The sequence below is a fragment of the Mustela lutreola genome, chromosome 3, assembly GCF_030435805.1.
Source record: "Mustela lutreola isolate mMusLut2 chromosome 3, mMusLut2.pri, whole genome shotgun sequence".
Classification (NCBI taxonomy): domain Eukaryota; kingdom Metazoa; phylum Chordata; class Mammalia; order Carnivora; family Mustelidae; genus Mustela; species Mustela lutreola.
In genome coordinates, this window is record NC_081292.1 from 206,028,000 (window position 1) to 206,100,088 (window position 72,089).

The window sequence follows — 72,089 nt, forward strand, 5'->3', positions numbered from 1 at the left end:
TGAATATCATCACGTTGGAGGTCAGCGTTTCAATATATGAATGGGGAGAAGGGAGGAACGAACATTCAGACCATATCATAGGGTATCAACAGTCTAGCAGCTTCCAGTGTAGTATTAATGACCCTGTTGACTTTCCCATAATTTGTCCCTATATTTTATATTTATTGGCTCTAAACTGGGCTTTTTAGAGCTAAGAACCAATTTGTTCTACAGCTGGTATTTTTTGCTAAGCAAAACTCAAGTCAATTTAGTTTTATTTACCTTCTATTGCACAGAAAATCTTCCAGATATCTGGCATGAGGTCTTATTTTTCAGGAATCTTTGTTTTAATTTAAATATAATTTAAGTTATTTAAGCAGGACCTGAGAGGTGGAGTGGGATAGGAGGACAGAAAAGAAGTATTCTTGAACTTTCCTCTTGAGCCAGAATTCCATGGCATATCTCATTTAAATTAAGGTAAAAGTATGCATATAGTCTTAATATGCATCAACACTGAAATTTTCCCCCTTTTCAACACTTTTATTTATTTATTTATTTTAGAATAAGACAATTAGATTCAGAGATGTTGACATGAAATATGAGGAATCATACCTAGAAGTTGCACAATATCTGGCATAACTCAGATTATAAACTGTCACATGGTTTTTAATTCACTATAAGACATAGGGGATGAATGACTATATGCATATATATACAATAACAATTATTTTCTAAAATTAAAAAGACAAGGTAATATAAAGATACAGTAATGGCTTCAAGCTATGCAATCCACTTCTATAAACTTTAGAGGTCATTGGTACTAAGTCCATGATCAATGCATTCAATAAAGAAGAAAATTTAATTTAGTTACATAAATTAAAGGAAATAAAATAATGGATGTTAACAGCAAGCAATTTGTATCATATTATAACAATTATAAACCAAACACATAGAAAGGGATTAATTCTCAAACATATTTTTATGCTTGAAGTCTCAAATGAAAAGAAAAAGAAAAAAATAATAATTAGGATCCTAGGAATATCACCTTTTGGCTGATGATAAATTCTCAGCCTACACACAGAAACAAATCCTATCAACAATATTGGTATTTAAAATATCATTGCTGAAGGTAGTACAAAGAAGGTTGTCTAATATTACCAAAAGTACTCATGAAAAATAGCTTTCAAAATTGTGGTGCATATCCAACTTGGCATGAAATAGATTTCTAGTTGAAAATAATACTCAGAATTAAAGAATAAGTATTTTCCTTATACATATGAAACTTTAAGAACAACTGGAAGAATATTGGTTCCTTTATTTATTCTAAAAAAGTATGTTCATTTTTCCAGAGAACCCTAACAACCTCCATATTTTACAATCTCAACAAAGTACACAGTATTTTATCTGCTGCAATAAATTATGCTTATAGGTTAAATGGAATACTCACAAGTATTATAACATCAGATTCTTTAAACACATCTCTCTTTTTTATTCCTAGATACCAATAAAGCAATTGAGGAAAAAAAAATCAATGGGAAAAGAGGAAATATATGAACTTCATTATTCTTTTCTTTAACTCTAGGGCCCTCAATATGCAATTCTTAAGGAATTTCTAAATATTTTAAATTTAGTGCCGAAGTTTCTTTTAATATTTAATAGAACCAGAGATCTACAAATGTTCATTAAAACAAAATATAACAAACCTCTGGGGTGGTCACATGGCTAAGTCAGTTAAGCATCCGACTACTGATTTTGGCTCAGAACATGATCTCCAAGTCTTGAGATCAAGCTTTACATCAGGCTCTGCACTCAATGAGGTGTCTTCCTGCCCAACCCCCACCCCCAATCCTCCCCAGATGCCCTATCTCTCTCTATAAAATAAACAAAATCTTTAAACAACAACAACAACAAAACAAAACAAAACAAACAAACAAACAAAAAAAAAAAAAAACAGGGGCGCCTGGGTGGCTCAGTGGGTTAATCCTCTGCCTTCAGCTCAGGTCATGGTCTCTGGGTCCTGAGATCGAGTCCTGCATCGGGCTCTTTGCTCAGAGGGGAGCCTGCTTCCCCCTTTCTCTCTGCCTGCTTCTCTGCCTACTTGTCATCTCACTCTCTGTCAAATAAATAAAATAAAATCTTTAAAACAAAACAAAACAAAAACCCCTCAATGCAGGTCTATTATCCAAAATTGGCATAATACTATCTTATGTTTACTACTGTGAATATTTTTTTAAATTTATTTACCCTCAGTTTTTCTATTTCCTTTTCACACTTTCATATCCTGTATATGATCATTTCTAACATTAATTTTACAAATATGTGTTGAGCACCTACAATGTACCAAGTTCTGAACTTGAATGCAGTACAGTGTTTGCTCAAGGAGTTCAGAGTTAAATGGAATACTCCATAAAGTGTGGTAGAAAGTGTCCATAAATGTTATGTGTGTTTACTTAACTTAGAGGGAGCGAGACAATCAGAATACCTATTAAATCAGTGATATATTGCCTATACCTGAAATCGAAGTTCAAACTTCATGGAAACCTTGGACAGATGGTGCTTCTGGAAGTTGGAAAATGGAATCTCAGCTGTTAACACCTGATTTACTTCCTTGACCCCTTTCTTAGTAATCTAAATTTAGATTTCTATTCTAGTAACTGTTTTTTTCAAAACTAACATGCCCACAATGTTTCTCCCTTTGCCTCAAGTCTTCTGTCTAACCAGCTAATCAGTTCTGTGTTGATCTAATCCCAATTCCTCAGAAAGAGAATCCAGTAAATAAATAGTACCCTTCTTGAGGCATACACTTACGATTGAAGAATCTATTTCCCACAAATTCCTTAGAATCATATTAAGTTATGAAGAATTCATTGCATTAGTTTGGGAGGCAATTTCATACTCGCAGAGCCATAACCCACTTCATATTGTCCAAGGGTCCAAACCACCTATGTAATCCAGCTTTCCTCCACTATCCAAAAGTAGAGTCTCCTATGAAAGCTTTCATAGGCTGAAATGGAATAAAGCAAAGAAGCAATTACCATTAATTTATGTGGGAAAATCTTTGAGCCTTTCCAGGTCCCCAAAATAATGTCCCTTAGGTCTTTCTGATACCTTAAGACATATCTTACTAATGGATGCACAAAACAACAACAACAACAAATGAAACAGAGATGAAGCACAGATGCTCACAAGAGTTCAATACCATGGCAGCTTAATGTTGAAATGCTGAGTGTAGTTCCTGGGGAAGGAACCAGGCGGTGCCCCTCTTACTGTTCTAGATGTGAGCTGCCTGTCAAGGTTCACCACAAAAACAAATGCGAAGTCTATGGTTTGCTTTTTGTCTGTTTTCATAAAAGTGAAAATCTTTTCAGATTTCTTCCAATTATCAAAAAAGAGACTCTTTCATAAAAGTGAGGTGGTATAACACCAACTCCCAAAAAGCAAAACATACCTGTACTGTTAACCTAATCACTACTTGTGATTACTACTTAGAATCTTCTCTGTTCTCCTCTAATATAAGTATAAATTTCTTTACTTGGTTTAGATGAACCCCTAAAATCTATCACTAGTTCCTGGAAGTGCCCATTGTTCTAGTAAAGTTTTAATTAATAAACTATAGAAGCTTTCTAGTCACTTTCACTTCTTAGCTCCCACCAGTGTTGAGTCATCTTTGCCTGTGATAAATGAGGTCAACAGAAAAATATGCCTACCAATGTAATCAATCTGGGGTAGTTGCCTCTTATACTGCATTAAAAATACCATACTACAGGTATAAATGTATTCTATAAAAACTATACTATGAGAAACTATAGTAGAACAAAAAAAATATTTAATTATTTTTTATTTGGATTTAGGTTCAAGTTATAAGACTGAAGGACAAACTGTTACTGGAGTTGCTTTTATTTTTATCCTTCAAATTGCATTTTTCCCTGTAATATGCATAAAACTGAATTCCTTGGTTAAAAATACTTTTCCTATGGTAAGATTAGATATTGTGAAATAACAATGAAGATAAGAATCCTAATGTAAACATACAAATAGATTTATGCATCATACGAAACCTTAAGTTAATCAGTTCATCAGTGACTTAAACCCATCCAAAGGAGTCCCATGGGCACAAAAATGTCCAGGAGAACAGTTTGCACATTTGTAATGTGTAAATTGTTATGGCTTAAATTATTTAGGTAGAAAATAAGAGAGAGTAACAATAATCATGAAAACTATATTTTATATCTTTACAAAATAATTTTAGTGGAAGCTTCAATTTGTCCTTGAAAAGATTATCACATATCAAATTTCTCAGCTCGATCTCTAACTTGTTGGTATCTCAAAAAATGCTTATGTCTCTGTCAAAGTCTGTTATAACAAGTGGCAATGCTATCTTCATCTAAGGGGATAGCTGATATTGTAATGAACTGAAGTCAAGCTTGAATATCTTAAATCAAATCAAATCAAATATATATAAATAAATTAAAAATTAAAAAACATATTTTGAAAAGTCTCATTTTGATTTCAGGTTTAAAATGGGGCAATGGTATTTTATATATCTCCTAAAATTCAAATTTAATAATTTTTTAAAATTGTCTTTCAACAATCCAATAGATATAAATAGGTAACATGGAAAATGCTGATCTATTTTAATTTTATGCTTTCTGAGTTTAGTTTTCTTTTAAAAATTACAGATCAAACTTCTTTGAGACTATGATGAAAATGTCCTTCATCACAAGGAAATGCAAATAAGCATGCCCTGTAAAATCCTGCATATAATTGGTGAGGGGGTTTGGGGGGCGTGCTATAGACCATTAGAAGTATATGCAGATCCACGGCCACAAGGTTAAGCATTTGTGTCCTAGAACTTAATAACTTCAGGGTACAGCTATTGAGCTGCCATGACAATTCTTTCTGATGATTCAACACTCACTCAGCAAAACCATATGGCTTGCCTTTATATCAGTTAGGGCTCTCAGGGTAGAAAATCTAACTCAGATTTACTTACATTAAAAAAAAAGAAGAAGAACAAAGTAATATAACCAGAAAGTCCAAGCATAAGGTACACTTTAGGCACAATCAGATGCGAGACCTCTAAATTAACCGACTGAGCTACCCAGGTGTCCCCCAGATCTCTCACAATATTGTGGCAGTTTTTTGTTTTGTTTTGTTTTCTCTCCATATAAGATCTCCTTTCTGTTTCCTTTTATATAGAACTCCATTTTTACACAAACTCTCCAATTGTCATAAAAGGTAGGTTGGGTAGCACCATATTTTATGTATCCTTGGGTTACATTTTAATTCTAGAGGGAAAGGGTGAAGTTATTTTCCCCCAAATCATAGCAACATCCTTTTGCATCCCATTGGCTCTGATTATGTAAAATATATATATATACATATATTATATATATATATTGCGATTACAGCTTGGTTTTTCAAGTTTGTGTATTCATCCTTGCTCCTGCGTATGCTCAAGATTAGGGACAGAACCAATTCCATGAGAAATACTTGAGAGAAGGACATTAACATCCACATGTAAATTGGTCTATAATTTTTGGAGGAAAAAAATGAATGGATGTGAAAAGTAAAAATTAAACAAATATTTACTCTGTGGCATATCTTGGCTTAGGCGATAAGAATAGGTAAAATTCCAGACCTCAAAGAGGTCTCTGATCTATGTATTAAGCTACCCATTGATCAAAAGTAACATAAAAATCAACTAACCAACCAAATAAAAACCTAAGTAACAGGCCAGCAGATTTTTATATCAATGCATAATTTCTGAAACTATCTAAATGGTAGATACCACCTTCCAGTTTAAAATTTCTCTAAATTTTATTTCTAATGAGTGCCAAATCTTTATTATAAAACTAATTTAGACATGTTTAAATATAAAACTCCTCCAATCAGCATAAACTAGTTGAATAAATCTTACCTTTTTAAGTAGATATTCATACTAATGTTTTATAACCACATTGTATTTTTTAGCCAAGATTATTCTAGAATTAAATTTACTTGAGAGCTTTTCTATGTATCCCTTACCTAACTACCCAAATCATTGTTTGCTCCTTCACAGATTCTGCTAAAATAAATTCAATATTTTTATAATCCTACAGCTTGCCTATGAGACTTCCAACCCACCTTTCAAACACCAACTCACAATATTCATTAACTTTTTAAATTTTGCATCTCTCTTCAGAAACTCTAAACATTCCTACTTTTGTGCTTTTCTTTACCCTAACAACTAATTTTGTTGATGCATACCACTTCTAGATTTTACTGATAGGAGTCTCAAATAGCTGTGGCGCATGTAGTTCATGTTCTTAAATCCCTAATTCCATCTATTCTGGAAAAGCTTTGCCTTTCTGAGAGCTTCAAGCCCTGAGCCCTTTTATCTCCTCATCTACGCCAACATTTTTTTCCCCCTCATTCAGTTGTCACTATGTGTTTTGGTGCTAGAGGAACCTGTGCTTAAACCACAATTCCTCTCGACCACTTGCTTCATAGCCCTCATCTCTATAATGCATCTCTATAACAGTTATATTTGCTCAACCACAGCATCATTCTCATATTTATAAGAAGTACTGTCTCTGAACATAAATGCAAATAATAGCACTTTAGTCAATGTCAGTTTTCTTCCCCTCACCACCTCTACTTGTATCAACTTCACCCTCTGCATCAATTTTTTGCCACTCACCTTTATACTTCATTTGTATAAAAGTATAAAGCCTCTTTATTTGTAGATACTCACTCACCTTCTACTAGTAATGTAAATCTTGAGTTTTTACTTTTTAAAGAGTTCAAATTGCCTTTGTTTTATTTTGTTTTCTGAAACAACTGTCATTCACTTTTCCAGACAGACCCCATGCTCCGTAATTTGTTTCAACACTTGATGAGCAAAACATGAAAAAAGTATGGAATAATATTAGTGCAGTTCCATAGACATGCTATTGGTGACACATAATAGTTTTTAAAAAACAGCCCAATATGATATTTTTAAAAACTGCACATGTTAAGCTGTGTTGTCAATCTATTGCATGATTTACTTCTTGCATATGTAGTACTGAATGCAAAAACAATCAACAAACCTGAGGCTAGGAGTCGTTGTCCTAGACTATAAGACACGTATATTCTCAGGAAACCTAGTCTACGGAGAGGTAAGCAGGCCCTGGCCATGTTAAAAAAAAAAAAAAAGGGAGTAGTAGTAGAGCAGCAACCTGTCCTGGTCAGGAATCCTTAGGAGTCCTTGTGCCTATGGAAGGCTCGTAGCTTGTTTATCTGTTATTTCTCACAACCATTCTATGCACAAATTCAATAAACAGTACGCCTTAATTTTTGTTTAGTGCTGATTGGTTAATCATGAAATAGACAAGGGGATGTCAGGCCCCATTTGTTCTGCTGATGCCCAAGTATTATTAACCCAGAGGGTCTTACAGATCATCAATCTTCTATAATTCATAGTACATCCTCAGAGTTGGATCAAATACCAGACAGCATACTGGATCAAATATCAGATAGCTGGGGAAGCCTTACTGTGTATTAATTTTCTGCTTATAATATAATAAAGTCCAGAAAAGCTTATAGCTTTTAATTTAGAGTAGCATACTCCTTAGGAACCAAGCCCTTTAAGATTAAGGAGTCAACCTGTTGTGATGAGCACCGGGTATTGTATGGAAGTGTTGAGTCGCTAAATTCTATACCTGAAAGTTGTACTATACTAACTGGAAATTAAATAAAAACTAAAAATAAATAAATAAATAAACAAGCCCTTCATTCATTACACAACACAATCTTATTGAGCACCTACATATGCTAAGCGTTGTTCTAAGATAATGATCAGATTCTACCAAGAGTACTTGCTACCCCTACAATTGTAGTTTCACTCTGTTCCTGTTCTCTCTCTCTCTCTCTCTTTCCTGCATCTTACTAAGAAAGTTGCTACCTCGAGAGAGCAGGAATGTCATCCAATCCACCATATCCTGAGATTAATAATCATAATCATAATAAATATGAATCTTTATAAATAAAAAAATAAATAATAATAAACATGAATCTGAGATATTGATTAACTCTGGCTGTTCCCTTGTGTTATGACCTAATTTTTGTATTGATTTTATTTTCTCATAGTTCTAAATAACCACTTTACCCAAAAATCTATTATGCATATCAACAGTCTATTATGCATATCTTACAGTCTGATGATGTTGGAATTTCTCCTAATGATTTGTCTTGTGGTTATAAAACCTAGTCCTTTAATAGGGCTATGAAACAATTCGTGTTTATTAGGTATGAGGGGCTCCTGGGTGGTTCAGTGGGTTAAAGCCTCTGCCTTCGGCTCAGGTCATGATCTCAGGGTCCTGGGATCGAGCCCCGCGTCGGGCTCTTGGCTCAGCAGGGAGCCTGCTTGCCTCTCTCTGTCTCTGCCTCTCTGCCTACTTGTGATCTCTGTCTGTCAAATAAATAAATAAATAAATAATCTTATATTAGGTATGAAATGACATGTTTGAAAGTGTGTGTGTATGTGCATATATGCATACATATCAGTAAATTTCATTCAGGGAAGTTGTAGGAATAAATTTTTCTCCCTCTATATGTTAAATTTAGATATTTCAAAAATATCAACCAGCTAGCATAATAGTGGTTGCATAAGCTTTGTTCAGAAACAATGTTTCTGTCCTTACAAACCTATATATCTTAAAACAAACCATTTAATTTCTAAAAATTGTTTCCCATTTCTAAAACATTTTTGCTTGGAATTTTAAGATGTATGCCTCTTACAGCTTTTGGTGGTTGTTGGCAATTTTTGCTATTTCTTGGCTTGAGGCAGCATAACTCCAATTTCTGTCTCCAGGTTCACATGACATTCTCCTGTGTGCCGCTGTTTCTGTGTTCAAATTTCCTTCTTCCTATAATGACCACAGTCACCTTGAATTTAGGGCCTATTCTAAAGTGTGACTTATCTTAATTTTATTAAACAGTTGCAAAGAACTTCTTTCTTTTTTTTTTTTTAAGATTTTATTTATTTATTTGAGGGAAGGAGAGAGCGAGAATGCATGAGAGCACAGGTGAGGTGAGGGGCAGAGGGAGAAGCAGGCTCTCTGCTGATCAGGAAGCCCAATGTGGGCCTCATTCTAGGGACTCTGGCATCATGACCTGAGCTGAAGGCAAATGTTTAACTTACTGAGCCACTCATGCGCCCCAAAGACTTTATTTCTAAGTAGCGTTATATTCACATATTTGGAATAGACATGAATTTGTGGAAGATATAGTTCAATTCATATAAGATAATATGACAAAGACCTACCATTGTGACTAAACAGAGGAGATACTAAATTAATCTGTGTATTTCTGCATCTCTTCACCAACTCCTGCCATAGAATGAATGGAAAAAATCCTACTTCTCTCCATTATTCTTTTGGTTTAAAACATAGTTTCCTATGAAAACAAGAGAATTAATATATTGTTACTAACAATTCTTAGCCTTGACTCCAAATGTTCTTTTTTAAAAAAAATCCGATTTAATTAACATATGTCGTAACATTGGTTTTATAGGTAGAGTCCAGTGATTCATCAGTTGAATATAACAACCGGTGCTCACAACTACAAGTGACCTCCTTACTGTCCGTCACCCAACCACCACATCCCTCTACCAACCTCCTCTCCAGCAATCAGTCTGTTTCCCTTAGCTAAGAGTCCTTTACGATTTGCCTCCCTGTCTGTTTTCATCTTATTTTATTTTTCCTTCCTTCCCCTATGTTCATCTGTTTTGTCTCTCAAACTCCACATACAAATGAAATTATATGGTATTTTTCTTTCTCTGGCTGACTCACTTCGCTTAGCATAACACCCTCCAGCTCCATCCATGTCACTACAAATGGCAAGATTTCATTCTTTTTGATGGATGAAAAATATTCCATTTATGCATAAACCACATCTTATTTACCCATGTATCTTTTGATGGACATCTGGGTTCTTTCCTTATTTTGGCTATTGTGGACATTAAATACAAATGTTCTTTTTTTTTTTTTTTTTTTTTTTTTTTTAAAGATTTTATTTATTTATTCGACAGAGAGAGATCACAAGTAGGCAGAGAGGCAGGCAGAGAGAGAGGAGGAAGCAGGCTCCCTGCTGAGCAGAGAGCCCGATGCGGGACTCGATCCCAGGACCCTGAGATCATGACCTGAGCCGAAGGCAGCGGCTTAACCCACTGAGCCACCCAGGCGCCCAAATACAAATGTTCTTATCAATTTTTTTTTTCAGGAATTTCTTCACAAAATGAGGATCAACAAACGTGTGCACTGGTCATCTGAGGAATTTAGAGAGGCTACAAAGCTAGCAGTGGATGCAAAACTGGAATGAAAACACCAAATGCTTCCTTGCTTTCTGATTTTGTATACAGTTGTTATTTGGAAAAATGCTGAAAGTACATGTTCTCTATTTCCTTAATTTCTTTTTTTTAAAGATTTTATTTATTTATTTGTCAAAGAGCACACAAGCAGGGGAGCAACAGACAGAGGGAGAAGCAAGCTCCCTGCTGAGCAGGACTCAATCCCAGGACCCTGGGATCATGACATGAGGCAAAGACAGGTGCTTAACCAACTGAGCTACCCAGGCACCCCTATTTCTCTGATTTCTTTTAGACACTCCCAGAAGGTTTTTAGAATAGCTCTAATATTTATGTAAATTTTATGATCATTAATTTAAATATTTAAAATCTATAATACATGCATAATACATAATACAAAAATAATACACAATACATAAATAATACCAAATTTGTTGAATGAAAGATAAATTTAATTTACATCACAAAAGAATGACAATAATTATTCACTGTTTTTAATTGATTTATTTACTCAATTTAAGGTGAACTGTTTGTTACTGAATTCAACTTAAAACATTGAACACTGGGGCGCCTGGGTGGCTCAGTGGGTTAAGCCTCCGCCTTCAGTTCAGGTCATGATCTCAGGGTCCTGGGATCGAGCCCCGCATCGGTCTCTCTGCTTGGCAGGGAGCCTGCTTCCCTTCCTCTCTCTCTGTGCCTGCCTCTCTGCCTACTTGCCATCTCTGTCTGTCAAATAAAAAAACAAAACAAAAACAAAAAAACAAAAAACATCGAACACTTACTTACCACTTACCACTTCTAGTTTCAGCTCAGATATGTGAACTTTCATGAAAAGAAGGCAAAATCAGGCAGAGATCTGGAATTGTTCAGACCATATATAAGCATACACAATAATTGATAGTGACAAAAAAAATTATAGGTGTGTGTGTATACAAAATCATGAGCTAAATTGTCCACCTCTATTTCATATGTATGTTGACACTCAGTGTCTCTTATGAACTTCATGAGGTAACTCCAATACCTCAAAATGTGACTGTATTCAGAGATAGGGCCTTCAGAGAGGTGACTAAGTTAAAATAAGACTGTTGGGATAGATGATAATCCATCTGATTGGCATCCTTTTTTTGTAAGATTTTATGTATTTGACAAGGAGGTCACAACTAGGCAGAGAGGCAGGCAGAGAGAGAGGGGGAAGCGGGCTCCCTGCTGAGCAGAAAGCCCAGTGCAGGGCTTGGTCCCAGGACCTGAGACTATGACCTGAGCTGAAGGCAGAGGCTTTAACCCACTGAACCACCCAGATGCCTTCTGATTGATATTTCTATAAGAAGAGGAACTTTAAACATGTAGAACACCAGGAATGTGTGCACACAGAGAACATATCATGTAAGAACACAGCAAGAAGACAGCCACATGCCATCTGACATAGAGGAACTCAGAGGATATACCACCTGTATCATTTTAGGATTACACATAGGCTATATACAGTGACTTAGCAAACCTTTTAATTATTTATTTTCACCTCTGATTTTTTGGTAGGGAGGGATGTATGAGTAGGGATCACATCACAAGAATTCCATAAGTAGGGGCGCCTGGGTGGCTCAGTTGGTTAAGCCTCTGCCTTCAGCTCAGGTCATGATCCCAGGGTCCTGGGATCGAGCCCCGCAATGGGTTCTCTGCTCAGCAGGGATCCTGCTTCCCCCTCTCTCTCTGCCTGCCTCTCTGCCTACTTGTGATCTCTGTTTGTCAAATAAATAAATAAAATCTTAAAAAAAAAAAAAAAGAATTCCATAAGTAGCATTTCAAGAGGAATGTAGCTGCTCAATGATACTGTCAGGGACTAACTTAATAAGCCTTCAAACATTCTTGAAGTATCCAAAGAGACCTAGATAAATATTTAGAGTGATTCTAAACTTCTTCATGGTAGCTATGAGAAAACATAAATAAATTGATAATAACTTTTTAAATGTCCTTTTCTCATGAGTAAAGGAATAAACTCTAACATTCTAAGCTTGTGGTGTCAATTCTTAGACACTCTGAGATAGGACCCAAGCATCCCGGCTTCCTGGCCTTTACAACCTTGTGTAATTGCCTCCATTTTCTTGAGTGTAGGTTGAGCTTATTGACTCACAGCAAATAGAATGCCACTGAGGTGATTAAATATCACTTCTGAAATAAGATTGGAAAAAGGCTGGGTTTTTTTTTTTTTTTCAATTTTATTATGGATTTACTTTTTTTTTTCATTTATTTATTTTCATCATAACAGTATCATTATTTTTTCACCACACCCAGTGCTCCATGCAATCCGTGCCTCTATAATATCTACCACCTGGTACCCCAACCTCCCATCCCCCACCACTTCAAACCCCTTAGTTTGTTTCTCAGAGTCCATAGTCTCTCATGATTCACCTCCCCTTCCAATTTACCCCAACTCCCTTCTCCTAACTCCCCATGTCCTCCATGCTATTTGTTATGCTCCACAAATAAGTGAAACCATATGATAATTGACTCTTGCTGTTTGACTTATTTCACTCAGCATAATCTCTTCCAGTCCTAGAAATTTTTTCTCACTCACTCTGAGTTAAGCCAGTAGCCATGTTGTCAGCATCCCTTTGGAGATAATTACATGACTAGGAAAAACTATTGAGAAACCGAGGGCTTTATACCAACAATCGAGGAGGTGAATTCCTTCAAGAGTCACATCTTAAGTCTGGAAGTGGACCCTCTCTCAGATGAGCCTTCAGAGGAGAATGCAGTGCAGGCTAAATTTCTGATAATCACATGAGAAACTTTGGCCATAGGCACCCAGCTAAGCTATGACCCAATTCCTGACCAACAGAAACTATCACAGTCCTCATGGGTGCGAAATGGCTATTCCTTTTTCATATATAACAACCAAGATCCAGACAGGAAGAAGGAGAAAGGAAAGTATACAAAGTATGCAGATCTACTGAAACTTCCTTTATTCTTAGATGAAAAAAAGGATGTATGGATACTGAAGAGCAACTGGGGATAACTACACATCATCCTTATAATATTCCTAGAAGGAATTTTTGTTTTAAATTGACATATTGCACGGAGCACTGGGTGTTATATGCAAGCAATGAGTCATGGAAAACTATATCAAAAACTAATGATGTACTGTACAGTAACATAATAAAAAAATTGACATTATTGACATATTAATTAAAATTCAGAATCTGATTAAGGTTGAAAATATTCTTTTTTTTTTAAAGATTTTATTTATTTATTTGACAGAGAGAGATCACAAGTAGGCAGAGAGGCAGGCAGAGAGAGAGGGGGAAGCAGGCTCCCAGCTGAGCAGAGAGCCCGATGCGGGACTCAATCCCAGGACCCTGAGATCATGACCTGAGCCGAAGGCAGCGGCTTAACCCACTGAGCCACCCAGGCGCCCAAGGTTGAAAATATTCTTAAAAATGTCTGATCTCTGGACCAGTAAAATAGATGAATTATTAAATGGTAAGATTTAATACAATTTTGATTCAAAAGAAGACTAAAAGTTTATTTAATAATTAAACATATAATTGATTTCCTTCATTTAATTAAAGTGCTTTGAATTCAGAGCTTTGTAAATTTATTTATTTTTTTTGTATATTAAAAAGACATTAAAAAATAAATCATGGGGCACCTGGGTGGCTCAGTCAGTTAAGCATCTGCCTTGCGCTCAGGTCATGATGAGATAGAGTCCTGCATCTGACTCCCTGCTCAGGGATTCTGCTTGTCCCTCTCCTTCTGCCCATCCCCCCTGCTCATGCTCACCTCTCTCACTCTCTTTTTCTTTCTCTCTCTCAAATAAATAAAATCTTAAAATAATCAATCAATCAATCATGTAATAGGCACATCTAAATTTAAATACATTGTAAATGACCATGGCAACAGTTTCTGCAATGTGATAAACTATATATTGATAACAAAATGCTGAATATAAAGTCTACTTGCAAAATTTAAACACCTAGGTGGAAGATAAAATAAATTAAGAGTTTTTTTAAAATTATGTTGATAATCAAAATAAAATAAGGTATAAAATATAAAATTTTATGCTAAGATATATTTAAGTTTTCAAAAGTACCAAATATTACTGTAGAATTTGTCATGTGTCTGAATAAATCAATAATTTATTGACAAATAAGAAAAATGAGAATATTTTCAAATAATTATCTCAAGAAAATATATCTTCATAATAAGAAGTTGTTTTGGGGGTTTAAAGAGTGAAAAAAATCATCCTATTTAATTTTTTTCAAAATTAAATTAAGTACATATTATAGTAATTTCATAAAGCTACAATAAAACACAACAGCTATTATAAAATAATTGTGCAGAAAAAGAAAATGTCAAATAATATTGTATTTATTACATATAGAAGGAATAATCATAAACTTTCAGCAAATAATCTGTAGCAATATATTAAAATAATTATGTTCCATGTCAAAAAGGATTACTTCAGGAATCACAAAACCATCATAGTTTGGGAAATGTCATAATAAAAGAAGACATACATGGAAAAAATTGAGTGTTATATGCCACAGTTATATTTGATGACATCCTATATCCATTCTTGAGTTTTAAGTTGTGTCATTATAGGATGAATTGTTCAAAATTTTTGTTTCAAATAAAAATAAGAATAATGGTTAATGATGAAACATTGGAAAATTCCCATTATAAGCATTATAAATGATACAATAAAGTAATAATTTTATTTAATAGATTGATGTGTTATTAAATTCAATTAATAAAATTTCATAGATTTACTTTACCTGCAGGACTGGAAATGTTCTAAAGTGAACTTTTGGGCTTTATTTTAATAAGAATAAAAATGTAACATGCATTATCAATACATGTCCTTGCCATTAGTGATGAATATTTTTTATAGATTTCTGAGAAAAAATAAGTACAACAAAGATAAGATAAGGTCTGGAAAAATGTAAGAAATTTTGATTTGGTATTACTCTATGACCTTCTTCTAAAGGAACATGATCATACTTTATCTTCACAAGCTCTATGCCATTCTCAGGAGCTTAACTGATTTCCCATCTGTCTGCTTTATATTTACCAAATTATCAAAACATTTGTTCTTGGTCCATTTTCTTAGAACGCTAACAAGAATTTGCTCAAGTAATTCAGTATATCTAGTAACTTTGTCTCCCTACCCATAAAAATTTTTATTTTTCACAAGGACTGTCAATATGTACATTCAAGTTTAAGATGAAGTAAAGACAGACAGAAAGAAGGAAGGAAAGGAAAGGAAAGAAAAAAAGGGAAGGAGGAAGGAAGGAGAAAAAGAGAAAAGGAGGAAAGAAGAAAGAAAGAAAGAAAGAAAGAAAGAAAGAAAGAAAGAAAGAAAGAAAGAAGAAAGAGGAAGGAAGGAAGTGATGGATGGAAAGGAAGAAAAAGGAAGAAAAGAAGAGAGTAGGCTTTTGGTGACCAAAATTCATTTTCAATACAAATTTGATATTCCTAATATTTTCTGGAACATTGCAAAATTAGAAAGAACAGAACACAGATCCCAGAGTAATAGCTTAAAAAAAAAGAAAAAAAAAGTCATTTCTGTGTAAGAATAAGCATAGAGGCATACCTGGGTAGCTCAGCTGGTTGTCTCTGACTTAAGATCAGATCTTCAGGTCATGATCTCGGGGTCCTGGGACTGAGTTCCACATCAGGCTCTACACTCAGCAGGGAGTCTGCTTATTCCTATTCCTCTCCCTCTGCCGACCCCCCAACTTGTGTTATCTCTCTTTCAAATAAATAAATAATTCTTTAAAAATACACAATTTAACCTTGAGAAGATCTTCTGGATCTCAACCTGGGTAAAAAGTTCTCAGACTTGACACAAAAGCATTATCCACACAAATATAAATATATATATATATATATATATATATATATATATATATATATATATAGGTTCTCTTCAAAATTTTAAAAATTTGCTCTGAAAAATATCCTACGAATGATAAAATGACAACTTACCCACTTAAAGAAAATATTTGCAAATCACATATCTAATGAAGGATTCATACCAAAAATATAGAAAGAACTCTTAAAACTCAACAATAAAATGAAAAAGAAATTCTAACTAGAAGTGGGCAAAAAACATGAATAAACATTTCACAGAAGATACACAGGTGGAAAAATCACATGAAAAGGTACTTAACATCAAATTAAAATCATGATATCATTTCAATCCTGTCAAAAATGGCTAAAATAAAAATTTAGGAACACCAAATTCTACAAAGATATAAAGAAACTGAATTACTCATACATACATTGCGGGCAGAAATGTAAAATGCTGAGGCCACTCTGGAAACAATTTGGAAGTTTCTTATGAAACTAGACATGCAACTACCATACAATAAAGCAAAATGTACTCTTGCATATTTTTTTTGGAAAATGATAAAAATGTGTTTTTTGCAAATGCAGGTATGAATGCATAGGAGCCGTGTTCATAATAGTCAAAAATCAGAAATAACACAGATGCCCTTCAAAGATAAATGATTAAACAAACTATAGTACAGCTATATCATGTGATGCTGTTCACTAAAACTGAGTTCATTATTGATGAACAGTATAAACCTGATAAATTTCTAGGTAACAATGTAGACTGAAAAAAAAATCCTAAATGTTCACATGCTACATGATTGCAGTTATATAACATTTTGAAATAACACACTTATAGAAATAGAGAACATATTAGTGGTTGCCAGAGGTCAGGGACAAGAATTGAGGAAGAAATGGGAATGGCTTTTTTGTTTGTTTGTTTCTTTGTTTTGTTTTTTGTTTGTTTTTTTTTTTTTGTTTTGTTTTGTTTTGTTTTGTTTTAATAGCTTTTAAAGGACAATAAGAAGTACCCTTGCAATGATGGGTTTTCTAATGTCTAAACTATATCAATGTCAACATCCTTGTTGTAACACTATCATACTACAGTTTTGCAAGATGTTATCACTGGGGGAACTGAGTAAGGGTATATAGGGTGTGTCTTCTTATAGCTAAACCTGTATCCACAATTTTCTCAAAATACTTTCCAATTCTGATTTTAAAAAGTGTTGAATAAAAAATCAATCTCTTTTAGTATACCAAATAAGGCATTTAACTAGATTAAATAAATTTAAGTAATTCAATTTAAAATTGGGATTTCCTTTCAAAGTTAAACCACAGGCTTTTCAAAGAGAAATTAGCAGCACATTTTTTATACTTCATTTAAAACTGACACCATTGTCTGAGAAAATAATTTCTATCTTAACACATATTGCAATTTATCAAAAAAATTTAACTTGTCCATCTCCTCTGACAGGCTGTTTTCAGTAAGACTATATTCTGTATCCCAAATATCTAGAACAGTGACTAACATTTAGAAAAATCACAATGAAATTATAATGAATGATTGAACAAATTATAGGTTGTCAACCCAGTATTGCAACCAGCAGTAAGAGATTAAATTGATGAATTCATTAGGGGTTAAACAAAAAAACAATCAACTAACTGAATATTCTATCCCCTTCCCCTCCATTCTGATCCTTATTTGTTTAATATATTCATTAGTTAATTCCTCCTTTTGTCTGCACAGTTGGGACATTTTAGAAGATTCACTTCATCTCATGATAATTTGAAGGGCAAATCCATATAGATAACTCAGGATAGAATACGACTTTGGGCTCTAAAGGGACCATGCTACATTTAGAAAACAAAACAAACAAACAAACAAAAAGACACCTGACTTAAAACTGATCTAGTCAGCATAACAGCTGAGCTACTTGCAGTTAAAGAAACTTTCTATAACCGTCCATGGTTAAGGTTAGAGGAATAGTTCCCAAGGATGTGATCTTCTCTAAATAGATAAAATTATAGTCATTCCATATTAAAATTTCAACATTCATCCTAATTCTGTTAAGGGAATATGTGTGTCACCTGTATATAATACTATTTTTTGTTTAAATAAGCACCTTTCTTTATCCCAAAATATCAGAAAAAATAAGGTTCATGTCGGACCTAATTTAGTGCCTAACTTTAACAAGGTTTAGGATGATCTCAGATGTGAAAGGGTGGTAGGTAGACCTCCTGATGTAATGTACATGCACACACAAACAGAACTGATCATTAAGCATTTTGATTTCCTGGAATTTCAAACATTATTTTATTTTTTATTATTATAAACTTTAATTTCAACTTCAAAAAAAAGAGGTCTAAGCATTTCCATAACTAATTACTACAGAATAAGAGCAATATTCTATGAGATATATATATATATATATATATACATTCATACATATACATATTACAGTATTATTTCACTTAAATGTAAACATCTGAAATTCTTTGTGCTATTTTTAAAAATTTGTCAGTAAATATTTTAAATTTAAGTATAGTAAAAAGAAATTGTGAAAGGTTCTGAAATAGAGCAAAAAATTACTAAGTATCTTCAAAGGAAAATTATGCATTGTTTACAGCACAGCCTTTAAGGTTATCTGATTCTATGTGGTTTTGCCTTTGTATCATTTTTTTTTTTCAAATTACTTACACCCTGTAGATAACTTAAAGCAATAAAAATAATTCCTATTTATAGTTTTAAAAATATATGTTGTCTAATAAACACTTGATTCCCCTCCACCCTACCCTTGAAAAAATCTAGTAATTACATCTACATGTAAATTTCTGGCCTATATATGTCCTAGTTTTTAAATTTTCCTTTGAATAGTTGTAACATCTTACTGGTTCATTAATCAACAAATATGTGATATATGTTTATTTCATATTTATATTTAGGTCATGATGTTTTACCTACTTTTAGAGGTTTATTTTAACAAATATAGATTAAATTTTATTACATATGTAGCTAAAGTATAATGATTACTAACTATATTAGACTTGATTTCTGATCCTATATTCAGCCATAGGTTTGGGAAGTATAATTAAAACATAATTATCACTGCATACCCACCAGAATAGCTAAAAACAAACAAAACAAACTGATGATAGCAATGTAGAAAGATGTGGATAAGTTAGAGTTCTCATAAATTCTTTGCAGGAATGTAAAAACAACACACCATTTTAGAAAGGTGTTTTCCTATAAAAATAAACAAATATCTACCTAGTGACCTGGCAATACTATGTTTAATAATTTAGTCAAGGTAAATGAAAACATATAAAAAGATAAGATTGTTCACAGCAGTTTTATTCATGATAGCAAAAAACTGAAATATCCTAGATGTCCATCAATAGGGGATTGCATAAATTGTAGCAACACTGGGATTCCACTCAGCAATAAAAAAGAATAATCTGCTTATGCAACAAAATACAAATCTAACATTATTATGTTGAATCAAAGAAGCCAGGCACAAAAGAGTACAAACTGTATGATTCTAGTTACATAAAGTTCTAGATTGGAACTGACCATAATGTATCATTCAATCTGGCCTGATATTTTTTCAAAAGAAGTGCCTCAGTCTCCAACTTCTGGATTGAGAATATTATTCCACAGGGTGGAAAAATATGTATTTCGTTTGCTTAGGTGTGACTTATGTGAGTCATCTAAAATAAATTTAGATATGCTTACATTTGATGTTCATAAATAGTCTTTTCTTTTTCCAGAAAATAATCTTGGAATCTCCTGTAACTGAAAAGATTCCTATACATATAAATAGAATTTTGAAGGTTAAACTTGCACTGTGACTTTTAAATTGGTGGTGGAAAAAAAAAAATACTAGGCAAATCTTTCTTTTGTATCCAGGATTCTCTTGGATTTAAAATGTTTAAATATTGAACTCGAACATCAGAAAGTGCCTTTCCTTACTTTTGAAATGAGTACTGGTTTGTAGAAGTACAATAACATCAGTTTTTAAGTTTCTCTGGCCTTAAAGATAGTGGCATCCCATACACACATTTGAAACTTGGGCCTCTGTCATAATAATCTCTGAAATAAATCCCTACAAAATAAAAGTACTTTTCCAAAACTAGGAAGAGCCACAAACTAAAACCTCCCAAAAAATAAGAGCCAAGGATCTGATGGAGTCCCTGGGAAATTCTACCTAACATTCAAAGAAGAAATAATACCTTATCTCCTGCAACTGTTTCAAAAATAGAAACAGAAGGAAAATTTCCAGACTCTTTCTATGAAGCCAGCATTACCCTGATCCCCAAACCAGGCAAAATCCCCACCAAAAAGGAGAATTTCAGACCAATATCCTTGATGAATATGGATGCTAAGACTCTCAACAAGATCCTAGATAATAGGATCCAACAGTACATTAAAAAGATTATCCACCATGACCAGGTGGGATTTATGCCTGGGATGCAAGGGTGGTTCAACATTCACAAATCAATATGATAGAACAAATCAATAAGAGAAGAGAGAAGAACCACATGGCCCCCTTAGTTGATGCAGAAAAAGCATTGACAAGATACAGCATGCATTCCTGATTAAAACACTTTAAAGTATAGGGATAGAAAGAACATTCCTCAACTTCATAAAATCTATCTATGAAAAACCCACAGCGAATATCATTCTCAATGGGGAAAAGCTGACAGCCTTCCCTTTGATCAGGAACACAACAAGGATGCCCACTCTTGCCACTCTTGTTCAACAGAGTACTAGAAGGTTTACCAACGGCAGTCAGACAAAAAAAAAAGAAACAAAAGGTATTCAAATTGGCAAAGAAGAAGTCAAACTCTCTCTCTTCACAGATGACATGATGTTTTATATGGAAAACCCAAAAGACTCCTCTCCCAAACTACTAGAACTCATACAGCAATTCAGTAATGTGGCAGGATACAAAATCAATGTACAGAAATCAGTTGCTTTCTTATACATGAACAATGAAAAAATAGAAACTGAAATTAGAGAATTGATTTCATTTACTATAGCACCAAGAACCACTAGGTACCTGGAATAAACTTAACCAAAGACATAAAGGATCTGTAGTCAAAGAGCTACAGAACACTCATGAAAGAAATTAAAGAAGACACAAAAAGATGGAAGAGTATTACATGCTCATGGACCGGAAGAATAAACATTGTTAAAATGTCTATACTGCCTAAAGCAATATATACTTTCAATGCCATCCTGATCAAAATTCCACTGTCATTTTTTCAAAGAGCTGGAACAAATAGTCTTAAAATTTGTATGGAACAATACCGAGGAGTGCAATTGCAGGATCATAGGGAAGTTCTATTTTTAACAAGAAGAGACCCCGAATTACTAAGGAAATGTTGAAAAAGAAAAACAAAACTAGGGGCATCATGTTACCTGATTTTAAGCTTTAATACAAAGCTGTGATCACCAAGACAGCATGGTACTTGCATAAAAACAGACACTTAGGCCAGTGAAACAGAGTAGAGAGCCCAGATATGGACCTTCAACTCTGTGGTCAAATAATCTTTGACAAAGCATGAAAAAATATACAGTGGAAAAAAGACAGTCTCTTCAAAAAATGGTACTGGAAAAATTGGACCGCTATGTATAGAAGAATGAAACTTGACCATTTTCTTACACCATATACAAAGATAAACTTGAAATGGATCAAAGACCTCAACGTGAGGCAGGAATCTATCAAAATCCTAGAGGAGAACATAGGCAGTAACCTCTTTGACATCAGCCACAACAACTTCTTTCAAGACATGTCTCCAAAGGCAAAGAAACAAAAGTAAAAATGAACTTTCGGGACTTCATCAAGATCAAAAGCTTCTGCACAGCAAAGGAAACAGTCAATAAAACAAAGAGGAAACCCATGGAATGGGAGAAGATATTCACAAATGACACTACAGACAAAGGGCTGACGTCCAAGATCTATAAGGAACTCCTCAAACTCAACACACACAAAACAGATAATCACATTAAAAAAAAAATGGTTTCCTACCCACTTAAGCCCCCACAAAACGAACTGAGGGTTGCTGGGGGGAGGGGTTTGGGAAAAGGGGGTGGGATTATGGACACTGGGGAGGGTATGTGCTTTGGTGAGTGCTGTGAAGTGTGTAAACCTGGTGATTCACAGACCTGTACCCCGGGGGATAAAAATATATATTTATAGAAAATAAAAAATTAATTAAAAATTTTTTAAAAAATGGGCAGAAGACAGGAACAGACACTTCTCCAATGAAGACATACAAATGGCTAACAGACACATTTAAAAATGTTCATCATCATTAGCCATCAAGGAGATTCAAATCAAAACCACATTGAGATACCACCTTATACCAGTTAGAATGGCCAAAATCAACAAGTCAGTAAACAACAAGTGCTGAAGAGAATGTGGAGAAAGGGGAACCCTCTTACACTGTTGGTGGGAAAGCAAGTTGGTGCAGCCACTTTGGAAAACAGTGTGGAGATTCCTTAAGAAATTAAAAATAGAACTTCCCTACGACCCTGCAATTGTACTGCTGGGTATTTATCCCCAAAATACAGATGTAGTGAAAAGAAGGGCCACCTGTACCCCAATGTTCATAGCAGCAATGATCACAGTTGCCAAACTGTGGAAATAACCAAGATGCCTTTCAATGGATGAATGGATAAAGAAGATATGGTCCATATGCACAATGGAGTATTATGCCTCCATCAGAAAGGATGGATACGCAACTGCTGTATCACACGGATGGGACTGGAAGAGAGTATGCTGGTGAAATAAGTCAAGCAGAGAGAGTCAATTATCATATGGTTTCACTTATTTGTGGAGTATAAGGAATAGCATGGAAGACATTGGCAGATGGAGAAGAGAAGTGAGTTGATTGGAGGGGGAGGCAAACCATGAAAGACTGTAGATTCTGAGAAATAAACTGAGGGATGTGGAGGGGAAGGGACTGAGAGGTGGGGTGAGCCCTGGATTGGGAATTATGGAGGGCACCTATTGCATGGAGTGGGATGTGGTGCATAAACAATGAATTCTGGAGAACTGAAAAAAAATTAATTTAAATTTTTTAAAAAGGAGAATTACAGACCAATATTCCTGATGAATATAGATGCAAAAATTCTCACTCAAATACTAGCCAGTAGGATCCAACAGCCCATTAAAACAATAATTCACCACGACCAAGTGAGATTTATTCCTGGAATGCAAAATTGGTTCAACATCCACAAATTGATCAATGTAAATCAACACATTAATAAAAGAAAGGACATGATCCATATGATACTCTCAATACATGCAGAAAAATCATATACAAAGCACAGCATCCTTTCTTGATTAACACTCTTCACAGTGTTGGGATAGAGGGACATATCTCAATATTGTAAAAGTTATCTATGAAAAAAACAGAGCAAATATCTTTCTCCCTAACGTCAGGAACACAGCAGGGATGTCCACTATCATGACTGCTATTCAACATAGTACTAGAAGTCCTACCCTCAACAATAAGAAAATAAAAAGAAATAAAGGGCATCAGAATTGGCAAAGCAGAAGTTAAACCCTCACTCTTTGCCAATGATATGATACTTTATGTGGAAAACCCAAAAGACTCCACAGCAAAATTTCTAGAACTCACACAGGAATTCAGTAAAGTGTCAGGACATAAAAATTAATGCACAGAAATCAGTTGAATTTCTATACACCAACAAGGCAGAAGAAAAAGAGATTACAGAGTTAATCTCATTTATACTTGCACCTAAAAACATAGGATACCTAGGAATAAATCTAACCAAAGAGGCAAAGAATTTGTACTTAAAAAAACTATAGAATACTCGTGAAAGAAATTGAGGAAGACACAAAAAAATGGAAAAACATTCCATGTTCACAGCTTGCAAGAATAAATGTTGTGAAAATTTCTATCCTACCTAGAGCAATCTACACATTTAATGAAATTCCTATCAAAATACCATCAACTTTTTTCAAAGAAATGGAAGAAATAATCCTAAGATTTGTGTGGAACCAGAAAATACCCTGAATTGCCAGAGGAATGTTGAAAAAGCAAAATCAAAGCTGGTGGTATCATAGTTCTGGAATTCAACCTCTATTACAAAGCTGTAATCATCAAGACAGTATGGTACTGGCACAAATACAGCCACATAGATCAATGGAGCAGAATAGAGAGCTCAGAAATGGACCCTCAACTCTAAGGTCAATTAATCTTTAACAAAGCAAGAAGGAATGTCCAATGCAAAAAAAGACAAGTCTCTTCAAAAACTGGTGTTGGGAAGATTGTACAGCCACATGCAGAAGAATGAGACTGGACCATTTCCTTACACCACACATGAAAGTAGACACAAAATGGATGAAAGACCTGAATGTGAGACAGGACTCCATCAAAATCCTTGAGGAAAACACAGGCAGCAACCTCTTTGACCTCAGCCACAGCAATTTCTTCATAGAAACATCACCAAAAGCAAGGGAAGCAAGGGCAAAAATGAACTTTTGGAATTTCATCAAGATCAAAAGGTTTTGCACAGCAAAGAAAACAGTTAACAAAATCAAAGACAACTGACAGAATGGGAAAAGATATTTGCAAATGACATATCAGATAAAGGGCTCGTATCTAAAATCTATAAAAAACTTATCATACTCAACACATAATCCAATCAAGAAATGGGCAGAAGACATGAACAGATATTTCTGCAAAGAAGACATTCAGATTGCCAACAGACACATGAAAAAGTGCTCCACGTACTTGGCATCAGGGAAATACAAATCAAAATCTCAATGAGGTATCACCTCACACCAGTCAGAAAGGCTAAAATTAACAAGTCAGGAAATGACAGATGTTGGCGAGGATGTGGAGAAAGGGGAACTATTGGTTGCAATTCAAGCTGGTATGGCCACTCTGGAAAACAGTATGGAGGTTCCTCAAAAAGTTGGAAATATGACCCAGCAATTATACTACTTGGTATTTACACCAAAGATATAAATGTAGTGATCTGAAAGGTCACATGCACCCCAATGTTCCTAACAGCATTGTTTGCAATAACCAAACTATGGAAAGAGCCTAGATGTTCATCCACAGATAAACAGATAAAGAAGTTTTGGTGTATATATACAATGGAATACTATAGAGCCATCAAAAAATGAAATCTACCATCTCACCATTTGCAACAATGCAGATAGAACTAGAGGGTATTATGCTAAGCAAAATGAGTCAATACAGAAAGACAATTATTAAATGATCTCACAGATGTGAGGAATTTGAGAAACAAGAGGGAGGATCATAGGGGAAGGGAGGGAAAAATGAAACAAGACAAAACCAGAAATGGAGACAAACCATAAGAGACTCTTAATCTCAGGAAACAAACTGAGGGTTACTGGAGTGGAGGAGGGTGAGAGGAATGGGTTGGTGGAGCGATGGACACTGGGGAGGGCATGTGCTACGGTGAGCGCTGTGAATTATGTAAGACTGATGAATCATAGACCTGTACCCCTGAAACAAATAATACATAACATGTTAATTAAAAAATTTTTAAAAAAAGATTACATGGGATTTAATCCTGTGGTACAAAGGTTGTTTAATACTCACAAATCAATCAACATGACCCTTCACATCAATAGAGAAAAGATAAAAACATATGATCATTTCAATAGATGAATAAAAAGCATTTGACAAAGGACAGTATCCATTCATCATAAAAACCCTCAACAAAGTAGGTTTAGGGAGAATATTCTTCAAAATATAAAGGCCCTATATTAAAATCCCACAGCTAACATATGCAAGGGTCAATAACTGAGAGGTTTCCCTCTAAAATCAGGAATAGAACATGGATGTCCACTCTCACCACTTTTATTTAACATATTAGAAGTCCTAGTCATAGCAATCAGATAAGAAAAAAAAATAAAAAGCATCCAAATTAGTAAGAAGGAAAATTTTCACTATTTGCCTATGACATGACACTATTTATAGAAAACCCTAGAGGCTTCACAAAACAACAACAACAGCAACAACAACAAAAAACCCAGAAAGACATTTCATTTCTATATACAAGCAATGAAGCAACAGCAGGAGAAGTTAAGAAAATAATCTCAATTACCATTGCACCAAAACCAAACAAAAACAAACAAACGAAAAGCCTAGAAAGGAGGTGAAAGTCCTGGACTCTGAAAACTACAAGACACTGATAATAGAAATTGAAGATGACACAAACAAATATAAAGATATTCCATGCTTACGGATTGGAAGAACAGATATTGTTAAAATGTCCATACTACTCAAACCAATCCACAGATATAGTGCAATCCTATCAAAATACCAACAGAATTTTTCACAGCACTAGAACAATTGGTATGGAACCACAAATGACCCCAAATAGCCAAAACAATCTTGAAAAAGAACAAAATTGGAGTTTTCACAATCCCAGATATTATGATACACTACAAAGTTGTAGTAATGGAAAACACTATGGTGCTGGCACCCAAACTGACATGTAGATCAATAGGAAAGAATAGAAAATGCACAAATAAACTCATGATTATATGGTCAATTAATTTCCAACAAAGAAAGAAAGAATATGCAAAGGGAAAAACAATTCTCTCCAACAGATGGTGTTGGGAAAACTGGAAAGCTACATGTAAAATAATGAAACTGGGCCACTTTCTTATCCCAGTCACAAAAATAAACTCAAAAAGTGTGATGTGAAACCATAAAAGTTCTAGAAAAGAGCTCACGTAGTAATTTCTCTGGCTTGAGCCATAGCAACATTTTTTCTAGATAAATCTCCTCAGGCAAGGGAAACAAAAGCAAAAATAAAGTATTGGGATTACATCAAAATGAAAAGCTTCTGCACAGCAAAGGAAACAATCAAAGCTAAAATACAACCTATGGAATGAGAGAAGATACCTGCAAATGACATATCTGCTAAAGGGTTAGTATCCAAACTATGTAAGGAAGTGATACAACTCAACACCAGAAAGAAAAAAATATCAAATTTAAAAATGGGCAAAAGCAACAAACAGACATTTCTCCGAAGAAGAAATATAGATGTTCAACAGACACATGAAAAGATGCTCAACAGCATTCATCATCAGGGAACTTCAAATCAAAACCAAAATATCACTTCACTTCTGTCAGAATGGCTCAAATAAAAAATATAAGAAAAAAATAGGTGTTGACAAAGATGTGGAGAAAAAGGAACTCTCATACACCTTTGGTGGGAAAGCAAGTCAGTTAAAGTGAGGTGTATATATATATATACAATGGGATATTTATTACTCAGCCATTTAAAAAAAGAAAGAAACTTTGTCATTTGCAATAACTTGGATGGATGTAAAAGGTATAATTCTACATGAAATAAGTCAAAGATAGACAAATACCATATGATTTCACTTATATTTAGGATTTAAGAAGCAAAGAAACAAAGGAAAAAGAGATAAACAACAATAACAATAACAACAAAAAAGACTCCTAAAATAGAGAACAAACGCGTGGTTACCAGCAGGAAGGTGAGTGTGGGAATGACTGAAACAGGTGAGGGTAATTAAGAGGATACCATCATGAGGACAGAGTAATGTATAAAATTGTTGAATCACCATATTTTACACCTGGAACTAATATCACACTGTATCTTAATTATTCTGGAATTAAAATTAAAAATAAATAAATGAAAGTAAATGGGAAAATACAAACATAAAAAGGCTTATCACACAACTTATTTCTAAACTCAAAACTTTTGAAATACAAAACAAAAATCATTATCCCCAAAAGTTAGTTTATTAAAACAAACTGATTTTTGTCTATAACTCTTTTATTAACTCAGGTTTTTTTAAATTGTTGGCTATTTCAATGCCATATCAGAATTTGGGTTTTTTGACATGTTTACTTCTCAAAGTATTACATAGTTATTTATTGAAATAAGTGATCCAACTATAGGAAATTTCTCTAAGTCACAATAATTAATATGGTTGCTGCTGTGGAAATAGCAGCCACTTCAGGCTATTTACACTAAGACATGCCCTGAAAGTCAAAATATTAATAGATAAAATATGGAGGTTGAGAGAAGGGGGACTGCAGAAGACTTAATAAGAAACATTAATAAATAAAAGAATAGTAAAAAAGAATGATTTTTAGAGTTTCTCATGAATTATTTAATTCCTATAATTACTCTCTGTGAAAGTATTTATATCATCATTTTGATGAAGAAAATTATAAGACAGAGTAACTGTATTTTGGAGGATAACTCTGAGGATAAAATCTAATGAAATGAGTTAATATACCCCCAAAAGTATTCACATATCTTTCAGGGACTCACATATTCTATATATCTCTTTTTTTTCTCTATTCTTAGTTCATTATTGCATATTCTGCCACTAATAAATTATGGTAGAAAAAAGTGGGAGGGGGGCGCCTGGGTGGCTCAGTGGGTTAAGCCGCTGCCTTCGGCTCAGGTCGTGATCTCAGGGTCCTGGGATCGAGCCCCACATCGGGCTCTTTGCTCAGCAGGGAGCCTGCTTCCTCCTCTCTCTCTCTCTCTGCCTGCCTCTCTGTCTACTTGTGATCTCTCTCTGTCAAATAAATAAATAAAATCTTTAAAAAAAAAAAAAAAAAAAAAAAAAAAAAAAGATTCTCTAAAAAAAAAAAAAAAAAAAAAAAAGTGGGAGGTTGGAGGAACTGGGAAAGAACAGGAGATAAATATATTAGAAAGCATAGTTATCAAGTTGGACAGTTTTGTTAATCAAGTAACTTTCAAACTATTCTGTATTCTGATAATAAGATTTGCAAAGTATTTATTAACAGTGGAATAGGCTTTCACATTACTACTTCTAACTGTACTTTTATTCTAGTCTTAATTTTATTTATAATCACTTTTTCCAAGTGTTTTTATCCTATTATTTGTAGTACATAACTTATGACTTATTTATACATTCACTTGATTTATAGAATGATCAGCTAAATTAATAATTAAACAACAATAGCATCCCAAATATAATAATGTAATTAGTGTATGCTAAATCAACCTTTTTTGATTATACATCTAATTTAAGGCAATGTATTAGTACTATTAATAGTTACTATGAATAACCTTTAAATGAAATCATGTACTAAAAAGATCAACACACATTACAACAGAGACTAAATCAGTTCACAAGATGAGTAATTTTCGTATGCTAAACCTTAAACCATAGAATGGATCAGTTGTATGTACCAGGAAAAGAATATAAATACTTATTTCTGATACTTGTTTAAACCACATGAATGCATCTGGCTAATGCTCCACTAAAAATAATCTGCAAGAAATACTCTATGCCATTTGTATAAAAATTTTAACTTTTTGCTTTATTGTTTATGTTGAATTATCCACAGTAGTTTGAATGTATAGTAAAAGTTGTTTCTGGGACCCCTGGGTGGCTCAAGTGGGTTAAAGCCTCTGCCTTTGGTTCGGGGACATGATCCCAGGGTTCTGGGATCAAGTCCTGCATCGGGGCGGGGGGGGGTCCCTGCTCAGTGGGGAGCCTGCTTTCCCCCTTCTCTCTCTCTGCCTGCCTCTCTGCCTACTTCTGATGTCTGTCAAATAAGTAAATAAAATCTAAAAAAAAATTTTTTTTAAGTTGTTTCTGGCTTCATAGATTGAAAGTGGTCAAAAGCGTATCCTAAAGTCTCCTAGGTATTTACTGCAATGGCAATGCAGAACACAACTATAAGTAAAATGAGTTTAAACTTCCAAGCTGTTATGGGTATTAAAAAAAAAAATGATTAAATTTTAACTTTTTGCTTTATTGTTTATGTTGAATTATCCACAGTAGTTTGAATGTATAGTAAAAGTTGTTTCTGGGGCCCCTGGGTGGCTCAAGTGGGTTAAAGCCTCTGCCTTTGGTTCGGGGACATGATCCCAGGGTTCTGGGACATATGCTTGTATTGACCTAAGCACTATTTCTGTGTTCCTAATTCCTATAGAGTAAAAATTGGTGATTAATGTGTTTTTAAAACCAGATGGAGATCTTATATTTAAAAAAAGAAATAAAGAAAAAATAAAGATTTTAAGCACATAGCTGTGTATTAACTGAGTAGGACCTAATTCTAAGTGTTTTGTCTACATTACATAAACATCTGTAAATCAGGGAAAATGTGATCAGAAGTAATAAATTCTCTAAGAAAGAATCCATACACACACACACACTGAAACAGCTTTTAAAATTTGGGAATCTGAGAAGGTATTGTTTACTTCTAACAAATTATATATGTACATATGTTGTTGTTGTTGTTGTTTTCGAATTAATCTTCTAGGTCATTACATCTCCACTACTTAAAAACAAAACAAAACAAAACAATACAAGCATATGTCAGCGATATTGCAGGTTCCATTTCAGATCACTGCAATATCACAAGAAAGCAAGTCAAATGGATTTTTTGGTTTCCTAGTGCATGGAAAAGTAAAGTATACTAAAAATAATGCATGTATCTTAATTTAAAAATACTTTTTAAAAATTTATTTTTTTTCAGCGTAACAGTATTCATTATTTTTGCACCACACCCAGTGCTCCATGCAATCCGTGCTCTCTATAATACCCACCACCTGGTACCTCCCACCCCCCCGTCCCTTCAAAACTCTCAGATTGTTTTTCAGAGTCCATCGTCTCTCATGGTTCACCTCCCCTTCCAATTTACCCCAACCCCCTTCTCTCTAACTCCCCATGTCCTCCATGCTATTTGTTATGCTCCACAAGTAATTGAAACCATATGATAACTGACTCTCTCTGCTTGACTTATTTCACTCAGCGTAATCTCTTCCAGTCCCGTCCATGTTGCTACAAAAGTTGGGTGTTCATCCTTTCTGATGGAGGCATAATACTCCATAGTGTATATGGACCACATCTTCCTTATCCACTCGTCCATTGGAGGGCATCTTGGTTCTTTCCACAGTTTGGCGACCGTGGCCATTGCTGCCATAAACACTGCGGTACAGATGGCCCTTCTTTTCACGACATCTGTATCTTTGGGGTAAATTAGGGGAAAAAAAAAAAAAAGAATGAAATCTTGCCATGTGCAACAACGTGAAGGGAGGGAAGAGTATTATGTTAAGTGAAAGAAGTCAGTCAGACAGAGAAAGACAGGTACCACATGAATTCACTTATATATGGAATTTAAGAAACAAGGCTAATGAACATAGGGAAAAAAGAAAAGAGAGAGCCAAATATAAAACAGAAGCTTAACTCAAAGAATGAACTGAGGGTTTCCTGGAGGGAGGTGGGTAAGGGGTGGGATAAATATGTGATGGGTGTTAAGGTGGGCACTTGTAGTGATGAGCACTGGGTATTGTTTGTAAGGGATGAATCAATAAATTCTATACCTGAAACTAATATACTGTATGTTAATTAATATAATTTAAATAATATGTGAAACTAGAAAAATAAAAATATAAATAAATAAATACATAAAAAATACTTTTTTTTCTAACTAAAAAATCTTAACCATTATGTAAGGTTTCCACAAACTATGATCTTTTTGGTGGTGGAAGGCCTTGACTCAATGCTGATGGTTCCAGGCAGACTGGGGTGATGAATGCTAAAGTTTGGAGTGCATATGGCAATTTCTTAAAATAAGACAACATTGAAGTCTACTGCATCAGTTGACTCTTCTTTTCACAATAGATTTTTCTGTATGATGTGAAGCTGTTTGATAGCATTTTACCCACAGTAGAACATCTTTTAAAATTGAAGTCAATCCTGTCAAATCCTGCTTCAACTTTATCAACCAGTTTTATGTAAAATTCTAAATTCTTTGTTGTCATTTTAACAATCTTAGTATCTTTACCAAGAGTGTATTCCATTTCAATAAACAATTTTCTCTGTTCATCCATAAGAAGCAACCCTTCGTCCATTCAAGTTTTACCATGAAATTACAGCAATTCAATCACATCTTCAGGCTCTACCTCTAACTCTAGTTCTTTTGCTATTTCCACCACATCTGCAGTTACTTCCTTCACGGAAGTCTTGAACCCCTCAAAGTCATCCATGAGAGATGGAATCACCTTCCAAATTCCTGTTAATTTTGATATTTTGACCTCTTCCCATGAGTCATAAATAAATCAATGACATCTAGAATGGTGAAATCCTTTAAAGAAAGTTTTCCATTTATCTTGCCCAGGTCCACCAGAGGAAGTCACTATCTATGGCAGTTATGACTTTACAAAATATATTTCTTAAATAATAAGACTTAGAATTCAAAATTACTCCTTGATCCATGTGCTGCAAAATGGATATTGTGTTTGCAGGCCAGAAAACATTAATCTTGTTGTATGCTTTCATCAAAAGCACTTGGGTGACTAAGTACATTGTCAATAAAAACTAATATTTTGAAAGGATTTTTTTTCTGAGCAATAAGTCTCAATAGTGGGTTTAAAATATTCAGTAAAGCAAAATGGATATGTTGTCACCCAGGCTTTGTTTTTCCATTTGTAGAACACAGGCAGAACAGGTTTAGCATAATTCCTAAGAGCACAGAATTGCCAATAAGCACTGGCTTTAAATTAAAGTCATCAGCCGTCTTAGCCCCTAATAAGAGAGTCAGCCTCTCCTCTGAAACTTTGAAGCCAGACATTGATTTCTCCCTCTAGCTAGATGGCATCTTCTTCCAAAAGAAGGCTGTTTTATCTACACTGAAAATCTGTTGTTTTGTGCAGCCACTTTCATTAATTATCTTAGCTGGATCTTCTGGATAATTTGTTTCAGCTTCTACATCAGCTTTTGCTGTTTCTTCTTGTATTTAATGCTATGAAGATGGCTTCTTTCCTTAAAACCCATGAACCACCTCTGCAAGCTTCAAACTTTTCTTCTGCAGCTTCCTCTCCTCTCTCAGTCTTCATAGACTTGGAGAGAGTTAGGGCTTTGCTCTGGATTAGGCTCTGATTTAAGGGATTGTTGTGTCTGGTTTGATCTTCTATCCAGACCACTGAAACTCTCTGCATTTTAAGCAAAGAGGCTGTTTCATTTTCTTATTCATGTGGTCACTGGACTAGCACTTTGGATTTTCTTCAAGAATTTTTTTTTCTTTGCACTTACAAGTTGTCTAACTGGTGCAAGAGGCCTACCTTTTGGCCTATCTCTGCTTTCAACATGCTTTCCTCATTAAGTTTAATCATTTTTAGCTATGTAAAAAATATACAATTCTTCTTTCCCTTGAACACTTAAAGGCCATTGTAGGGCTATTAACTGGCCTCATTTCGATATTGTTCTGTCTTAGAAAATGGTTAAGCCTGAAAAAAGGAAGGAAATGGCGGAAGGACCACACAAAACAGAGCAAAGAGAAAACCCAAAACATCTCTTTATTAAGTTTGCCCTCTTATATGCACATAGTTCATGGCACCCAAAACAATTAAAATGGTACATCTCAGATCACCATGACAATAATAATAAAGCTTAAAATATTGTAAGTGTAAGGACCTACTTAGCAAGAGGCTTTCATTAAAGTTAAACTGTCCCAGCTCCCCTTTCCCCAGGGGATTCACTTAAAAACAAGTCCCGGAAACCAGCTCCAGGTAACAAAGCCCAGATACAAAGGTGGGTCAGGCCAGGTGGAGACATCCAGTCTGTGGGGGGCACATGCTGTCTCCCTGGTTACCAAGGAGTATGGGCCCTGCCCTTTGGGAGCCTTTTGGGCACCAATCCCAACCAAGGTGATAGGCTGGGTCAAATGTCTACTAGGGTAAATTGTAACTCAATTGGTCACCTAGCATCACTGTGGCATTTCCTGTCTGTGTTACAATCTCATTGGTCACCTGTGTGTGGCTAGGCCTGACCACATGGCCTTTGCCCTTAAAAGCTGAACTGTGAAACAGAGAAGGGTCATCCTCTCTTGTTGCTTGGCGTGAAATAAAGCTTTGCTTGACCTTCGCTTTGTATCAGTGTCACTCCTTTAATCACGGACCCATTATTGGGGCATAACAGTAAGGATTACCAAAATGTAAAACAGACACAAAGTGAGAAAATGCTGTTGGAAAATGACACTGATAAATTTGATACAGGGTTGCTAAAAAATTCCAATATGCAAAAAGCTTGGTATCAGTGAAGCACAATAAAGGAAAATGCGGCAAAAAGAGGAGGTCAGTATTCCAAATATCAGTAAGGAAGACAGTGAGTGAAAAAGTTGTACTTCAAAGCAGATGGATTTTAAATACACATTCCATAATTGAATAATTAGTTTCAAGGTTAATAATTCTTTCAACATCATATCTAAGATTCTATAGTGTTTCATTATTTAAGTTCTTAAATGTAATCGAATGCACTTTACTTATCACTTAAATATATGGTGAAATATATATATATATTTATGTATATATATATATACTTTTCTTCCTGTGTTTCAGCCCCTTTTATAGCAAATTTCTACATGATTACATTCTTAATATTTTTCTGACCTCTACCTTTTAATTAACACCTTAATGTAGTACCTGACAGAATTCTGTTGGGGATGAGTGTGCTAAGGCTTTTCCCACCTCAGGGCTATAGTTATGCTTATTTCCTTTGTTGGGGAATAAATTCCAAAATCTCAATTCTTGCTTCACTCAGGAGTTTGCTTTAATTGTTGCAAATCTATGTTTCTTTCCTTCAACTCTATCTAAAACATTACCTGCCTCTGGTTTGTGTCCTTCTATCTCCTAAACTTATTCAACCTTTCTTCAGAAAGAATATATATTTCTTGTTTATTACCTTACTATTGGTTTATATTTATCAGAACAGAAGCTCCACAAAAGCTAGGAATTTATTTTGTTTACTTTTTTATCCTTAGTGCCTAGAAAAGTACATGAAACAGAGTGGAAAGTCAATTGATATTTGTGAAATTAAAAAAATATGATTTTTGCTAAATTCCTTGGTTATTAGTGACCTAAAGAATGATTAGTGAATATGGACTATATTTGCTACACACTAAACTTTGAATCACATGTTTGAAGTAGGCCAGCCAATGTGCTCTGCACTATTTAATTCCCAAATTCTATGAATTTTTTTATAAATGAGGAAAATAAGATTCAGAGACATCAGACCACCTGCTGAGATAATATAACCAGTAAATGGAAGAATCTGAATTGAATTCTGATTATCTAATTTGGAATAGTATACTTTTCTTGCTAGATATTTCATGTAATTAAAGGCATCAGTATGCTTTTCTTTTTCCATTTCTGGACATAAGTGAAGTGAAGTGTTCAATTCTGGATGCCCATAATGGTTCTATATAGAATTATGATGAAGGATATAAGAGGAACTATCCCACTTTTAAGACTTATATCTCTCAGAGAAACAACAAATTACATAAAGGATGAAAAAATAATCTATCAATGTTATGCCCCAATAATGGGTCTGTGATTAAAGGAGCGAGACTGATACAAAGTGAAGGTCAAGCAAAGCTTTATTTCATGCCAAGCATCAAGAATCAAACTGACCGGCCAGGACCATGCCTCTTACAGAGAGGGCAACCTTTCTCTGTTTCACAGACTAGCTTTTAAGGGCAAAGGCCATGTGGTTGGGCCTGGCCATGCACAGGTAGCCAATGAGATTGTACCACACAGAGAAAGCTTCACAGTCATCCTAGGTGACCAACTGAATTACAATTTACCCTAGTAGACATTTGACCCAGCCTATCACCTTGGTCAGAATTGGTGCCCAACAGGGGCCAAAGGGCGGGGCCCATACTCCTTGGTAACCAGGGAGACAGTATGTGTCCCCCACTGATCCCACTGATTGAATGTCTCCACCTGGCCTGACCCACCCTTGTATCTGGGCTTTGTTACCTGGTGCTGGTTTCCGGGACTTGTTTTTAAGTAAGTCCCCTGGGGGAAGGGGAGCAGGGACAGTTTAAGGGTTAAACAACAAGGTTATTGTTTAACCTCAATGGAAGCCTCTGGCTAAAATATAAAAATGTTAAATAAGTCCTTACAATCAACAGTCACAGAAATGCAAAATTCCAGGCTTAATTATTACTCTAGATACTCCAAAATCTAATGTGGAGACATTTTTATAGAGATAATCTGCTGCAAAATATTTCAGCCCCCAAACTCTTTCCTGAGGTTTTTTTGAACAACAATTTTCTAAAGCTAAAGTATGAGAAAGGGTGATTGTAAATTAGAAAGTCTATAAAATGCCCTTATCAAAGTGTTCTATTTTGGAAATCTCTCCATATTCAAGCTATTGCACTCTGGCCTTTTAATTAAAAGATCAAGAAAAAAACTTAAATGAGCAAGATGACAAATTGGTGTTAAAATGCATTCCTGAATTCACTCATAAGATTTGTGTCCATTCCCTAAAACACTTGCTAAGCTTTTTAATGTCATTGATTTTACCAAGTGGAGAGCAACACTTACTGTCAGAACACAGCAGGGATGGCAAGTGAAATAACAATTTTATCAAACAGCACTTACAGCAACGAAACCAATGTGCTTGGACACCTTGGGTGTGTATCTTACAAGACAAACAAAGGTGATGGATGTTAGTTTGTTCCTTGTCCACTCTAGGTGAGAATGTAATGGTACATGCAGGTAACTGACACTTCCATCTGTTTTCCTAATGCACTTGAAATTTCTCTGTTTTCTTTCATATACCTTTGTCAAATAAAGAATTCAGCAAAATGACTGAAGTGATGATTTTAAAAGATATAAATTTTACTCTTTTACTTAATCCTTCCTTATTTTAAATCAATTCTACATAATGAGAAAAAATGTCTAAATAATGAAAGGAATTGGTAAAGTCTCCTTCATTTTAAATTAGAACCATTATAAAATACTTCAGTATGTTACTTTTCTTTGATTCTATTTAACATCGAATTCATCACTTTATTACTTGATTTGTTATTCAAAATTCTCCTACCTGATTTTCCCAACTCCAATTTTGTTTTCTTTGGTCCTCCAATTTATGCAATGCATGTGGCCAAATTAATAACCTTAAAACACGGTTCTAATCCTGTCATGATTCTCTTAATAATCCTTCAATGACTGGCATATCTTAATAAAACTCCAATTCCATAGCTTGGCATTCATTCATAAGCCTGTTTGGTCTCAAACCACCTTATTGGGGCGCCTGGGTGGCTCAGTGGGTTAAGCCTCTGCCTTCAGCTCAGGTCATGCTCCCAGGGTCCTGGGATCGAGTCCCGCATTGGGCACTCTGCTCAGAAGGGAGCCTGCTTCCCTTCCTCTCTCTCTGCCTGTCTCTCTGCCTACTTGTGATCTCTGTCAAGTAAATAAATAAAATCTTAAAAAAAAAAAAAAAAACACCTTCTCAATGATAACTGGTACTTCTCTCCTGCCTATATTCACTCCCTTATCAGACCGGACCCCTCAACATTTTAAGACTACCTTCGCATTTTTTTTAATCCCACAAGGCCTTATTTCATTATAGAATTAAACTATTACAAACACTTTGCATATAGTTAGAAGTGACCTCTTTTTTTCCCCTCAAAACTCAAAGTTTGTTTTGATGGTAATAAAAAGAAATAAAATATTTGAAAAAAAATACGTAGGAAGCAAAATTGTCAGGAACTAGCACTTTATTGGAAAATATAAGACTTTGGGATAATTTCTAGGTTTCTAACTAATTAGTAATGCTATTAACTGACAATGATATGAAATACAAAGAAAAGCACAGGGTTGAGGATGGTGTAGTAGGGGCAGAGAGAGAGAGATGACGAACTTGGTATGAGGTAGACAGATTTGGAGAATCCCTAAGACATATGACTAATGGACATACCTTCGCATTTTTTTTTAATCCCACAAGGCCTTATTTCATTATAGAATTAAACTATTACAGACACTTTGCATATAGTTAGATTCATCATCTTTAACTCCAGAATAAGCCAAGCCATAAAAGTTTAGGTTAGGGTCAATTAGCAAAATGATAGTGTAACCTCTCTGAGAGGGATAAGATTATCCAAAGAGAGTATATCTAAAGAAGAAAAGTGCTAAGATTTATGGAAGACACTAAAGGTTATTGGAGCAAAATAAGAAACTCAAGAAAGAGTTCAAGAATGAATTAGTTGGGGGGAAATTTCAAGAAAGATAAGAAAGCAAAACAAAAAGTTCAGCAGAGTAGGCCACCCATTAGGCAATAAAGTTTAGATGTATACCAAGGTAAAGAAAAACGAAGTGTGTATTAGATTTGTCCATGAAGAGATTATCAGTGTCTTTTTTAGAGGAATTTCTCATTGCAAGGCATAGTGCAATGAGAAAAAAGTGACTGGTCCTGGGGGTGTTGAAGACCAGAGATTTGAAGCCTTTCAAGGATCTCAGCTGAAGAGGGGAAGATATAGACTGGTATCTAAAAGCAGATGGGAATATTGCTACTTATTAATTTACTCCCTGAGTGCAGGGGACTTAAATATATTTATACTTTTATAAGAAAAGAAAGAGATGAAGATATTGGGGAGAAAAAGAAAATATATTTATATATACTTATATATACTTTATATATATAATATATATAATAACCCAATATGTTTTTAAAAGTCTGTGTGAATAAATATGTAATTATATATAAATATGCAATTATATGTATATATTTTTATGTGTACCTATATATGCATGTGTATGTTGAGATATGCAAATCTCCATGTAAATGTATAGAACAGTCTAGGAAGATGCATGACAAATTGTTAAGATTTGTAATTATGGAGCTGGAGACTGGGGAAATTCTCCTGGGATCTTTACTTTATACATTCTCCCTTTTTCCTTGTTTCTTACCATTGTAGTAAAAATAAATTACATTTTGGCAAGAATAAAATAAGCATTTTTGGATTAAAGGAGAAGACAAACACTTTGGATTTTAAAAAAATATACAGATATCTGGGCTTCAGTCTGGGAAGTTGTTTAGTGAAGTGGGTTGCAAGGCCAGGGGAAGAGAGAGAGAGAGAGAAAGTGCTCTTCTAGACAAATGGACATAGATCCCAAAAGAATAATTTGAATCTAATAGCTATGTAGCTATTTGGATTAGATTTGGATTAATAGAGTAAAATCACTTATTTTTTAAATTATAGCTAACCTTAATGACCTAGGGTGAAATGAGTCATAAAGATAAACATCATTCATTGATTGAATGAATGAGTGAATGAATGAAAGATGGTACAAGTAATGATTTCTTGGGTTTAGTGTCCTGCTGTTAGACACCACATTTCTATTGGTGTCAGTGGCTATGAATATGTAGTGGGGAAGAAAGATCTACTAGAATAATCCTAAAGCAGAACACGTGTGACATTTTAGAGAATACAGTAGTAACACTAAGGTTGGCCTAAAATGAGTCTTTTAACATTGGAATAAAGAATTGCTCTTGGGTATTGAGCAACATGCACAAATTGTATCTCAAAATCCTAGTCTATTAGTTCTGAAAAGTGTGTAAGTGTGTGTGTGTGGAATGGGGTAAGGTACATGCTGCAATGTGAACCAGAATTAAATGAAATGAAGTTTTCCAGAGAAATTCTAATGTTTAATATTATAGTTGAGATGGCAGATAACATCTAGCAATTGTTAACACTGCCTTTAGGGACTTCATATTGTTCTTCTTTAAGAAAGTAAATGTCTTCAAATACCTTATAATAGACACATTCATATTTACTTTCCTTTTCTTAGAGCAATATTCTAGCCATGTAACGATAAGTCAGGGCCCATAAGAGTTTTTTCATTTCTATTACTTATCTACTTTCAAATGATCTAACTAGCATTATATGTTAAAAAGAATATGTAACAGTCAGACTGCCTAAGATTTTAATTTCCTTATTTAATATTATTGGTATATATCTTTCCTCATCTTCATTATCCATTGCTGTCTCTTGATAGACCTACTTATTTCATTTTACCTTTCCCACATAAGCCAGGCTGCCTTTACATTTGAGATACAGCATCAATATAATGCTCATATCCTTAGAAAGTCTTTGCGATTTTAACTATGATTATCTTACAAGAAGTTATTTGAAAAAAATTCAGTATTTAAGAGTAAAGAAAAACTTTCATAATATGTTAAACTTCCTTAATGTGTAGGAAAGAATAATATGTAAAAGATACAAATATAAATAGTAAAAACAGAAACTAGTGAAAATTGTAAGCAAAGTCATATTTTGAGTTAATAAAGACCAAGAGAATTTCTTTATTCGATGTTAACAAAAAAGAGCAAAGAAAATGTCAGCCCCGTTGATCTCTGGATGAATGCCATGCATTGAACATATTGCTAAGCTTTGTAATTCTGCTACCCTAACATACTAATTAATAGTAATTATCTGACTGTATGTAGTTCGTAAGTGTCTTGAAAATGATGATATTAAGTGCCTGGATGTCATTAGCCCCTTTCGATATATTTATTGCACATTTTATAGCTAGCCAAAAATGGTAAGGAAATGTTTTTAAATATTTTTAAATTTCCAAAGATTTCAGCAATACTAATATATTTAACTAAGATTCTTCATATCACATTCCACCCAAATATTGGAATTTTTCTCACAGCTCATTAAAATGGTAGGTGATCAACAGAGAATAGACCACATTATCAATTTTATCCACATTTATTGTAAATGATATACACATATATAATTAAGTAACCAGCTTTACTTTCACCAATTCAGATTACTTGTTCCTTTTATTAAAAACAACACAGAAACTATATTTCTACAGTGATTTAACAAACAAATAATTTATTTATTTTTTATTTACCAAATTACTCTCTGGAATTATTATTCCTACATGGATCTGTCCTCTCTGAATCTCTCTTTCTAAAGGACACCTGACCTCACCTCGGCATTTTTAAATCTTGGCTAAAGAAAGAAAAAATCCCCCTGAAACATAAAAGCCATTTTACAGGCAGCAGGAGTTTAGATATTATTGAAGGTCATACTGTCACTGAAATGAGCTTCTACTTCCTTTTAAAAATGACAATCAATGACTTGAATACAGCTTTTTTGCTTTGTTTTGTTTTGTTTTTAACTAGAAAGAAAGAAATCACCTGCATTTCTAAGTTCTAACTCCTGCTATTCTAATTCGATTGATAGAGGGAGAATTAAGACTTTTTTTTCTTATCTAATTCAGCCTCCAATCACTTTTCCTTTTAATAAACCTAGACTAGAAATATGTATGCATTTGTGTGTCTGTGTGTTTGTATGTGTATTCATTTACGTTGAAGAGAAAGAAAAATTATTCTCTAAAAATTATTCACCTAAGGTCTTCTGGATGGACAAAGAATAAAATTTACATGAGACAGATTAAGAGGAGAGAAAAAGTTTTATTATGTGTACATGGAGACCCAATAAATAATAAAATTGAGATATAAAGAAATTATCGAGGCAGGCAGTTTTTATATACTGTTAAAAAAAAAAAAAGATGATAAATCTGTGATGAACTTACAGGACAAAACAAACAACAACTCACCATAAACTAAATTTGGGAGCTTCAATTAGTAAAGAATTCTAAACAGAATTTGAGCTGGGATAATAAATTAGTAAAAAGCTATGAGGGCTGTTTACACAGCCTTCTGGACTTTCCATTTCCCATCTCTAGTGGTGAGCATGTCTTTCTACCTCCAGGTATAGGAAGGGTAACTTTCACATGGGAGGTTTATTTCCTCCTTTCAGTGGGACAGAGGAGGGTCTGAGTGTCCCTCCTGCTCAGGTTCTCTCTTAAGTAACTTTCATTTAAAATAATCAATATACCAAAGCAGCACATTTTGGGCCAGGCTGTCCTTGGCCCCTATGATGTTATTCTTACAGAATGGTTCAAACTCATTAGAAGTGCTTACTGTCATGTTTTGGATGAGTGTATTCAGATAATGGATGGCAGGGCTTAATGAGAGCATTTTCGACATAATAGCAACCCCAGCTGTCACTGCTTTCGGGCAAGAGTCCTGCAGGGGTCGAAATCTAGTGATGGTTGGTACTACAAGGGATATTAGATTTAGGAGAGATCAATAGAACTATTCTCTTCCACAAATTTTATTATTATCCTTCCACCGGCTGAGCTGAAACATAAGATCTGATTGATTCACTACATTACTGTACTCAAACATAGGTCACTAGACAGTTTGTAATGTATACAAAGGGTGCGAACCTTAATTGTCTTAACCATCTAAGTAATTTCCATATCTCTTATTCATGCTTTCTTTAGATTCAGGATTTGTGTTATGCCATTTGCGTTATGATTCCTTTATGGTTTAATTCACATAAGATAGAAGTAATAAATAGTAACCATTCTCAGCATTTTAATTTTACCACTAAAGTCATACTTTTGAAAAATAATTGTATAGTGTTGAATATTGTGAAAACAAGAGTATATGTGAATAACTCTTTTTCAAGTTGAGAGATTCTCCTCTATTCTTAGTTTACTGAATTTTAAATCTTCTCTGTATATTTTGAAATACAGCCTTTTATCAGATGTGTCTTTCGCAAATATTTTCTCTCAATCTGTGCTTGGCCTCTCATTTTCTTTACATTGTTTTTTTACAGGGCAGAAGTTTTAAATTTTAATGAAGTCCAGCTCATTATTTATTTCTTTCATGGATCGTGCCTTTGGTGTATCTAAAAAATCATCACCACACCCAATGTCATCTAGTTTTCTCACATGTTATCTTCTAGGACTTTAATACTACTCAGTTTTACTCTGTGATCCACTTTGAGCTACTTGCAGATTTCAGTTCCTGATTCACTGTTCCCACCTCAGACTACTACTGTCATCAGTTTCAGTCACGTCAGTATTCTCATAAATGACCCTATCATGAAATGATAGAGGGTAGTCTTTCCCCTTTTGCAAAGATCTTTTCTTCACACATGTCTCTTATGTCCATTCCCTATTGTAATATGAAATATTTTGATGTTACTAATAACTATGACACCACTGAAATCTCAATTTCAAGCATTTCAAGCCACATTTTCTTTTCAGCCAATACCATCCATACCTCCAATAGCAAGAATATCTTGGCCTCATCAGAACCCATAGTCCATTAACTGCTTTTTTAATGTCCTTAAAGACTGTTCAGTTGTTTTATATATAACCTAAAATACTACTCCTTTCTTTGTTTTAAGTAGTTGGCTAAAAGAAACTTTTTATTAATTCTAACCTTACTTCCCCAACTTATTTACATTAGCCCCTGAATGTGAACAGAGAAGACCAAAGCTATGCTGACTGGCCTATTATTTCCTCATTAAAAAATGAAAAAAAAAAAAAAATCCTTCCCCTCACAGCTTAAACTAGGACCCTATTTATCTACATCTCTTAGATGAAACATTCCTAGGAGAGTCATCTATAGTCACTGTCCTAGTTTCTTACATTCCTTTTTGAATTTCCAAACAGGTTTTTGCAACAACCCTTGTCTCCCCTGCCCAGCACAGGTAGACACCACCCCCTACCACCGCCGTGCTAAGACATCTCTGACACTCCCATGACTTAAGGGGCACTAAATCCAATGGTAAAGTTTCAGCACCCCCTTTCATAATAAAATCCTTACAAAAGCCTAAAATTGGCTTCCTTGATCTGCTCACTGTATATTTTCTAATTTCATTTTCTTTTCCCCCTACTATTGGCTTCACACATCTGCTTCATCAAGCATTTTTACTGATCGTCACATCCATCAAGCACGTTTTCATACCGGCACACCTGAGTCGATGTCCCTCTGCCCCCAGCACTGCCGTTCTTCTTCCTCTTCCCCTAGAGTGGTTGCGTAATATACTTTTCAATAAATCACATCATATGAATGAACAAAAATCTCTTATGTAGCCATATTTACCATCTTTTCATCTATATTAAGATATTTGTAACCTATATATAAAGTCTTCATAAAGATTACCTCATAGTTTATTTTTTAAAATCTCTATTATTATTTCATAATGCTTCAAGACATCTTGATTTGATTTGGGCACAAGGTATGAGTCAGTGCCAAGTCATTGATATGAATTTCTAATTGTTCCAATACTACTTACTGAAGAGGTACTTTTTTAAGTGTTATTCATTTCCATCTTTGTTAGCTAGTAATCCTACTATGTATGGTTCTCCTTTTGAATACTTTACTTCACATTTCTCAATAATGGTACTATTGCCATTTTGGACTGGAAAATTCTTCGTACGCAGGGAAAATCATGTGTAAATTTTAGGATGTTTACCAACACCTCTGACCTCTACCTACTATACACTTACTTCTCATACTCCCTTTTCCTCAGACATTCAAGGTATTTCCACGTATTGCAAAATGTCTTCTAGGGGATCAAAATTGTCCCCAGTAGGGAACCTCTCTTCCTCTTGTTTATTTTTTAACCTTGGCCAAATCCATTATATCATAATGACTATCATTTCATAATAAATTTTATAACTAGCATAGCCAGGACTCTCAAGAATATAAAAAATAACTTTTTATATTGACATTGTGCCCCCTCAGTGAGCTAACCTGACTTATCAATAAAGACATTAGCTTGAAATAACTCTTTTTTTTATTTTCTATATACATCATCATATTGCCCCCAATTGAGTTTATTCTTTACTCTTCAATTTTTTCTTTGCCAGACCATACTGGCTAGACACTATAGTGCAGTATAAAATAAAAATGGTGATAATTTCTCATTCTTGAGCTCAATGGGAAACTCTTCCAAACTTTAAGCATTACGTTATTGCCAACCTCTTCATTAAGTCAAAGAAGTGTGACTATAATCATAGCATACTAATAATTGTTTATTATAAGTTGATATATTTAAGATATTTTTTCTTTAACCATTGAGGTAATCATATGATTTTCTCCTTTAGGTTATTAATTTGGTTAAGGACAATGACTTCTAATTAAGGAAGAAAAATTTACATTAAAAGAATTGTTATTAAGTGTATGATTTGATAAATATTAATACAGGTATATACCACTGAAACTAATGGCTTAATGAAGGTCCAGCATATTTGCATTACCTAAGAAAGTTTTTAATTTTTGGTCAACCACCAACTCTCTCTCTCTCTCAGACAACCATTCTTCTGATTTCTGTAACCATAGATTAATTTAGCCTATACTTGCATGTCAGATGGAATTTTACAATACATTCTCTTTTGTGTCTGGCTTCTTTCACTAAACACTATGTTTTTGAGATTATCTATCATGTTGTATATGTTAATAGTTTTATATATTTTACTGCTTAGTAAAATTCTATTTTATAAATATACCACAATTTGTTAACCTTTTTCATCTATTGATGGATATTTGGCATGTTTCAGTTTGGGACAATATAATTAAGGTCACTATAAACATTCAGGTACAAGTCTTTTCATGGAAGCATGCTCTTTTGTTTGTTTATTTTTCCCCTTGGCAAGTACCTGTGAGTAGAAATGCTGGGTCATGCAATGCATATTACCTGTATTAAAAACTAAAAATGTTTCCTTAGTGACAGGATCACTTTACTATCCCTCTAACAATATGAGAGTTGCAGCCCCTCTATATTCTTGCCAACAATTATTGATGTCACTTTTTAATCTTAGACATTCTAGAAGGTATAAAGTCATACTTTTCATTAATTTTAATTTGTATTCTTCTGAAAAGTAATAATGTTGACACTTTCTACAGTTTATTAGCCATTTACATATTTTCTTTTGGGAACAGTCCAAATTTTCAGTCTTTTAAAAAACTGAATGTTTTTCTTTATGACAGATTTGTAGCTACATTTCATATATTCTAAAGTCAAGACTTTTTATAATCATATGTATGATGACAATTTTCTCTCAACCTGGAATATTTTCTTTTCTTTTCTTTTTAAGTAGGCTCTACATCTAGAATGAACCCCAGCATGGGGCCTGAAATCACGACCCTAAGATCAAGACCTGAGTTGAGACCAAGAGTTGGACTCAATGGACTGAGCCATGTACACCTGGTCTTTCATCTTTTTTTTTTTTTTAAGATTTTTATTTATTTAATTGACAGAGATCAGAAGTATGCAGAGAGGCAGACAGAGAGAGGTGGGGGAGGCAGGTTCCCCGTTGAGCACAGAGCCCGCTGGCTCAATCCCAGGACCCTGAGATCATGACCTGAGCTGAAGGCAGAGGCTTTAACTGGCTAAGCCACCCAGGTGCCCTATGGTCTTTCATCTTTTAATAGTGTAAATTTATAATCAGTTTTTTTTTAATTTTGTTGAAGTACAAATAATCCATATTTCCTTTTATGTTTAATAATTTATGTGTTCTCTCAACAAATATTTTATAAATCTTAAATTTTAAATATACTGTCTTAGTTTTTGTACCTTTAGTTTTTATATTTAGGTCTATGATGTATCTCTAATTCATTTTTCACAAATTTACTGAGGAATAATATACAAATATAATAGTATATATTTAAAGTATACACTGTGATGATTTGAGATATATACACATACACATACAATATGGGATGATTACTAAGATCAAGATAATTAACACATCTATCAACTCACATAATTTACTCTGTGCGTGTGTGTGTGTGTATGATGAGAATGCTTTAGATCTACTTTTCAGCAACTTTCAAGTATACAATACTATTAACCATAGTCACCATGCTGTACATTAGATCCTCAGAACTTAGTCTTCTTATGACTGAAAATTTGTACCTATATCTTTAATCTCCTTCTATTTCCCTGCACCCAGTCCCTGACAATCACCATTTTATTCAATTTCTATGAAATCATTTTTTTTTCAAAAAAGTTTGTTTCCACATGTAAGTGATACCATGCAGTGTTTCTTTGTCTGACTTACTTCACTTAGCATAATGCCCTCCAAATTCATTCTTCTTCTTTTTTTTTTCCTAGTTTGAAAAAGTCTAGACATCCAGTCTACTCCAATTCTCTCAGAATTTCTTAGCTAAGATACCCTTGTACCCACCCTCAAATGAGGCAAATTCCCTCCCAGCTTTTGCTGATAGTCTCAATCATCTATCAGAGATTTCCAAATATATCAACTAGAAACCTATGGATTATCCAGGCTTTAATTCAACAAAAAATATATGCACAACACAGTTGATTTTTTTTCATATATTTAGATTCATAGAAAGGTCATATATTTAGACTTATAGAAAGACCGTGTCAATTTTACTTTTTTTTTTTAACATGGTTTACCCTGTTTTACAGGGCAATTTACTGTGACATCACTATCTATGATATCACTACCACCATCTTCCCAGAGTTTCCATTGTCATTCTTGAATAATATTTTTTCAAATATCAAAATTACTGGTTGGCAATTATTTCCTTGCAGTCTTTTGAAGATATGATTCTATTGTCTTCCAGTTTCTACCATTTCTGTTTACAACTACCAATTGTTTGAGTATAATGTGTCTTTTTTGTCTAGTTATTTTTATAATGTTCTATTTGTCTTTAATTTTTAGCGACTTTACTAAACTGTATCTAGTTCTGAATTTTTGTTATCATTCTTCAGTTTGTCAAGCTTCTTGAATCTGAGACTTGATGTCTATAATGGTTAATTTTATGTGTCAACTTGAATGGGTCATGGGATGCCCAAATATTTGGCCAAACATTATTTTGGATGTGTCTGTGAATGTGTTTCTCAATGAGATGGATACCTGAATCAACAAGCTGAGTAAAGCAGATTGCCTTCCTAATGCGGGTGTTATCCAATTAATCAGCAACCTACATAGAACTAAAACCCTGAGTAAGAAAGAACTCCTCCTGTCTGACTATGAGTAGCTGAGACACCAGCAGTTCTTTTGCTTCTCAGACCTTCAGTCAAACCAGAACTCTACATCTGCTCTCTCGCATCTCCAGCTTGCTTACTTCTCAGTCTCCATAATCATTTGAAACAATTCCTTTTCTATCATCTATCTATCTATCTATCATCTATCTATCATCTATCATCTGTCACCTATCTATCATTCATTTCCTCTTGGTTCTGCTTCCCTGGAGAACTCCACTAACATATCTTTCACCAGTTTAGAAATGTTCTTGGTATTATTTGCTCAATTTTTTTTTTCAACATTCAATTTATTTATTTATTTATTTGAGAAAGAAAGGGACAGCAAGAGAGAGAGACAGAGAGAGAGAGAGAGAACACAAGCAGCGGGAACAACAGAGGGAGATCGAGAAGTTGGCTCTCCACCAAGCAGGGAGCCTGATGCAGGGCTGAATCTCAGGACCCCTGGGATCATGACCTGAGCCAAAGGCAGATGCTCTATGACTAAGCCACCCAAGCTCCCCTGTTCAATTTTTTTAATGCATTTTCTCACATTTTTCCTTCTAGGATCCCATTAATACATTCATTACACCTTGTCATTATATTCTCTGTTTGTATACTTCTTTATTTTTATTTCTATGTCTTCTAATGTTTAATTCTGGGTAACTTCTGACCTCTTACTTTTCTCTATCTTTTTAATTGTATATAATTTATTTTAAATCTTTCTTGACTTCAAAATCTTGTTTGTCATATAACCAAATTTAGAATTTCACTTGTTTACTCTATTTATTTCTTTTCACTTGTTCATTTTACATTTCTACTGTTTATATTTCAATTCAAGCTTTTATTTGCTTATGTATATTAAGCATATTTTAAATACTCTAATTGATAATTTTAACATATGGCTCCTCAAAGGACCTGTTGCAATAGCTTCCCCCCCACCCCAGTTTTATTCCATATTCTCTTACCTTTATATGAGCTTGAATTTCTTTTTTTTTTTTTTTTTTTTGCCAGGCATTCTATTTGTAATAAGTGTAGAAATAATTTCAGATTAATAATGATGTTATTTTCCTCTTCAAAAGTAAAACATAATTTCAGGGACCTGAAAGTAACCACAGGTACTTTTTCTGCTTCTGGATATTCAGATTATGAGGGGGAGTCATTTTGCTCATATTCTGACAGGGAAAACATCCAATTATTGTTGTTGTACTTGATGAGGCAGCCAAAAAGCTAAGATCTTTATCACAGACTCTCAAGCTATCTGTTCTGAAAATGTTTCCCAAAATTCAAGGTAAGTTCCAAACTATCTAGCTCATAATTCCATAATAAAGAAGTCATTTAATATTTTGGGGAAATTTGAAGCATACAGATAGGATTCCTTTATGAATGAAAAGGTCAGAAATATAACTGATCATTCTTAGATAACAGAGCTGAGTGAAAAAAATAGATTTAAATATATTTATATCTGAATTTAAAATGTATACTCTTTTTATTTACTTCTATATAAATCACAGGAGATGCCTACTAAGTTGCAGACGCACTTCTAAATGCTTTAGAAATGTTAATTCTTTTAATCTCTTTAACAACACAATAAGATAAAATAGCATCTTATATATCTCCACTTACAGATGAGGAAACAAGAGCATAGGTAACTATGTTACCTATGTTACCCATGATAGGTAGCAGAACTCAGATTTTAATACAGATAGGCTTGTACAGCATCCATGCTTTTAATCACTTTTCCCATAGGAGAGAATATCTCCATTAAAATAGAAGTTAAGAATATGAAGGTCAGAACTTATAATATCATAAATTAGTTTTATAATCTCTTTTCATACATCAATAATTTAATAAGTATACATTAAAAATTTACTTTATGCATGATTTGGAAAATTGTGTGGGAGTGTGTGTGTGCGTATGTGTGCATTGGAGGTAGTAAAAACATAGTTCAAATGAAATTATATATCACAGAAACTATGTTGCAAATAAAATATAGATTTATTAACCTTATATTAGGTATACAAGGCACATGCTAAATACTTGTACCATAGACTGTCATGAACAGCATGTTTTCTTCACTGAGACAATTTGTACTACAGTTTGGAAAACACAGCAGAAGCACATTAAATGTTAAATAAATATAAAAAATGTTCATTGTGTATCACAATATAGTATATTTTTGGTGATTTTCTACAGATGTTATAATTTCAAAATGATAGAGACCAGTTAATAACAATAGAATAAGAATGATAATGAGAAAAATATTCACAATGGTGATCATAGTGCTATTCTTTGTGCATTTAATAATTTACAGAACATTTTTCTTCCAAAAATAGGAAGATTTATATATCTTGTGGTAGTTGGTGGCAAAATTTATGCAGGAAAGTACATTGTTGTAGCATATAGTAGCGTTTGAATAAACTTCCACTGAAAAACTGAAAGAAAGGGACTGACTGAAGATGTAAAAGTAAGAAAGGAGAAAGAATATGTGGATGTCTATGAGCACTGTATCTATTGTAGTTGTATATAACAGTAGATTATTTTCACTTTTCTTCACTTGATTCAGTGAATATGTATGGGGTGTCCACAGGCCCAGGCAGCTATGTTCATGCATATATTTTACTTTATTCATTTGCCATAGAAATTGACCAAAATACACTTAATATGAAGTTTTACTACATATTAACTCAGAATGCGGCATATAAGGTTCTCTCTCTCCTGAACCTTACCAATTTTCCTACCAAGTTTTCTTCATGTTTTTTTAATTAGAGATATAAATTTTAACACAATAATTGACCAAGATAGGGGTATGTGCTTTTAAAATATTTTTCTATTCAATTTATTAAAGAAAATTCAGGAGTTCTGTAGGTAGTCTTCTACAAACATATTTCATGGTATATACCTTGAATTAAAAATATTTTTAAGTTACCAAAATATTATCTATGGTAAAGTAATAGAATTTCAGATATCAAACTGTATATACTTAGAGACTTGAAGAATTTTTGAAGGAAAGATAACCCTAAAGATCGTCAGATCCAGCCCTTATTTTATCTAAGTGATGGAAAGCCAGGTAGAATAAATGTTTTATTGATTTATCACAGGCACTTAACATTTAGAAAGAAATTATCTTATTTTAATAAGAATTCTTTCCTCCAAAACCCCCGAAACCAAAAAACAAACAATAAAAAAAAGGCTTTCTTCATTTTATGTATCATTACTTTTAGAAGTGTTATGTTGAAATATTTGCTATGCCTTTATCATATTTAAATTTCAGCAACCACTTTAAGTTAAGATATGAATCTGGGTGGTAATATACTTTAAAGTGAATTAATAAACTCCCATGTAGCAGATACTCTTTGAGTGCTATGCCCTCCCATTTGAGACAGTCATTGTAAACCAGTTGACTTAGGATAGCAATGACTTGCATATAACATTTATTTAACAAGCTCATATATAAATTTTACCTATGCTTTTCTTTTCTAAGCACCTTAGAAATAATAATTTATATAATTTTTATAATATCCTCTGAGTATTTGTACAGTTAGCATTTTGTAGATGGGAATGCAAAGACACAGAGAAGATAAAGAACTCGCCCAAGTTCCTGCACTAGTAATTGAAGGAATCAAAAATTGGTCTGTGAATAAGCCACTACTTTAAGCTTTGCTTCCGAGTGTTTAACTTAACTTTTAAACTTCTCTGACCCTTCTTTTGCAATCTCATCCCACTCCTTTTTACAAAGATTTTATTAAAAACCCACAGGGTAGAAAGTTTCCACAGAAAATACAATTTTCTAAGACAAAAGCCGTTGTTTTGCCAAGTCATCAAAAACTGGCTGGCTGACACCCAGGAAAACTGAACTTGTTAGTATGCAAACATTAACAGAGTACAGGAGGTTCTTTGAGGGAGATGGTAGCGAATACTGTGTGCATTTTAAAGTATTATATGAGAATTAGATGTCTCTGGGATATAATCCTTGTTTCGGGCTCATCTTCCTCAGAATCCTCTTTTGTGTCATGCCCCATAAAGGAACGTTGGAGTGGAACATTCAAGGACAAATATGCTGCATATAAATGTTTTTTTTTTTAGAAACTAGAAGTATAACTCCCCCCAAAAATTCCACTTAAGGCTGTCAAAGTAATTTTGTTATTTCACTGCTTATGATGGTACTATAAAGACAAATGACTCAATCTTAAATTTTGGTTTTGGATGTATTGAATGAATAACTCAAAGAAACGGGCTCATAAGTGCCTGACAACAGACACAGAAAGTGTTTTCCTGAAGAGAAACTCTCCTCGTACATGCTGGTGGAGATTTGGAGGTCCCCAGAACACAAATAGATCTGGCTGAGGAGTGTGTCTGGCTGGTGAGTGTGTCTGGCTGGTGAGTGTGTCTGGCTGGTGAGTGTGTCTGGCTGGTGAGTGTGTTCTGCACACCTCCTGCTTTACCCCTTTTTGTCCCTTTTCATCTTTGTTTAGGCACAGAAAGAGCTCTGTTGAATAACACATAGGCTTTATTCTGGTGAGACAATGATACAAATACAACAGGGTTTTTTCCTTCCAGGTACTTTCTTCTGAAGAATTTGAGTATTAAACTTAGTCTTAAAAAAACAAAAGGCAAAATCACTCACCTTCTTGGGAGGTAACCAGGTAAGATGGTCTTTGGGGACTGGCCTCCTTGGAAGAGAACTCTGAGGAAGAGGGGTTGAGGTACTGTAGGAGATTAAAAAACAAAACAAAACAAAAACAGAAAAAAGCCAAGGATTACAAAATATTCTACATAGCTATCTGAACCTATAAGTGCTAAAGTACTCAGTAGGAGGAGTACAGAAATGTTATCTCTAGGCTACAAACTTTCTGGCTGATGTTTGAAGGGCTTCTGATTAGATCCTTTTTTTTTTTTTTTTAAGTACAGTATCTGCGTAACCCCCTAGATATACCATAAAAAAACAAAACTTAACAGCGCTCTTGCCCCATTACTAGAAATAATATTGTTATAGAAGCAACATTTGAAAAAGACACATTATTTGATATTTTGGAATGCAGACACCATTAGTTCATTAATATTTGTGCATTACACCTGCCAAGTTTAGAGACTTTCATATCAATTATCTTCCTTTAACATAAAAATTAAAAAAAAAGTAGTAAAACGCAAATTACAAAGCCAGCAAAGAAAACATTGCCCCCATTTTATAGGTAAGTTCTGAAGATGAGTTACTCAGAGATGTTAGCTCAAATATCCATTGTTTTTGATGGAAAAGCAATCACTGGATGGGATGGAAAATGGAATGGTTCTCACACTTTTCGGGTCAAGTAGATGTTTAGTCTGTCACTAAAAAAAAATGTTCTTGCGAAATACAAGTTTTTAGGGCGGAAATATCACTAGAAAAAAAAAAAAAAGCAGCCTTGATAGCAACACTAACTTAGATAATAATTCCATAGGACACAAAGTACCCCAGCAACAATATTTTTACCTTTGAGGCTGTTGCTGGTGTCAGAATTCTAGAAGCACCTCTCCAAATAACAATGCATAACATAGATGTTGATCATGAGTTATATATAAAATTCAATTCTTATTCTTTCACACTATAATTATTTATTATATATACAAAAAAGTAAAATATTTCTTTGATCATTCAGAATTACATAATTAAACAGAATTAGAAAGCATAAATTATATTCTCCAAAACCATCCCATTAAAGAAAATATTAAGGTATATCTTATTCTGATGGAGACACCTAAAATATTTTCATGCAGATTTACACTGGTATTATCATAAAATGTGTGTATGTGTGTGTGTGTGTGTGCGTGTGCAGACACATATGTGCACCTGTATATGTAGTGTGGTAGCAGGGATAAATATAAATTTATGTATTATATATAAATCCATTAATAACAACTTGTAGTCTGAATTTTTTAATAATAGTGCATTGAACAATAATACCAATCAATTTTTGGAGAAATTAATTAATCAGTGTTATTCACATGGTTAATAATATGTTCTATTTTGGAAAAAAGTATACTTTCTGTTAATTATGTAAAGAAAATGATACAATAATTTCCTTTTCAGAAAGGAAAGGTTAGTAAGTGACTCAGCCAGAAGAATCTTTACATATATAGATAAAAAATACAGTGTGGAAATTTTAGGGTTAAGCATTGCATTGTCACAAAAGCCTTAGAAACCAGGTAAAAATGTCAGTTCCAAAACTGCATTTCATATTACATTGGAAAATATAATTAATTGGGCATATGCAGTGCAAGTAGAACTGTTGATAAGCACATTCTTAAAAGGTATGTAGAGTGATGTAGAAGTTAATTTAATTAGCAGTTTAAAGTCTGACAATTTCTACCCCAAAATTTTGGCCTGCCAAAAGTTAACAATCATCTTTCTTAATCTAGCAAACTGAATATGACACTGAACAATTTTGAATGACACTAACTTTTTCTGTAGAAATTATATGAAGCATGCCATTTGATTTTTTTATGTATTTTAAATATGAAGGCATCCAAAGACAAAAATGATGCATAATATGGAAAGATATCACAAAAATAAAAATATTATTGGTAAAATAAAAACTTTAGAGAAATGTCACTAACTTTATTTTTATAGATTCTATCAATATCCTTACCCAAGGAGTAAATTTTATATTTCTGTAGGTTGACAAGATTTTTAAGACAAGTAAAAAAATCAAGAAGTATCTATTGAGTGTCTTCCATATTTTCTAAACAAAAGATCTGTGAGAAGTGAAAAAGCCTTTTCAATTCCTGGCACTAACATATTCATATTTTTTCACTTCTCTTTTTTAGCTATAAATGGGCTTTCCTACCCCTTACCCACCTGCAGAAATACCCTAGAATCCAGCTTCATCACAAAAATCACACTCATGCAACCACCAATTATATCAAGAAACAGAAATTTTCCAGCATACTAGACTTCTATTTATGACTTCTCAAATATGTTCCCTATTCTGATTTTTACTATTAAAAAGTAGTTCTCCTGTTTCCAACTTTATATAAAAAGTATCATACTATATGCATTGTTTATATCTGGATACTTTTGATGACATTGTGAGATTAATTCATGCTATTAGAAATTAATAAGTTTGTTCATTTTCATTTCTCTGTTATTCCATTGTATAAAAGCACCATGATTATTTATCCACTTTAATATTTGTGGGCATTTGGGTGTGGGGTTATTAAGGATACTGTTACCATGAGTATCTTTGTACATTCTTTGGTGAACATATGTACATTTTGGAGGAGGTTTAAATCTAAGGGTGAAATGATTGATTCATTTATCAAGGTTACTAATCTTTTTGTCTGCTATCTAATCTGCTACTAAGTAAATTCAGGATACTTCCATCTCAGTCATTGTAGTTTTTCAGCTCTACTAGTTTGATTTTGGTCTTTAAAAAGAATGTCTTCCATGTATAATATTTTATATTTAATATATTATATTTATATTATATTTTTGAAAAGAAGGTATAGAACTATTAAAATGCATTTAGCATTCTTTTCTAATTCTAGTGTCCATATCAGCTCTGAAATCTTTTGAACTGATTTTTCTTTAGGTCACATTTCCTCCTTTGCATGCCTGGTAATCTTTGGATATCAGACATTGTGAATGACACTTTGGGGGGATTTTTTATTATTCTTTTTTTACTATTATTCTTGAGTTTTAGTCTGGAAACAGTTAAGTCTCTGGAATATTTTGATAAATTTTGGTCTTGCTTTTAAAATGTGTTAGGTGGAACCAGAAAAGTTTTCAGTCTATGGTTTGTTACTCTACACAATAAAGGAATACACATTTAAGTACTTTATGCAGTGTCCTCATTGAACTATTAGGTTTTCTGGTCTGTGCAGTGGAAACAGGCACCATTCTTACCCTTGTGTGACAATGGTTACTGTTCCTTCTAATTCTTTCAGATGGTTCTTTTCCTACTCCCAGGAAGTCTCCTTACACAAATACATTTACCAATCCTCTGTTTAATTGTTAAATTCTCAGAAGCAGGGAAGGAGTGATATTCTGCATATATCCTTGGGTGTCTCTTTGTGCAGCTCTCTATTTGATTCACATTTGGATAAAAATATAATTATAGGGGCGCCTGGGTGGTTCAGTGGGTTAAAGCCTTTGCCTTCTGCTCAGGTCATGATTCCAGGGTCCTGGGATGGGGCCCCACATCAGAATCCCTGCTCAAGTGGGGAGCCTGCTTCCCCCTCTCTCTCTGCTTACTTGTGATCTCTGTCTGTCAAATAAGTAAATAAAATCTTTAAAAAATGCATAATTATACAAAACAAACACTTTTGAGAAGTGTGCCTTCAGAATATTGCATTGTATGTATACAGCACAATTCATTTATAGTTTTACAGTATACAAAACCTAATCTTACATGTAAAGGATCTGGATAAAGAACAGCAAACAAAGCTTAAACCAACAGGAGAAAAGAAATATTAAAGATTAGAGCCAAAATCAATGATATAGAATTTAAAAAAAAATAGAACAGATCAATGAAACTATGAGTTGGTTTTTTGGAAGAATAAGAGTGATAAAACCCTAGCCAGACTTATCAAAAAGAAAAGAAAAAGACCTCAAATAAATAAAATCATAAATGAAAGAGATCACAAACAACACCCCAGAAATACAAATAATTATAAGAACATATTATAAGCAAATATATGCCAGCAAATAAGGCAATCTGGAAGAAATGGATGCATTCCTAGAGAAGTGTAAACTACCAAAACTGAACCAGGAAGAAATAGAAAACCTGAGCAGACTCATAACCAGCATGGATATTGAAACAATAATCAAAACTTTCCCAATGAACAAGGACCCAGGGCCATATGGTTTCCCAGGGGAATTCTACCAAACATTTAAAGAAAAATGATACTTATTCTTTTGAAGCTGTTTCAAAAAATAGAAATGAAAGCAAGACTTCCTACCTCATTGTATAAGGCTAGCATTACCTTGATCCCAAAACCAGAAGAACCAAAAGGAAGAATTACAGACCAATATCCCTGATGAACATGGATGTAAAAATTCTCACCAAGATACTAGCCAATAGGATCCAGCAGTGCATTAAAAGGATTATACATCACAATCAAGTGGGATTTATTTCTGGGCTACATGGGTGGTTCAACATCCACAAATCAGTCAATGTAATGCATCATATTAATAGTAGAAAGGACAAGAACCATAAGATCCTCTCAATTAATGGAGAAATAGTGTTTGACAAAATATAGCATCCTTTCTTGATTAAAACTCTTCACAGTGTAGGGATAGACCATATCTCAATATCATAAAAGCCATCTATGAAAAACTCACAGTGAATATCATTCTCAATGGCAAAAACTGAGAGCTTTTCCCCTAAGGTCAGGAACCTAACAGAGATGTCCACTGTCACCACTGTTATTCAACATAGTACTAGAAGTCCTAGCCTCAGAGATCAGACAACAAAAAGAAATAAAAGTCATTCAAATTGGCAAGAAGAAGTCAAACTCTCACTCTTTGTATATGACATAATACTCTATGTGGGAAACCTATAAGATTCTACCCAAAAATTGCTAGAGCCTCCAGGAATTCTGCAAAGTGACAGGATATAAAATCAATACACAGAAATCAGTTGCATTTCTATACACTAACAATAAGACAAAAGAGAAATTAAGGAGTCAATCCCATTTACAATTGCATCAAAACCACAAGATACCTAGGAATAAACCTAATCAAAGAGGCAAAGATTCTGTACCCAGAAAACTATAGAACACTCAGGAAAGAAATTGAGGAAGACACAAAGGGATGGAGAAGCATTCCATGTTCATGGATTGGAAGAACAAATGTTGCTAAAATGACTGTTCTACCTAAAGCAATCTACATATTTATGCCTACCCCTATTAAAATACCATCAACAATTTTCACAGAGCTGGAACAACAATTATAAAATTTATATGGAACCAGAAGAGAACCCAAATAGCCAGAGGAATGTTGAAAAGGAAAAACAAACCTGGTGGCATCACAATCTGGACTTCAAGCTCTATTACAATGTTATAATCATCGGGTGCCTGGATGGCCCAGTGGATTAAGCCTCTGCCTTCAGCTCAGGCCATGATCTTAGGGTGCTGGGATCAAGCTCCACATTGGGCTTTCCACTTAGCATGGAGTCCACTTTCCCCTCTCTCTCTCTCTGTCTGCCTCTCTGCCTACTTAGGATCGATCTCTCTCTCTCTCTCTCTCTCTCTTTCTGTCAAATAAATAAATAAAGTTTTTTATAAAAGCTGTAATCATCAAGAGAGTATGGTACTGGCACAAAAACACACAGATCAATGGAACAAAACAGACACTCAGAAATGGACTCTCAACTTATGGTCAACTAATCTTTGACAAAACAGGAAAGAATGTCCAATGGAAAAAAGGCAGTCTCTTCAACAAATGGTGCTGGGAAAATTGGACAGCTACATGCAGAAGAATGAAAGTGGACCACTTTCTTACACCATACACAAAAATAAACTCAAAATGGGTGAAAGACCTAAATGTGAGACAGGAAGCCATCAAAATTCTAGAGAACACAGGCAGCAACCTCTTTGACCACCTCTGCAATTTCTTCCTAGACACATCTCCAGATGCAAGAGAAACAAAAGCAAAAATGAAGTATTGGGATTTCATCTAGATAAAAGCTTTTGCACATCAAAAGAAGCAGTCAACAAAACTAAAAAGCAGCCTGCAGAATGGGAGATGATATTTGCCAATGTCTTATCAGATAAAGGGCTGGAATTCAAAATCTATATTAAAAAAAATATCTTATCAAACTCAACACCCCCCCAAGAAAACAAAAAAATCCACTCCAGAAATGGGCAGAAGACATGAATAGACATATCTCCAAAAAAGACATACAAATGACCAAAGACACAGGAAAAACTGCTCAACCTCACGGAACATCAGGGAAATACAAATAAAAATTACAGTAAGATACCACCTCACACCAGTTAGAATGCTAAAATTAACAACTCAGAAAACAACAGATGTTGGCAAGGATGTGGAGAAAGGGAAACCCTCTTACACTGTTGTGGGAATGCAACCTGGTACAGCCACTCTGGAAAACAGTATGGAGGTTCCTCAAAAAGTTAAAAATAGAACTACCCTATGACTCAGTAATTTCACTACTGGGTATTTATCCAAAGGAGAGAAACACAGTGATTTGAAGGGGCACACATACCTCAAAGTTTATAGAACCAATGTCCACAATAGCCAAACTATGGACGAGCCCAGATGTCCTCTGACGGATGAATGGACAAAGAAGATGTGGCGTGTATATACTATGAAATATTACTTGGCCATCAAAAATAATGAAATCTTGCCATTTGCAATGACATGGAGGGAACTAGATGGTATTATGCAACCAAAATAAGTTAGTTAAAGAGAAATACCATATGATTTCACTCATATGTGGGATTAAAGAACACAGATGAACATAGGGGAAAGGAAGGAACAATAAAATAAGATGAAAATTGAGAGGGAGATAAACCATAAGAGACAATGAACTCTAGGGAGGAAACTGAGGGTTTCTGGAGGGAAGGTGCGTTGGGAGAAGAGATAATTGGGTGATGGGCATTAAGGAGGGCACTTGATGTAATGATCACTGGGTGTTCTATGTGAGTGATGAATCCCTAAGTTACCTCTGAAACAAATTCAAAGAAAGAAGGAGGAAGAGGAGGAAGAGGAGGAGGAGGGGGAGGAGCAACAACAGCAGCAGCCACCGCCAAAGCAGGAAAACTTCTGTTCAGTAACCAATGCTTTACTGATCTATCTTATTTGAAAAGATTTAGATATCCTATGAATTCAATCAAAGTTTATCACTTAATTTAGCACAATTTTAAAATTCCAGTTTGCTAAAGATTTTGAAAGCCATGGGCCCTTTTATGTATTTAACCTACTTGTTTTTATCAATCACCCATGAAAACGTTATGAGACAGAAACAGTAATTATTTTCAGTCATGTTTTTGCTGATACAATGCAACAGAAATAATGCAATCTCCTTTGACCTTTACTAAACTTTGGTAGAATAAAAGTTTTAAACTAATGCTGAAAAAAAGATACAAAATGAATAAAAATGATAAACAATTAAACCCTTCAATACAGAAACACACAGGTGGTTTGCAGAGGGAAGGTGATGAGTGAAGTAAATGAAGGGGATTTAGGGGCACAAACGTTCAGTTACAAAAATAAGTCACGGCCATGAAAAGTACAATATAAAAAATGTAGTCAATAAAATGCTAAAATTTTGTTTGGTGATAGATAATCATTACGCTTATCAGAGTGAGCACTGAATAATGTAGAGAATTGTTGAACCATTATACTGTAGACCTGAAACTAATAAAACACTGCATGTTAATTATACTTCAATCAAAAGCCATAATGAACTAATAAAAAACAAAAAGTTAAACAAACAAGAATAAGGATTTATATCAAAACCTATGCTATAGTTAAGGATTAGAATTATAATTTGAAATGGGCAGAAGACATGAACAGACATTTCTGCAAAGAAGACATCCAGATGGCCAACAGACACATGAAAAAGTGCTCCATATCACTCGGCATCAGGGAAATACAAATCAAAACCACAATGAGATATCACCTCACACCAGTCAGAATGGCTAAAATCAACAAGTCAGGAAATGACAGATGCTGGCGAGGATGCGGAGAAAGGGGAACCCTCCTACACTGTTGGTGGGAATGCAAGCTGGTGCAGCCACTCTGGAAAACAGCATGGAGGTTCCTCAAAATGTTGAAAATAGAACTGCCCTATGACCCAGCAATTGCACTATTGGGTATTTACCCTAAAGATACAAATGTAGTGATCCAAAGGGACACATGCACCCGAATGTTTATAGCAGCAATGTCCACAATAGCCAAACTATGGAAAGAACCTAGATGTCCATCAACAGATGAATGGATCAAGAAGATGTGGTATATATACACAATGGAATACTATGCAGCCATCAAAAGAAATGAAATCTTGCCATTTGCAACAACATGGATGGAACTAGAGCGTATCATGCTTAGCGAAATAAGTCAAGCAGAGAAAGACAACTATCATATGATCTCCCTGATATGAGGAAGTGGTGATGCAACATGGAGGCTTAAGTGGGTAGAAGAATAAATGAAACAAGATGGGATTGGGAGGGAGACAAACCATAAGTGACTCTTAATCTCACAAAACAAACTGAGGGTTGCCGGGGGGAGGGGGTTGGGGAGAAGGGGGTGGGATTATGGACATTGGGGAGGGTATGTGATTTGGTGAGTGCTGTGAAGTGTGTAAACCTGGTGATTCACAGACCTGGGGATAAAAATATATGTATATAAAAAATATATGTTTATAAAAAATAAAAAAAATAAAAAAAATATATATATATATATATATATAAAAAAAAAAAAAAAGAATTATAATTTGACATACCTTGTTTTATATTTCCTTATCAATGTGTCCTACATGATATCAGAAAAGAAGGCAACATTTACAGGATGAAAGTTTACATAGTTTATACAGTTTATAATAGTAAAAACATGCAAAAATCTAGAAATCCAACAGTTGGAGACTTCTTGAATGGATCATTTTATATATATATATATAAACATTTAAAAGGTCAATAATAATAATAAAAATTTTAAAAAATAAAAAAATAAAAGGTCAATAATAAGGTAATCATTAAAAAGTGTTTTTTTTTTAATTTTTTTATTTAGATCTTATTTATTCATTTGACAGACAAAACCAGTGCTTTTTAAATCTAAATTTAGTAACAAGAAACAATTATCACATTATATCAATAGGTAGGCAAAAAAGATGCCAAATGTTCATACTACTAATCCATTGTAAACAAAACTGCATGAAGGTTTACATATGTATTAGTATTTATCTAGTGTGTATGTAAAGAATAATATCTGGAAAAATGCTCACTACATAATTAGCATATTAATAGCTTACAAAGATAATGGTATTTTTATATTATTCCTTATATATTTTTGTATTATTGAATCTTTATGAGAAATATAAATCATTTTATTATCAGAGAAAACAATAAAATTACTTTAATGAAATAAAATAAATCTCAAAGTTGTTTTCAGTAGACATAAAATTAGTAGACATAAAATGTTATTAGTACATTTATATTTTCAAATATATTTTGTTTACTTTGTACATGCTTTGTAATTGGTTATTATTCATAATATTTGGGACAATTAATAATTATCTTCTTTGATTAATAATTTTAATACTTAAAAAGATGTGCTATGAAGAAATTCAGATATATCTTATCTTTTATTTTCCCAAGTAAAATATTTTTACTACTCTTAATTATTTTTATATGTATGTTACTCTGGATTTTGTTTAGGGCACATGCTAGCTGTGTGAGAAAATACCAGGATAAAAAGGCCTGTGTGACTATATACCAGACTTTTCTGTAAAAGTAAGGAATAATATGAAATCAAAATGCATATAAGCCAAAACATTCTGTCATTTTTATTTTACATATTCTTATTTAATTCATTTATATGATTCAAATTTTTCAAAAAAAGATTGAATATAATCTCCCTCCAATTCCTAGTATTCAGCCTTCTAGTAATGATTCTCTTAGGAAGCTCTATCATATGCACACATATACAAGTAGTGCAGACACACACACACACACACGTGTGTACCCATATAATCTTTTCCCTTATTTTTTATGTCTTGTTTATTCTGTATCTTGCTTCTTTTCATAAAAACATATTATTCAGAATTTTTTATCTTGGCATATAAAGTCCCTCCAAATTATCTATTAAAAATATTTCTATTTAGCTTTATCTTTTTGGTGGCTATTTAGATTATTTCCACTAACTTGCTATTACAGTGTGATAATGAACAATCATGAATACATATATTTGTATTATACTCATCTCTATTTTACACAAAAATTCAGAGTCTTTGGAGCAGATATTTTAGTTGAAATTTACAACACGCTGACCCACCCTAGAGTGTCTACCTCAATAAAAATTGTTTCACTGATGTTATAAAATTATGATTGGTTCTCAACAAAACATATCTTTGCAACATTCCCCCAACAGGTACATTTCCTGGAAGAACATGAGGAGTATTTTGTTAGATAATACAATACTTTTCATGTTTTTCAATGTAATCATTATTCAGTTTATCAGATTTCACTCAAAGCTTGGACATTTAAATTAGTATTTTTTATTTTTGTGCAGAGGTTAGGCTCATCTTGTGAATTATCTGTCAAATATCTAGAAGATTCCCCTAAAACAAATCAATGTATTTTTTGTCCTCTAGATTCATTCTTGAGGCTATTTTTTTTTACTCTTATCCTTTTCTTTCCCTATTATTAGACTTGAGCCAGTCTGAAATGTAATCCAATTATAAATGCAACTTGGCTGGACTAAAAAGTTTTTTTTTTTGTATTAAAAAGTCTCAGTGACAATAACGCATTATCGGTGAGATACTGGAAGCAAAAGCAGTGGGATATAGCAGTAGGTTTAGCTTTATGCATGTTTCCCCAAGCTCTTTGAATAAAGACTGCACATTTGTATACTGATGACAGAATTAATAGGATGTATTTTGTTTTAGAAAAACATTTAAAACATCTTATATAGAGTATAAAAGCACCAAAATGGAGATATTTTTCTACTTCTTGACTCATGATGATAATCAGAACATCTTTGCAAATATGTGCTCAGTTCTAGAGATGTTCTTGAATGACAAGTACACCTTATCCCCTAGCTCTTTGGGCAAAAGCATTATTTCAACATTAACATGACAGTATTTGTCATCCATGAAAATATACTTAGGTTTGGAAATAAGAATTTTATGTTCTGCAAGGAATTTATGTACTGAAATTTAACCACACAAAACACCTTTTAAAGAATTGTTAGAATGGTTTAGTCATGGCTGTCTTCTGTTGAGAAAAAAATACAGTATAAATTGAATTCTACCATGATAATTGAAAGGCTATACTTTGTATTTGAGGTAGCCACCTAAAAAATTGCCCAAATCGTATTTAGGTGAAAAAGAGGGACATTAACCAAATACCTTTAGAAATGATACTAAAATTTATGCCCTTACATAGTTTTCTATCTCACTCAGATATCTATGGCATTCATAATTTAAAATTATTTAAATCTTTTTAAAGTCTCTTTTCTTCATTCAAATTATTTTACTATTTCATCAGTGTATTATGCAATGTGATACTATATTATAAATCTTTGAAAAGGGATGATTCATGAGCCATTAAAAAAATCCAGTGTAAATTAAAATCCCAACCTTATATCCCTTGTCTTCGAATTGACCTCCTTCCAAAATAAAGATTGCTCAGACATTTTTTGTAACATCATGAACAATTAACCAACTTTATCAGTGTTGAGAGAGATTAGCTAAAACTAATTCTCTGCAGGTCCTGGAAATAATTATGACATTTAAAGAATGACATTAAAAAGTCCAAATGATTGTGTTTTTTTGTTTTTGTTTTGTTTTTTAATTGATGAGGCTGTTGTATTCTAGGCTACATTTACCCTTATCCCATATATTCTGTATTATGAAACTGTTGTAGTTTAAGAGGCTCTCTGAAAAATAAACATACAAATAACAAAAAATAATAATAATTGTTCTACTAGTTTCTAGTAGCACCTGCTAAATATGACACTGAAAATCACAGCAATCTCTTTGGCTAGATTTAGGAATGACCCCATGGCATTTGCATATGCACTGCACTGTCATGCAATAAGTAGCATGGTGATACTGCCCGGAGTTGCCAATGCTAGTTTTACATCTCTGCTTGCCACAGACCTTGAGTTCCGAACCCTAGCCTTCAGTCTTATCCCCCCTCAGCACAAATAGGAATTTCTGCCTTATATTAACAAGTAATTGGGATATTTCCCTCTTCCCATTCAATTGTCTTTTTAGACATCACATCCCAGGTCACAACACGCTTGCTCGCCCACTCCTGCCTGGACGTAGCCTCCAGTGTTAGCCCCTGCCATTTGACCTTCACTGGCATAACTTTTGATCTTGACCTGAGTCCATCACTTCTGGCTTCCAAAGTTTCCTCTTTTCCTGGTTTCCTTAGTATCACTGACTGATATTCAATTGTCTTTGCATGTTCTTCTTGCATTAATTATTATAAAATAAGAGTATTACTTGATATTTATGCTAGGGGCTAGGGTCTCTTTTCCTTTACACTGTAAAGTGGGATCATGTAAGCCAACAGGGGTTTATGGTTTTACTTATCAGCTACGTGCTGTGAACTCACACATCTTCATCTCCATACTGATCCCAAAAGGCTACCTACTTTTTCTCTTCTCTTAGAGGTTTCAGAGAAATCTCATGTTCAACATGTTCAAAACTGAACCAAAATACTTAAAACTATGTAATTTATTTCAAGTTTTATTGATTTGTCCACGTCAGAAACCTGTGAATTAAGGCTTATTCTTCTTCACTTATTTTGAACACTCAGCAATAATTCCTATCTCTTTAATAATCCACTTTTCTATATGTTCATGCTATCTCTTGTCATTTATCTCCTGATGTTTTAAATTTTTTTTTATAAACATATATTTTTATCCCCAGGGGTACAGGTCTGTGAATCATCAGGTTTACACACTTCACAGCACTCACCATAGCACATACCCTCCCCAGTGTCCATAACCCCACACCCCTCTCCAGACCTCCCTCCCCCCAGCAACCCTCAGTTTGTTTTGTGAGATTAAGAGTCACTTATGATTTGTCTCCCTCCCAATCCCATCTTGTTTCATTTATTCTTCTCCTACCCCCTTAATCCCCCATGTTGCATCCTGATCTTTTAAAAACTAAAACTGCATAATGTTACTTAATGTATTAAAAAAAAAACCTTTGCTATTATATTACCAAATGTTTCATATACTTTGTTATTTTCTTTTAATAGTTTTATCTAGGTATCATTGACATATAAGCATTCTGTATATTTAAGGTGTACACTTTGATATTTTGATATATGTATTCATTGTCAAATGATCACCATAATCTAGCTAGTTAACATAGTCACTGCTTCTACATGGTTATTAAGAGGTGTGTGTGTGTGTGTGTGTGTGTGTGTACACTAAGAGTGTGAAATCTATCCTGTTAGCAAATTATAAGTATATAATACAGTGTTTTTAACTATCATTATCATGATGTACATTGGATCTCCAGAAATTATTCATCACGCATAACTGAAAATGTGTACCCTTGGATTAACATCATCATATTTCCCCTTCCATTCACAACCCCCATTCTACTCCATGTTTTTATGAGTTTCCCTTTTACAGATTCCACATATAAGTGAGATTATTTAGTATTTCTTTTTGTGTCTGGCTTATTTTGCTTGGAAAATTAGTTCCAGTTTCATCCATGTTGTTGCAAATCGCAAGATTCCTTCTTTTTAAAAGAAGAATGATATTTCATTGTGTACTGTTAACATTCTGTTAATGTACACACACACCCACACACACAAAGACCATATATTCTTTATCCATTCATCCACTGAAGGGCATTTAGGTTATTTCCATATCTTAGGTAGTGGGACTAACACCACAATAAATGTGGAAGTGCAGATATTGTTTTGCTATCATGATCTACTTGTTTAGATATATATCTAATAGTGAGTGATATTGCTGGGTCATATAAAAATTCTATTTTTAATTTTTTTGAAGAGTTTCTATATATTTGCTGTTTATCATATGTACTGACTTAGATTCTTACCAGTAGTGTATAAGCACTCTTTTTCACATCTTCCCAAACACTTTTTTTTTTTTTTTATAATAGCCATCCTAATAGGCATGAGGTCACCTATGAGGTCACCTCACACCTGTTTGGATGGTACAAAATTATCTTCTTCTAATTTTGGTTTGTATCCTCCTTGACAAAGGATGTTGAGTCCTTTCTCATGTACCTAATATCCGTTTGCATTTCTTCTTTTGAGAAGTGTCCAGTTAGGTATTTTTAATTAAGTCATTTGTATTTTTTATATTGAGTTGCGTGAGTTACATATTTTGGATTACTCCTTATCAAATATATGATTTGCAAATATTTTTTCACATGACACAGGTTGCCTTTCCATGTTATTAACTAACTCCTTTATTGTCTGGAAGCTTTTTAGTTTGTTTTAGTTTCATTTGTCTATTTTTGCATGTATTTCCTGTGTTTTTTATGTCATATATAAAAGTATTATTACCAAGACCAGTATGAAGAAAGTTTATCCAGAATTTCCCCCCCTAGGAGTTTTATAGTGTCGGTTCTATGTTTAAGTCTTCAATCCATTTTGAAGTAGAGCAGAGAGAAGGTTCCAGTTTCATTCTTTTGCATGTGGATATCCTGTCATCCCAATACATGTATCAGAAAGACTATTCTTCCCCCATTGTGTGTAATAGGTACCCTAGTTGAAGATCAGTTGGCCATAAAAATGTGGGTTTATTTCTGTTTCTCTATTCTGTTCCATCAGTCTGTAGATATGTTTTTATGCCAATACCATATTGTTTTGATTACTACAGCTTTGTGATATAATTTGAAATCTGAAAATGTAATGCCTAAACTTTGCTCACCTCGCTCAAGATTTTTTGGTTATTTTGGAGTTTCAGGGTTTCATTTAAATTGGAAGGTGAGGTGAATCATGAGAGACTATGGACTCTGAAAAACAATCTGAGAGGTTTGAAGTGGCGGGGGGGGTGGGAGGTCGGGGTACCAGGTGGTGGGTATTATAGAGGGAACGGATTACATGGAGCACTGGGTGTGGTGAAAAAATAATGATACTGTTATGTTGAAAATAAATAAATGAAAAAAAATTTTAAAAACAAAATAAATAAATAAATTTTAAGATAGTTTTTTTCTTTTAGTAAAAAAAAAAATGTCATTAGGATTTTGATAGGAACTTAATTGAATCTGTAAATTGCTTTGGTAAATGTAAACATTTTAACAATATTAACTTTTCCAATTCAGAACACCAGAATATCTTTCAATTTGTTGGTATTTTTAAATGTCTTTCACCAATGTTTTATAATTTTCATAATACAAGTTTTTCATCTCTTTGGTTAATTTCTAAGTATTTTGTTGTTGTTGTTGTTGTTGTTGCTAATGTACATAGGATTATTTTCTTAGTTTCCTTCTTGATATATTTCCTTAAAATAGAAATGTTACTGATTTTTGTATGTTGATTTTGTATGTTGATTATCCAATTCCTCATTAAATACATCCTATTATTTTGTGAAATCTTTAGAATTATCTAAAATTATCTCTGTAATCAGAGATAATTTTATTTCTTCTCTTCAGATTTGGATACATATTATTTCTTTTTCTTGCCTGAGTTCTATGGCTAGGACTTCCAATACTATGCTAAATAGAAGTAATAAAAGTGGGCATCTTTATTTTGTTCATATCTTAAAGGAAAAGCTTTTCCCCACTGATTATGAATCCAGCCATGTATTTTTTAATAAATGACCTTTATCATGTTGGGAAGTTCCTTCCATATTTATTTTGTTGTAATATTTTCATTATGAAAGGAACTGAATTTTGTCAAATGCTGCTTCTTTATTGAGATGAACATGTGGTTTCCCCTTAATTCAGTTAATGTTCTTTATCACATTACTTCTCATGTGTTAAACCATTCTTGCATCCTAGGGATAACACCTCTTGCTCTTGTGTATAATCCTTTTAACCTGCTGTTGAATTTGGTTTCTTAGGATTTCTATTGAGGATCATTGCATCTATGTTCATCAGGCATAATGAGCTGTACTTTTCTTTTCTTTTTTTTTAAACAAGTTATCATTGACTGGTTTTAGAATCAGGGTGTTGCTGGCATCATAAAATGAGTTTAGGAATGTTCTCTCTCCCATTTTATAGAACAGTTGGTATTAATTTTCCTTTGAAATTTTTATAGAATTCACACATGAAGCCATCTGGTCCTCAGCTTTTCTTTGTTGCAAGATTTTTTAATTACTAATTGATTATTTCAGTTATTGGAGTAGTTGCACACAGCTTGCAGGAATCAGGATGTCTAATAAGGACCTTGTCTCCCAAATATCAGGGATCTTTGTTCTTTTTTTTTTTTTTTTTTTTCTTTGTTCTGATCAATAATTGCTGCTTCTGATCATGGAGACATAGGCACAGAGGTGGGAAGCCATTGCTGCAAGCATCTTGTTGACTGAAGCATCTTCCAGTGAATTTAAAGGGCCAAACTCCTATCTTCTCCATTTATTTTTCTCTTTCTTCCTTTTGGTAGCAAGACATTTAACAGCAGGACATCTAAAAGCAACTACATATATAGGAAAAATGTTATAATTATCATGAACATGTAAATTCAGAAAATACCTGAGAAGGCCTTAAAGTATATACCACAGGCTTATCTCTGACATAGAAGCAATGTGTAAACAAACAAATTAACAAACAAAACCAGCAAACCTTGATAAAAGGGAGAACCTGATTTTGGAATTATTATATTTTAAAATTCAAATGTTCAGTTTCAACAAACAAATCACAAGACATACAAAAAAATAAGAAAGTGGTGCCCATATAAGAAAAAAAAATAATAGAAAGAGAAACTGAGAAATGCCAGATAAAATAATTATCTATTCACATATTTAAAAATACTCAAAAAACTGAAAGGAGACACAGAAGCAGGAACAATGTATGACTAAAATGAAAATAACATAAAGAGATACAATACACAAAAGGGAACCCAAAAAATATTCTGGAGCTGAAATATATGCTACTGAAATTAAAAATTCACTGGAGGAATTCAAAGTTAGATTTGGACAAGCAGAAGAAAGAATTAGTGAATTCAAAGATAGGACAATTGAAATTATGAAGCCTGAAAAATAAGAAAAAAAACTGAAGGAATGTGAACAGAGCCTAAGGGACTCTTATAATACCATAAAATGGGCCAATAACGTGTATTGCGGGAGTCCCAAAGGAAATGAGAGAGAAAGGGACAGAAAGACTAGCTGAAGAAAGAGGGGCTCCAAGCGTCCCAAATTTGAGAAAAGACATAAATATAAACATTGAAACACCTCAATGGAACCTAAGCAAATTAAACTCAATGAAAGCCATACCAACACACATTATAATCCAACCATGAAAAGTCAATAACTAACAAATAATTTTAAAAGAAAGAAGGATCTCTTCCCATACAAGGGATCCTACATAAGAGATTATCATATTTCTCATCAAAAACTCTGAATGTCAGAAGGCATGGTTTGATATATTTAAAGAGCTGAAGGGGGAAAAAAATACTGTCAACCAAAAACCCTCTATTTGATAAACTGCCCTTCAAATATTAAGGATAAATTAAGATATTCTCAGATAAACAAGTACTCAGATGAACACTAGATCTGTCATGCAAGAAACGTTGAAGGGAGTCCTTCAAGTTGAAATGAAAGGGTAATAAATAGTAACTTAAAATTTTGAGAAGATGTAAAGATCTGTGATGAAAGTGAGCAATTTAAAAAAAAAAACTAGGATTTTAATTTTGGTTTACAACTCAAATTTTTTTCTCTTTGCTTTTAGAAAAAAAACATAAAAACAATTATTACTCTGTTTTTTGACATAAAATATCAAAAGATGAAATTTTGTGATATCAATAAGTAAATGGAGGTGGGAATGGAGCTCTATAGAATCAGAATGTTTAAGTTGCAAAAGTAAGGCTGGAATAAATTCAAATGAGTGTGTTTTAACTTTAGGATAGTAACTGTAATCCCTAAGTAACCACAAGGAAAGTAGCTATAGAATATGTGCAAAGGTAATGAGAAGAAAATGAAAACATTCTGCTAAAAATACTCCATTGAACAAAAAGTAAGACAATAATACAGGAAGTAAGACAAAAAAAAAAATCTATAAAGCATATAGAGTAGAAGTAGTAAGTTATAAATCATCCCTCTTTATCAGTAATTATTATATTATATATAAGTAATAACTACACAAATGGTTTAAATTCTCCAATCAAAAGTTTGAGATTGGGGGCGCCTGGGTGGCTCAGTGGGTTAAGCCGCTGCCTTCGGCTCAGGTCATGATCTCAGGGTCCTGGGATCGAGTCCCGCATCGGGCTCTCTGCTCAGCAGGGAGCCTGCTTCCTCCTCTCTCTCTCTCTGCCTGCCTCTCTGCCTACTTGTGATCTGTCTCTGTCAAATAAATAAAATCTTTAAAAAAAAAAAAGTTTGAGATTGGAAGAATGGATTTTAATATGTAACACAACTATCTGCTCTCTATAAGATACTCACTTCAGATGCAAGGATACAAAAAGGTTAAAAATGAAAATGCATCTTCTCAGTGCAAATGGTAACCAAAAGAAAGCAGGACATGTTATAGCAATATCAGGAAAAATAGACTTTAAATTTAAAAATTACAAGAGACAAGGAAGTAGATTATATATTATATATTAATTATTATTACATAATAGTTATTATATATTATATATTAAAAGTTTCAATACAGCAAAAAGATATAACAATTATAAACATTTATGTACCTAATAATAGACTTTCAAAATATATGAAGAAAAAAGGGACAGGACTGAAGGGAGAAGTAGACAATTCAAAAATATTAATGATAACAGACTTTAATACACTACTCTCAATAATGGATAGAAAACCAGACATAAGTAAAGAAATAGAGGACTTGAAAAATATAATAAACAAACTAGATCTAATAGATATATACAGAACTCTCTGCCCAAAAACAGAATACTCAGTCTTCTCAAGGGCACATATGTCATTCTCTAGGATACATGTAAAGAGATGGAAACTTGTATACTGCTGATGGGAATGGGAATACAAATGGTATAGTCACTGTGAAAAATAACATTGCAGTTATTTGAAAAATTAAAAATAAAATTACTGCATTATCCAGAAATTTCATTTCCGACTATATATCTAAGAAGTCAAAGTGGATAAAACTGCTGATATATTACCTACATAAAAGAAGTGCCACACTTTGTACTATTAGGCATGGCATTATATATTTTTTTAAACTGTTACCTACTCACGGAAAAAAAAAAAAGAAACATTTTCAGGTAAGATTGTCCTTGTTAAAGCAATAAAGATATTAATTTTATTGAGTATTGACTAGTGAGGACGCATCTTTTGTGACCAAATGAGAAGTATGCATAAAGCACTCCCACAGAATACCAAAGGACAATTATTTGAATTGTGTGATGAATTATCAGCTGTTTAACTTTGGGATATACATTTTAGTTTACTATACTGTTTCCTTGTCAGTAAGTGGGGGATAAATTAGTATCTTTTTATAGATTTAATAGAATTTTCATGAAA